This window comes from Gopherus flavomarginatus, chromosome 1 (assembly GCF_025201925.1).
Source record: "Gopherus flavomarginatus isolate rGopFla2 chromosome 1, rGopFla2.mat.asm, whole genome shotgun sequence".
In the NCBI taxonomy this organism is placed as follows: Eukaryota; Metazoa; Chordata; order Testudines; family Testudinidae; genus Gopherus; species Gopherus flavomarginatus.
In genome coordinates this window covers 141,003,251-141,075,339 of record NC_066617.1, presented here as the reverse complement: position 1 = coordinate 141,075,339, position 72,089 = coordinate 141,003,251, and the positions used below count along the sequence as shown (strand labels likewise).

Genomic DNA, 72,089 nt, shown 5'->3' with positions numbered 1-72,089 from the left:
ATTACATTATGGTCATTATTACCAAGTTGTCCAGCTATATTCACCTCTTGGACCAGATCCTGTGCTCCACTTAGGACTAAATCAAGAATTGCCTCTCCTCTAGTGGGTTCCAGGACCAGCTGCTCCAAGAAGCAGTCATTTAAGGTGTCAAGAAACTTTACCTCTTCCTCCTGTCCTGAGGTGACGTGTACCCTGTCAATATGAGGATAATTGAAATCCTCTATTATTATTATAATTATTGAGTTTATTATTAGCCTCTCTAATCTCCCTGAGCATTTCAGTCACTGTCACCATCCTGATCAGGTGGTCAGTAATATATCCATACTGCTATATTCTTCTTATTAGAGCATGGAATTTCTATTCATAGAGATTCTATGGTCCAGTTTGATTCACTTATACTTTTCACTTCATTTGATTCTACATTTTCCTTCACATATAATGCCACTCCCCCACCAGCATGACCTGTTCGGTCCTTCTGATATCTTTTGTACCCTGATATTACTGTATCCCATTTATTATCCTCATTTCACCAAGTTTCTGTGGAACTTTTATATTATATATCCTCATTTATATCAATATCCTCATTTAATATGAGGCACTCTAGTTCACTCATTTTATTATTTAGACTTCTAGCATTGGTATATAAGCACTTTAAAAAACTTGTCTCCTTTTAGCTGTCTGCCACTGCACTATTTTCTCGTGCTAATTTTCCCCTACTGTTACTCATACCATCTTGTCAACTGTTGGAAATGAACACTAAAAAGTTTTTTTTCTCCTGCTGATAATAACCCACCTTAATTAATTAGTCTCATTATAATTGGTATGGCAACACCCATTTTTTCATGTCTTCTGTGTTTATATTTCTTCCTACTGTATTTTCCACTGCATGCATCCAATGAAGTGGGTTTTAGCCCACAAAAGCTTATGCCCAAGTAAATTTATTAGTCTCTAAGGTTGACAAGTACTCCTGGTTCTTTTTGCTGATACAGACTAACACAGCTACCACTCTGAAACCCGTTACACGATGTAATTAAATGGAACTCTTTATTTGACTTTCTGATCAGACTCTGCCTGTATTTTATCATTTTCCATCCTCTTGTCTTCCCTAGGACATAGAGATTCTCTAATAGATCCTCCCATACGGGGTGTCCGAACCATGTGCTCCTCCGCACATGTCGGTTTTCCCCCAGCCGTTAGTTTAAAGACTTCTCTATGACCTTTTTAATGTTAAGTGCCAGCAATCTGGTTCCATTTTGGTTTAGGTGGAGCCCATCCTTCCTGTATAGTCTCCCCTTTCCCAAAAGTTTCCTCAGTTCCTAATAAATCTAAACTCCTCCTCTCTACCCCGTGGTCTCATCCATGCATTGAGATGCTGCAGTTCTGCCTGTCTAACTGGCCCTGTGCTTGGAACTGGGAGCATCTCAGAGAATGTTACCATGGAGATCCTGGACTCCAGGACCTCTCTCGTATCCTTCGCTACATCATTGGCACCTACATGTACCATGATCACTGGCTCCTCCCCAGCACTATACATAAGTCTATCTAGATGTCTCAAGAGATCTGCAACCTTTGCACCAGGCAGGCAAGTCAACATGCGGTTCTCCCAGTCATCACAAACTCAGCTGTCTATGTTTCTAATGATTGAATTGCCCATTACTAATACCTGTCTCTTCCTAATAACTGGAGTTCCCTCCCACGAGGTATTCTCAGTGTGAGAGAATACCACATTGTCATCATCTGGAAGGAGGGTCCTAACAGGGGGATTGTTTCCCTCTGCTCCAGTTAGATGTTCTCCTTCCCTGGGACTTTCATCCTCCTCAACAGCACAGAGGCTGTCAGACCAGGGTGGGACCATTCTACTGTGTCCCGGAAAGTCTCATCTGTGTACTTCTCTGTCTCCCTCAGCTCCTCTAGTTCAGCCACACAGGTCTCCAAAGCCCAAACACAGTCTCTGAGGGCCAGGAGCTCCGTGCACCAAATGCACACATATGCCACATGCCCATAGGGCAGTTAATCATGCATGCTGCATTGGGTGCAATAAACTGGGTAGCCTCCATTCTATTGCTGGACTTCTGCCTGCATTCTCTTTTTACTCCTGCAGCTGGTTCCTTTGTCGTTGTTTTGCTTATACCAAGGGGGTGTTTTTGGCTTTTAAGTTTAAAGAATGTTGAGTTCTAGCCCCTGATCACATTCCCGCTGTCAACTCCCTTGCAAAACTCCCCTGTGCACTCTTCTGGTCACTTAGGAGTGGGCTTTTTAAAGCCCTGGTTGCCCTGAGTAGCCCCACCCCCAGTTAAGGGTTGATGGGTGCTAAAAGGCTTAGGGATCACAGCCTCATTAAGAAGTGCTCAGCTCTCAGACTTGCCTAGCAGCCCACTAGGCTCAGAACCCACATGGTCAGCACACAGTCTCCCAAACAAACAGAGCACAAGGTATATCGCTTCAGACTTTTAAAACTAGAGGATGATGGTACAAACTGAGCCAGATCCTCACTAAATTGACTTTAAATGACTTCAATGAAGCTGAGCTGATTTGCATGAGGTGAAGATTTGGCTTGGTGAGTTTCACCATTTTCAAAGGGGAAAATGCCCTGGATATGGGGCAGATGCATGGTGGATAGTCAGCGTCACTCCATGGAGGCTGCTCTAAGTCAGCTGGAGTAGGTTCTGCAGTTCTTTACATGCATTCCCAGCTCACTGAGGCAATTGCGTAAGGGACAAACAGGAAGACCGGGAAGATGTCTGCAATGGAAGATCTCTTCCCCCCAGCCTCTCCTTCCCTGGGTCACATCTTGCCCCCTGCATATTGCAGCAGTACGTATCCCTACCATATTGCAAAGCACAACTGCATCACTTAATCTCCCAAAGAGACTCTGTAGCCCCAGACTCAGGAAAAGGACTTGCTCCACAGAGAAGAAAGTATACACACAAGTAAGAATTCTCCATTAACCTCCTCTGTACCGTATCCTGCAACAAAGTATTTCAAATAGAGTTTCTTTGACCATCTAAGTCTGTAATCTCCACAAGCACAAATGCTCCACTGTTTTTCTGTCTTAATGGGTGTAGAGGACAACTTGGGGTCAGGGCCGGTGCAAGGATTTTTTGCGCCCTAGGTGAAACTTCCACCTTGCACCCCCTATCCAGCTAACCCCGCCCTACTCCCACGGCAGCTTACTCAGCCCGCACCCTGGGGAGCCCCCCAGCAGCAGATACCCCCCCACCGCGACAGCTAACCCCTCTCCCCCCCTTTCCCCCCATGGCAACTAACACTGCCCAGGAAGACTCCACCTGTCCCCCCACGGCAGTTAACCCCGCCTGGAGAGACTTCTCCCCCCCGCCACGGCAGTTAACCTTGCCTGGGGAGACTCCTCCGCCCCTGCCACTGCAGCTAACCCTGCTTGGGGAGACTTTCCCCCCCCCCCTCGCCATGGCAGCTAACCCTGCTTGGTGAGACTCCCTCGCCCCCGCCACAGCAGCTAACCCTGCCTGGGGAGACTTCCCCGCTCTCTCCCGCCCCACCATGGCAGCTAACCCTGTTCTCCCTCCTACTATTCCTTAGAATCATGAACTCTACTATTTCATGATCACTTTCACCCAGGTTGTCGTCAACTTTCAAATTCTCAAAATCAAATCTAGAACAGCCTCTCCTCTAGTAGCTTTCTGAAATAAAAAAACTGTCTCCAATACATTCAAGAAACTTGTTGGATAATCTGTGCCCTGCTGTGTTATTTTCCCAACAAATGTCTGAGTAGTTGAAGTCCCCCCACCCCCACCAAGTCCTGTGCTTTGAATGATTTTGTTAGTTGTTAAAAAAAAGCCTCATCCATCGCTTCTTCCTGGTTAGATGGTCTATAGTAGACCCTTACCATGATATCACCCTTATTTTTTACCCCTTTTATCCTTACCCAGAGACTTTCAACAAGTTTGTCTCCTATTTCCACCTCAACCTCAGTCCAAGTGTATACATTTTTAATATATAAGACAACACCTCCTCCCTCTTTTCCCTGCCTGTCCTTCCTGAGCAAGTGATACCCTTCTGTACCAAAATTCCAGTCATGCATATTATCCCATCAAGTCTCTGTGATGCCAACTATGTCATAGTTGTGTTTATTTACTAGTATTTTGAGTTCTTCCTGCTTAATCTTCATACTTCTGGCATTAATATACAGACATCTAAGATACTGATTTGATTTCCACCCCTCCCCCCAGTTCTCTCTTATCTCTCCCTTATCCCTGCTATAACAGTCCATGCTCCCCTCAAATTCCAACCCTTCTCCCAGGTCTCCATGTTTTTTACTTACCTGTGGGCTTTGGTCTCCTTTCCCCTTCGAATATAGCTTAAAGCCCTCCTCACTACATTAGCCAGTCTGTATCCAAATATGCTCTTCCCCTTCCTCAATAGGTGGACCCCGTCTCCGCTTAGCAGGCCTTCTTCCTAGAACAGCATCCCATGATCAAGGAAGCCAAAGTCTTCCTGGTGACATCATCCTCGCAGCCAGGCATTCAGCTCCAGGATGCATCTGTCTCTGCCTGAGCCCCTACCCTTGACTGGAAGGATCAAAGAGAACACCACCTGCGCTCCCAACTCCCTCACCCATACTCCCAGAGCCCTGTAGTCAGTTTTGATCTGCTGAGAGTCATACCTTGCAGTATCATTAGTGCCCGCATGGATGAGTAGCATAGGGTACTAGTCAGAGGACTGGATACGGGCCCCTGGCAGACAGCATATCTCCTGGGATGCCATGTCAGGGTGACAGATGGGTGCCTCTGTCCCCCTCAGAAGAGAGTCACCAACCACCACTACCGTACATTTCCTCCTGAGAGTGGAGGCTGTGATCCTCCCAGCCATGACTTCTCCTTCTCCACCTTTGGGGGTGATTTCTCATCGCTTGTTGCCAGGACAGCATAATGGTTTTCCATCACCATGGTGGGTGGTTGGGAGTAGGGGTGGAGCGCTGCCTGATGCCAGAAGTAACCAGCAGCCAGTGTCCTACCTGTAATTGAGCCATATCATCCTCCTCTGGTGGTGTGACAGCAGCCCTTTGTAGCTGGATAGCCTCCTTGGCCTTGGACATCTCCATATGAATACTCTCAAGGATGCTACTCAGCCTAGCCACCTCCTCCTGTAGTTCTCCCACCTGCTTCCTGAGAGATTCCACCAACAGGCACCTTTCACACTGGATGGTCCTTCCAATCTGGCTTTCTGTGAGCAGGAAATGCAGGCCACAGTCTCTGCAAGTCCACCTCAGGATCTGGGTAGGGGCATCCATGGCTAGGTTGTCTGTCTGGATATAGGCATAGTTGGAGGAGACAGGAGCAGCGTTGACACTGGCATTGTGGTCCCCTTCTTAACCATAACGATTATATTATGTGTCCCTCCCACAAACTCCCTCCCTTTAAAACTTTCCTGTTTGCGGTCCCCTATTCGTTAGGAGCTCTGAACACAAGCCTTACATGTCAAGCCTCAGGTACACAAAGGGTATAATCAAGAATTTGCAATTCATATGAAGGACTGAATGCAGAGCATGTAGACAATGGATCTGCCTAACCCCATGAGACAGCAAGAATTTTTCCAGCACCTGGAGGAGAATATAAAATAAGGGACAGTGACATCATCAGGCCACCTCTCCTCCCCCACCTATGCTGAAAGTAACAACATTGTTTGAAAGACAAAAACATTATTGAACTGGGGGGAGTGGTCCTCACTAGAAAAATGTCCAGTTAGCACAGATTGCTACAGGCTTTTGGGTAATATAACCTTACTGCTTGAAATTTGAGTTAACCTGGTAAAGTTTAAGAAACAGCTTGTGTTTTTAATCTTTTATTATTTTTTTTGTAACTAGTTATGCTATTCTATGTCTATATCACTTATAATCTCTTAAAATCTGTCTTTCTGTAGTTAATAAACTTATTTTAATGTTTTAGCTACGCCGGTGTGTTTTTGATTGAAATTTGGGGAATCTACTCAAGTGACAAAGGCTGGTACCTATTCAGACCCTTTGATGGAATGACATATATTCCTTTCCCACCTTGGCGTTTACAGCTGTCATATATATGTAGACTGTTATCAGATCCCTCTTTAGTCATTCCTTAATGAGACTAAATATATCACTCCTGAGGGAATTCTGCACTCCAAAAATATTTAAAATTAGGCACACAGTATTTTAAAATTCTGAAAAATTCTGCTTATTTTATTTGTCAAAATAACACAATATAATCATACACTGCTGGGGCTCCCTCTGTCAGCCCCGCATGGTTGGGGCTCCTGCTGTCATCCCTGCAGCAGAAACCCCAGCCACATGCAGATGACAATCGAAGCCCCAGCTGGAAAGAGGAAGCATTTTGGTGGAAATCACAAATTCTGCATGAAAAACATAAAACATTAATTCTGCACAAATTCTTCATTATGCAGTGGGTGCAGATTCCAGCAGGAGTAATATATGAAATTATTTTAGTCTTTTCTCATAAACCAATTCCCCCCTAAACTTCCTCCAGTTTATCAGTGCCTTTCTGGGTAAACAGGTTTCTAGAACTGAATGCACTGTTCCAGGTTTGGTTGTTCTGGAGCTGTACAATCAAGGACTATTGTGTCCCTGCACCTTGACATGATGCCTCTACATAGACACCACAACACAGTATTAACCCTACTGCTGCTTTATTGTAGTGTAAATCTTCATCTAGTTTGCTCTTCATCATCATCCCTGGGTCTCTTTCAGCACTGATTTCCTGGATTCTATTTCCCATTGAATAGTTGTGTTTCAGATTATTTTCCTGCTGCTGTCTTGAATTTTTCTAAAGTCCATTTCATATGCTAGTTTCTGCCCATATTTCTAATTGCTTTAGGTCTCATTCTCTGCCCTCAATGGTATTTTGACTTTTTCCTATTAGCATCATCTGTGAATTTGTCCTTCTTCCAAATCACTAGTGAAGATGTTACATAAGACCAGACCTAACCTCCAGTCCCTGTGATATCCCACTATATGCTTTCCCCCAGCTCTCCACAATTTTTCAAATGTAATTGTCAGTGGTATAGTAAGTTTGTATATACCCCTCATGCTCTAAGATGGGACTATTATCCACCCCAAGATGCATATCTTACACCTTTAAACCCCTAGTTTGTTGAGGGACCCTGAGCTGACAGCCACAAGCCCAAAAATGTGTGGCACTGGCTGGGGGACTAGAAGTGGTCAAGGTGCATGGGAGAGATATTTATTCATTGCAACTTCTGGGCAGGGAGAAGAATGACCAAGGAATTTAAAGTTGCCCTTCCCTGATGAATCACCTCCACTCAAGAGCAGTTGACCCTGGGAACACAGGAGGATGCAAATTGTAATCTGGCTGACATGGGTGAATCAAGCCTATGAACTATTCAGCATTGTTCAAACTTGGCCCCAAATACAGTGAAAAGTCTTGTTAAAGAGCTTAAATCCTCCTCCCCTAGACCAGACTGCTTGAAAAAGATGCATGGGAAGAGAGAGAATCAAAGGCCACAAAGTATAAAATTCAATTGATGGAGACAATTAAAAGGGACATATTACAATTAACTTTTTCAACCAGACTTCATTAGCTATTGTGTTTTGTTTTATTTATATGCTTGTCCAGCAGTAGTCAGTATAACTGATAATATCGTATTCTACAAATCAGTGGTGGATAGTTGAGTCTGATATGTTGGAGTTGTAATACGTGCTTGGCTGGAATCAAAACACTGCTGGTGAGGAAGAGAGAGGAGATGCCTCTGCTCACAGGTTATTAAGCAGCCAGTCCAGCACTGGCAACCGAACAAAATTTCCCAGGGCCTCGCCCAGTTGTTTTTCTTTCTCATACTTCAGCACGGCCTGTATGACTTCCCCCACGCTGTACCCCTTCTCCACTGCTATTGATGACAGTTGCTGAAGCTGTGAAATAAACAGAAGCAAAACGCAAGTATGATACATCATAAATGGGATATTTTAAAAGGGAGAAATGAAGGGCGAGGATGTTGGAGTACTTCTCCTTCACCTACTTCCATTCTACTCTCTTAGGTGTACAAGCCCAGTAATGGCCAGGTGCTGCGGGATGCTGACCTGTGAGGAATGATTAGAAGAGGCAAGTAGCTAGTCTGGCTAGGTCAGTTGTAAATAGGGACAAAATAATCCTCTACAAAATCCAAAAAGGAGAGACTTACTTAGTGTTAAATACCAAGGCATAATAACTAGAAAAAATGGGTTAAGGCTTACAAAGGGAAAATTTAGGCTGAATATCAGAAAAATCTTCATCAGTGGCTACTTTGTTGCAAACCCCCCACTTTCCTAACTAATTTGAGTAGTCCTATTGTCTTGAATGAGACTAAGTGCCTAAGCTGAGCAAGGTTTGGCCCAAAATACAAATGTGTGGGCTGTAGCGCCAAGTGATAACTTAATAGCATTATGATTCAAGAAAGGCATACAGTGTTTCTTGGCTTCTATCTCTGTAGGAAAAGAATTCGGCACCACTTTGTGTATCTATTATTTATTAAAAAGAAAATCAAGTTGTGTACTGGCAGCCAGGGAGAACAGGCATTGCTGGGCCACAGAAGAAGAAAATGAAATCACTTCTGGCAACGGTTTCTGAGTACCTGGCTGCATTTAAGTCATCCTGGTTCTAATTGGTTTTAGTATTCAGAAAAACAAAGGCAACTGAAAATGTGCCATATATTTTGCTTTGAAAAGTGTCTTGTTTTTAGATGTTTAAGGCTTTTCTTCCATACCATTTAGGATAGTATTGATGCTAAACAACATATCCAAAATACCCTGAAATACCCGGTTTGGTCAGAACCTGCTGTGGACATCGGATAGCTGAACCATTACCATCTGGCATGGAAGCAATTTTTTAAAATTTATAAATGGGTAATTATGCAGCTGACTATAGTTAAATACTTGGAGGCACTTTCAGAGAAAAATGTTTTCTTTTAATCATTTTTAAAATTAAAACATTGAAGGGAGTGGGGAGAAAATCAAATGCCAGAAAGCAAGGTTGATACATAGACAGTTTCTTACTAAAATGAAACATGACTGGAAAATCATAGTCAAGGTGGAAGGCTATTATTCCACCATGCTGAGGTATCAGAGCACATATCGCATTTAAGAACACCCACTGTTTGAACAGCACAAGGCAGAATGGAGCAGAATTTGGGAAGTAAATGTTAGGACTTGTGTATTCATATGCATTCACTCAGAATTTCTTCTATATCTTTAGCCAGTTCATAGTGAGTATGGCTGTGGTTTAGTGTCCACTGATGTCCATGGAAATCCTCTCATTGATCTCAATTGTTTTCAGATCAGGACCTAGGTTTTCAAGACTTGGAAAGATTTAGATCTGCATTTGAGCTTTGTGGCTATGTACTCTCTCTTCTACAAAATAAAAAAATTCAAAAACATTCCAATCCTAGGTTTTTTACTCAGGTTATAGAAATACAAGCTGAAAGACTTAGCACTGTTAACCTCAGTGCCAGCTTGCTCCCAGTAATCAATTATCCAGACTTTCTTCCATCTAGTTTTAAATGTCCCTAGAAATAAATGTCCAACACTTCCGTTGAGAGACTATTCCACAATTTAATTAGACTTGTCTGTCAGCAAATGCTGTATTTTCTTTTTCTTAATTTCTATGTATGTATGTGTATTTACATCCCTTGAAAAAAGGAGTCACTTACCCACAATAACTCCTCTTCTCTTACTGTATGGCCTCCACAGAGCCACAATGCAGGAGTCAAATGCCTAGACATTCAACCATGGAACTATATTTGAGCAGTAGCTGGCAGTTAGGGAGGGTGCACAATTCCCCCACTTCCAACGGTCCACAGAAAAAGGTCATACATATCCCATCCTTTCTAACTATCCTTCAGTTCTTGTCTACATCCAGAAGCCCTATTTGTAGGTGGGTTCTCTAACAAGACCTATTAAGAGTGGGGAAGGGAGGACAGTGTAGCTATATGGAGCCAATACATTCAGAGAACAAAAGTTACTATTGGTAAATAACTGGCTTTCTCCTTCATGACACTGCTTCTACAAATCCCCACTGTAAGAAATTAGGAGACAGTGACCTCCCTGAGGAGATGGACTGTGGAACACTATTAGCTGAACATTAAATGAGCACCAATCTTCCAAAACCAGCATCTGCTCTTGATGTGGCGTTGAGAGAAAAGTGATTCACAACGGTGTGGACCAAACTCCATGTAGCAGTCCTATTAATTTCAGACAAGGGCATATTGTTATACATGCTATTGAAGCCGCTATCCCCTACCTGATAAAACTCTGAGATGTTCCAGCACAGGGATATTAGGTAGTCTATAGCATGACTGGATTCATCTGGAGGCATGATGTCTTAGCAATTTAGCCAACTTTTCAGTCAAGATAGTTTGATCTGTAGAATTTTCTCCAAAGGCTAAATATATGTTCAACATTCTAAATAACTTAGGCCTGCTCATGTCCAGATGACATCACCTAGCAAATATCAGACAAGCCACGGATGGTTTATGTGATCACTTGTGATGATCAACATGTTTGGCTTTTGTGGGGGCTTCTTATATTTGCCAGTTGCAGAGCAGATGAAGAAATTTCATTCTAGTTTAACTGTTCCCAAGGGTTGCTCCCTGTCTCAATAGAGAGAACAAATATCCCCTTTGTTTGTCCACGTACTACATCATAAACAGAATGTATGAGAGAATCTGCACTGGCTGTCCTTTGATCTGTAGGAGACAGGATTTGAGAGCTGTCCTGATGGCTTTGAACTCTAGCAAGTTTATGGGGAGTTTTGCCTCCCAAGCTCTTCAAAACTATGAACAAACATTTTGAATGTGCTCCCAAACCCAGGTTTGAGTCATTTGTGCCTATCATTGTCTTCTGTCAGTCTGCTCCTCAGATATTCTCTGGCAATGTCCACTAAAGTAGAATGTCTTTCACCTGCTAAGTGGGGAAATATTATCATGTTCAATTTGTAAATGCTTGATTTGTTCATCCACAACCCTGCCTAGGAGATGACTAAGGTGCTGGATTCTATCAGGTTTAACACTAAATCTTCTAAACTACATTTGGTTAGACTGACTGCCTGGATGAGCTCTATGAACTGTCCTGGGGATAGGCAAGCTAGAACCTTGGTAGAATCTAGGGTAGCCTCTCTGAAGGCTAGAATTTAAACTAAGACTAATGCAGATTTTTCTTTAGTTACTCTCAGATCAAGATACTTGATACTACATAAACTCAGCCTTGTCCCAAGACCTGCAAGGAGCAAGAACGGCTGAGAATATCTCCCGGGCAGAGGGAAGGAATGTCTGTTTGGATTTTATTTTGGAAATATAACCACAGGGAGGAAAAGTTAGTTCACGCTGAACTTTGCCACAAGATTGTCTGTGGAGAGGTCTTTGCTACCTGAAGAAAGACTGGGAAAAAAAAAAAGCCCAAGGAGGGAGAATGTCGGTTTGTTATAAAAAGAACTCTGGAGATGTGACCTTTTTGTTAATTTGGCCTGCCACTTTCCCCAGCGGGGCTAGAGTGCCTTTTGGCCTCAATACAGTGACTGAGTCAGGGTGGCAGGCTGCCAGCACTGAAGAATTTAAGCAGCCGGTAGAAATTGACATTTCTAGCAACTTTCCTTGGAGTAGATCAAATTGATTAAGCCAAATAAGGGGAATAATTTTAAAATTGTAATTTAAAATCTGAACAGTGGTACATCAGAGATACTATTGGATGTGTTTGAAGTCTTGTGTTTTGGGGACTGTGTGTTTTTAGCCAGAGGGAGACAAAAAAAGGTGAGACTGTCAGGGCAAAACTGAAAGAAATGCTTCTTCTGACAAAGTCAGAATATTTCTTAAAATATATAGAAAATTCAATTAGTCTAGTAAGAATTAGCATGTAAAATTTGGAAACTAAATTCAGTTATGAAAATGTGAAATGGAGGATATTTTTTCTTGCTTTAAATGAAAATATATAAATCTAAATAAAGCGTTAACTAGCTACCAATGCCTCTGTAATACTAACAAATTGGAGAAAATATAAAGGGAAATAACAAATGACTAGGGAAATGGAGAGATTGATTTATGAGGACAGATTGAAAAAAACCTATTTACTTATACCCTGGCTAAGTAACAGTTCTGAGGGGACTTGATTAAAGTCCTCAAATATTTGAAGGGTGCAAATACCAAGGGGCGAGAAGAATTATTTAAGATAATACAAAGAGGTAAAACTTAGTAGAGCTATGACATTAAAGTGTCACTGTCAACTCAAAATTGACCCATAATTTAGATTTTGTAAAGACAGACCTATAAAACCTAAGATCAATATGAATGTTTCCATTTCTTTGTTCTTAAACTTCCTATGTATACAGAGCAAACTGCAGCAACCTGAAAGTGAAATCTACTATAAATAACACTAAAACTGATTTTCATTGTCCAAGGTGAGAGTAGGGTGGCCACTGCCACATCCCCAGAATATCAGACATTCCAGTATTTCTGGGAACAGCGTGGACCTGCCACTGCCAGCATGACCTTGCATACACAGTGTGCACAAGGTCATGCTGCACAAAAGATGCCATTTTTCACAGCCCATCATCCCACCACATGCACATGGTATGTGCAAGGTCATGTCGTTGGGGGCAGGACGACATGCTCTGAAAATTGGCAATCTCTGTGTGTCCACTGACTTCACATGAAAATACCAGACAAAACTGGTCCAGGTCTAAATCACTATCGGATAGGGGACATTACTTTAGGAAACCAAGACTGTAGAGCTGAAAACCAGACTAATGGCCTTTCTAAGTGAAAGAAATACAAAAGGTAAACAAAGCACATAAAGTGAAAAGTAATTTGGATTTTAAACTTTTTCACTATTAATAATCTAAGGTTGGTAATTTAGGGAAAGAAATTTGATTGTCCACAATATGTAACTTTTAAATTGTCAAGTGTCCCTTTATAATAAATAATAATAATTAATTATCTACTCTTATATAGCACTTTTCATCAGTGGATCTCAAGGTGCTTTACAAAGGAGGTTAATTTAATAAAATATATCATAAAATGGAATATCATGAAAAAGTTCTTAATTGTATTAATCTGTGGAACTAAGGGAAGTGGTGGAAGTAAAATCACTTGGGTCATGTAAAACTAGGCTGAAAGTAGTGGAGAGTGCACCATACAGAACAATTCTTCACTGACAGGGGGATGGAGTAGATGGCATAATAGCCTTTTCCACCTCTAATGTTTATGATGGTGTTACTTTATAAAGGCAATAGCACCATCAGTAACACTTTGAGTACTATTTTAGTAAGAGAAAAGGCCAGAAATTCAGTTTTCCTTAGAACAAAAGCTTTATATCACGAGATAGTAAAACACTGAAGAAAGAACTTAAATCCCACCAGGGCCTAAAGTCCCTGCCCATTACCCAATTACGTCATTGCTTACCTTATTCAGAAACTCATCATCCTCATCCAAGAAATACAATACAGGCACATTTGTCTGAGAGGCTGCTACCCACTGGAGGAGTGCTTGGAGCTGTTTGTTATGTAAGCTCTCGGAAGGATTCTGATTCATCACTACCACTTTGCGACCAGATGCACTGTCTTCACCTGATCCAAGCTCAGCCTCAGCAGTTCCTGTGCACTTGGAATCCACAGATCCTGTGCCATCTTCCCTGTCCTCTATCTCTGCTAGAGCAGACTCTGGGTTGCTGTATTTGGCTATCATAAGACACAACTTTGTCACTGTATCCACCAAACTGTCAATAAATTGCCCACTTCCCCCCTCTTTTCCACTTATGTCAAACTGATCAGTAATCATTTTTGTCAGTCCAGATATAGCCTCTTCACAGGACTGTTCAACTTCTGAAAGGGCATGTCCCTCAGAGCTTTTGCCAAGATTCCTATTTGTTTCATCCATCATGGAATTTCCTTGTTGGCCTTCTATTTTGCAACCAGTCTCATTTATTAATTTTCGGATAAGCATTAATATGACACTGGACATGTCATTTTCAGGGTTCTGTTTTTGAAGTTCTGACTTCTGGGAACCTGATTCGTCACTTTGTTTTGATGGATCCTGATCTTTTGCTGAAGATGGCCTGAAACTACTGCAACCACCTTTTTCATGGGATTCATGCGAGAGGAATCCAAATGAAGTGGTACCTGCTTTGTTAGTTTTGCCCCCTTCAGCTGTGCCCTTGCCTGCATTCTCCTGTTGGATTAGATGATACTGTATCAGCAATAGTGCAGTCACAATCAGATCTTTTGCCCATGCATCTCCAGAGATTTTGGTCATGTTCTGAATTTCTGAACTCAAGTGTGGATTTTCTGGAGGTTTAGGTTCAGCTTCCCTTGCTGAAGGCTGAGACTTCGAGCATCTGTTGCATTTTTGTTGGTTTTGATGCCATAGAGTAAGCCCATGCTTAATTATGTGGTTACCTACTGTTTCTGCACAGGTCATTTCTTTTTCTTTCTCTTTGGTAACTGTTTCAGTTTTTGTTGCTGAAAACCTCAAGTTCTGAGCCTTTGCATCTGCTGCTCGTGAGCCCGTCTTCACAGATGCATACGCAAGGCTTTGAGACTGGGACTTATCTCCTGCTGGTTTTTGCACTATTAAGGTAGTATGTAAACGATTCAGCATTGCTTGTACTATTTCTGCAGCCTTATGACTTCCTTGACTGAATAGGCTCCGCTTCACTGCAGAAACAAAATCTGAGTCAGTCATGAGTGTCCCTGTGACATTGTGTAAATTTTTCATACAGGAGTCTATTAAGTCTGAAACTACCTCCTTGGAGTGCTTTAGTATCACCTTTTTCAGCACCACGCAAGCTATGCTTGAGTCATTCACTTCAACTTTCATGGTCTTCATAACTGAGACCATCATATCTGAAACCACGTTATTGGCATAAACCAGAATCCCTTTGCTTAAAGTATTCGTAAATTCATCTGGGCCAAAGCGTTTTTTATGATGGCATGTTCTGTTCTCACTGTGTGCTGACCTTCTTTCTTGACTCTGCTCATTTCTAGTTGAAGATTGTTCGTCTACTTCTTTATAAAAAAATGTTTTCCTCTTGGAAGATGGATTCCCTTCATATTTGGTTTCCTTCATATTAATATGAGTTGTATTCTCTGATGGATTATTTTTTCCTTCATCTGTGCCCACTCCACTAGACTTGTGACCTGGTTCCCCAAGAGAGGCAAAAAGTGATTTGTGTATGCACTTATCGGTGCCATCTGTCTTGTCATTAATCTCTTTACGTGCCATTGCAATGACAAGGTTAGAGAGTCTGTTAACATAAAAAGAGACTTCATCCACACCTTGCTTGGTATCTGCAGAAGTTAGCTGACTCTCTTTGTCTTTTGGTTCCTTTTGACTTGAGGTGGATTTCATCTCCATATGAAAATCGGGAGACCCATTGTTGGATCTAACATCCATGCTAAACTGCTCATCATAGACACTGAAACCACCTGGTGAGGGTGCATTGCGCATTTGGATGCTCTGCCCACCTATTGATGGTTCCCTTGAGTTCTCATAAGTCTTTTGTTTACTAGTAGACTTCAGCACATCCTGGATTCCAAGTGCACACCTTTCGAGATCTTTTCGGAGCCAGGTCAAGACTTTGAGGGGATCAGATGCAGCTTGTTTGAAAAATGTTGCTGAATCAGTCTAAGGATTGAAACAAATCACAAATTTACAACGGTTTATTTCCCCAATATTCATATTCCCTTGGTACAAAGATCTTGCTCAATCCAAGGCAGTCTATAAAAAACTAATGCAACTCTCATCAGCCTTGCCTACGCCAGAAAAATCAATACTTATATTTTAGCAACTGCCAGCAGTGATGCAGCTCAACCTGTGGTAGAACCAACATAAGTGCTAGAGAGCAGACATGCTGACATTTTTACTAGCCTGGCATGAAACCCTGTTCTACACCCGCGGCTTAGCACTAGTGCAGCTGCAACATGGACACTAACTCTTCTTGTGTAGAAGCACCCATTGATGTGAATAGTCAGACTCTCACTGACTTCAGTGAAAGTTGGATCAGGTCCTACACTAGTATGTAGTCTGGCCTCTTTCTTCTGTATGGATTACATAGTAAAGAAAAATGTAAATGACAAGGACTAATGAATGGATGTAAAAACTGGATGTTTTAACAACTGTGGAGAGAGAAGCAAAAGAAAAGATACATCTGAGTTTAATCTCTTGTGAATGAACAAATCAAGGATCCAAATGTCATGTCTGGGGATTTGTCCTGCTTTAAACAGGGGGCTGGCCTAGATGACCTCCTGAGGTCCCTTCCAACCCTGATATTCAGTGATTTTTGGGGGGCAGGGATAGCTCAGTGGTTTAAGCATTGACCTGCTAAACTGAGAATTGTGAGTTCAATCCCTGAGGGGGCCGTTTAGGGATCTGGGGCAAAATCAGTACTTGGTCCTACTATTGAAGGTCGGAGGCTGGACTCAAAATGACATTTTTAGGGTCCCTTCCAGTTCTATGAGATAGGTAATCTCCATATATTATTATTATGTATCAATCACTTGAGTTTTCAAGAAATACATTGTCTTTTAAAGATCAGAGATTGCTCTTTGCTTTACCCTTCCAGCACTGAGGATGAGTTTTCTTGTTGTCTGAGAACAGCAACAAAGGAATGACATTTAGCAAATTTAATCTTATTTCCTCTGTCCCTCTGACATGTACTTGCTTTGTGTGTGTATCTGATGTCATCTTATTTTAGCTCACTCACTCTCATGAAAAGGATCTACTATTGTCAGTTAGAGGCCAGTATTTGTGAAGCTGAAGGGCTAGTGTTCTCATCACTACTCCACCAGCATTGGTGTCATTTATCTAGTAGCTGTTCACAGCACAGAGGCTGTTTAACTACTTTTTCCCTCTTAAACCACTTTGATGGAGAGGAATAGAACAATCACAGCCATAATGAATAGCCAGAGAACTATCCCATTAGACCATCTGGATATCCCCTCAGCTTCAAAGGGAGGAACTTGATGTGGACCTGATAGTTTCCCCCCATCAAGAATGAAAGAAATATATAGCAGCTGTACTCTTGTTGCTGTTCAATTTAAAATAATAATAATAATAATAATAATAATAAATTAATAGTTGATAATTAATAATGTCCAGTAATTTTAACATGCTTAAATCTCTAGCAATTATGACAACAGGATGGAGGAAATGATGGTTTAATTAATGTATCTGCCTCAAGACTGCAGCTGTTCCATTGTGCGTGCATTCTACATTTTTGTCATCACTGATGTGACTCACTATGTCTACGTGTAGTGTACAGAAGCTAGAAGATATATGACAAACTGTCATCTCATCCTTGTATTATAGCAAAAGAACATCTCTTTGGGATGCATAATATATTTTATCTGACTGCATGATTGGGTGGGAGAAGGGATGTAATATTTAGACCCAATAAACCCCTGAAGCCTGGACAACAGCAGACTTCAGCCCCACAATATCGCCTACATAAAAGAACTCCAGAGTGTCAGTCCAGGATACAACCTCAGCTACACCAGGACCAAGAGGCCTACACTCCTATAGAGAGAGACAGAGTGGTGAACAGATAGCAATATCACAAACTGAAACCTACTAAACCTATTGGCATTACAGAGAACTTTACAAACCTTTGCCAGTTTCACACTGCTCTTTACTGCCATCCTTATCTGTGAGTCAGATAAAGCCAAAACTTTCATCAAAACGCAGTGTGCACAACTACATTAATCTGAATTCACAGAAAATTGGTATGAACCCAGGCAAACTAAAATCAACAAGAATCTCACAGCTTCAGTCAGGATTCTTGAGTTCTGTTTCTGAATGTTGCCACTGGCTCTGTGTCAGCCCAATTCTGCCAAACTTACTCAAACTGAAGTATACTTTATTTTGTAAGAGATTCCACACCCAGGAAAGGCAGTTCCTAGGTCATACTGGTGTAAATCCAGAGTAACTGATAAATTCAGTGGATTTAGTCTGGACTCACACAGATATGGTTGAAAGCAGAATCTGGCCCATTGACTCTGGTGGAGTTACTTTGGATGTGTTCCAGTGTAAAAGAGCACAATTTAGCCCTAAATAATATTTATATGTATCTTTCACTTTATACACTGCATCTATCAACAACTCTCTCAGTATCTTTATTTTAAGAACAACTACCATAATCAAATTCACATAATTTGAAGATGGTACATACCTCTTATCTTATCCATAATCTTTACCATACTTTAGCAAGCTAAAACACATTGTTGGTATTTCTAACAACAGGTGCTCGTGATGTCACGACATTCTGGGAACAAAAGCTGGATAAACAAATCACAACTAATAACTTATTTGACAAATGTATTGAACAAATCTATGGTTCTGGTCAGAAATACTGCTTTTGGGGAACTTCTGTATGAACAAACTTTTCTTGCATGAATGTTTGTAAAACGCTAATAAAAAGGGAGGTGAACAAAGTTAAAAATAAATTCTCATTTGATCTCAGCACAACATTTGTGAATAAATTTTTTCACTATTCACCCAGAGCAAGAGAGTGTCGTCGTACCCTCTGTTTTCTTCTAGTATATGATCTATAACCAAATTTATCATCAAGATGATTAATTATGAACATTCAGCAACTGACTTTTCATTGAGATTAAACCAACATCAGCTGTAAAGCCAACACTTAAGGCACAGTGTTGAGAGATGCATAACAGCTCTCTGAATTTGGCCCCTAGCATCAACCTAGATATTCCTGGCTTGTGCCAAAGACTACATTATACAATATTGCTAGATAGAATTGGTTGTGAATTTTTGGATAATTTGGTTTTCACTGGAAAATGCCGATTTGTCAAAACTGAAACTTTTCATAGGAATGTACCAGTTTTGACAAAACTTGCCTTGGGAAAAGTTTTGCAGGTCCAGGGTGGAGTTTCTGGTTGAAACCACAGTAAGATATACAGATATAGAAACATGACAGAGGAGGGATTTTTACCTGTCTCTCCCACATCCCAGATGCATGCCTTAACAACTAGACTACTCTGAGGTCCCACTCTTGTGGTCTGTTTTTTCATGAAAAACTTCAAAAAGTCTCAGGTTTTGTCCCAATGTGGAACAGGAACATTTTCAAAGTCTCAAAATTTTTCACAGGACAGGAAAATCATCCCCACCATTCTCACCTGCTCTGCTAGTGAAACCTTAATTGGCCTAGGAAAAAACATGCAATATTTTACTTTGGAAGATAAGGTAATGTCTATACCAAATGAAAATTTCTAGTTCCCATTTTCTCGAATGGTAACTTTACATTATTTACAATATATGGAGCTGAACACTGATTTCTCTCATTTGGAGAGTAAATCCCATACTGTAAGGGACCAGTAACTACCATATATGGCCTGGTCCACACTACGCTGTTAAATCGATTTTAACAGCGTTAAATCGATTTAACGCTGTACCCATCCACACCACAATGCACTTTAAATCGATTTAAAGGGCTCTTTAAATCAATTTCTGTACTCCTCCCCAATGAGAGGAGTAACGCTAAAATCGATATTAGCATATCGATTTAGGGTTAGTGTGGCTGCAAATCGAAGTTATTGGCCTCCGGGCAGTATCCCACAGTGCACCAGTGGCCGCTCTGGACAGGTAACTGAACTCTAATGCACTGGCCAGGTATACAGGAAAAGCCCTGCGAATTTTTGAATTGCATTTCCTGTTTGGCCAGCATGGAGCTCTCATCAGCACAGGTGACCACGCAGAGCTCATCAGCACAGGTAACAATGCAGTCTCCTGAGAATAGAAAAAGAGCACCAGCATGGACCGCACGAGAGGTACTGGATCTTATTGCTATATGGGGAGAGGATTCAGTGCTAACAGAACTACGTTCCAAAAGATGAAATGAAAAAATATTTGAAAAAATTTCCAATACCATGAGGGAGAGAGGCCACACTAGGGACTCAGTGCAGTGCAGAGTGAAAGTGAAGGAGCTCAGACAAGCCTACCAGAAAACCAAAGCAGCAAACGGAAGATCCGGATCAGGGCCAAAAACATGCCGCTTCTACGCTGAGCTGCATGCAATTTTAGGGGGCTGCGCCACCACTACCCCCACCCCTTGTCCGTGGATTCTGAGGTGGGGGGTTATAATCTCAACCATGGATGAGGATTCAGCAGAGGGGGAAGATGAAGAGGAGGAAGAGCTTGCAGAGAGCACACAGCACTCCATTCTCCCCAACAGCCAGGAGCTTTTTATGACCCAGACGGAATTACCGTCCGAGCCCTCCCAAGCCACTAGCCCAGACAGTGAAGCCATGGAAGCGATCTCTGGTGAGTGTACCTTTGTAAATATAAAACATAGTTTAAAAGCAAGCGTTTTTTAATGATTGATTTGCCATGAGGGCCTGGCATGTATTAGCAGGCATTAAAGTTACTGGAACAGTTTGTTAACATGTCTGGGGATGGAGCGGAAATCCTCCAGGGACATCTCCATGAAGCACTCCTGGAGGTACTCCAAAAGCCTTTGCAGAAGGTTTCTGGGCAAGGCAGCCTTGTTCCGTCCACCATGGAAGGACACTTTACCATGCCATGCATGTAGCAAGTAATCGGGTATCATTGCATGACAAAGCCTAGCTGCGTAAGGTCCCGGTGATTGCAGGCATTCAAGAAACATCCGTTCTTTATCTCGCTCTGTTATCCTCAGCAGAGTGATATCGTTCATGGTAACCTGGTTGAAATTAAGGAATTTTATTAAGGGGACAGAGCTGGCCATTCCTACTGGGCTGCTTGCCTGTTGCTTAAAAGAAATCCTTCCTTGCAGGTAGCCAAGCGGGGGGAGGGGAAGGGGGTTAATGGCGCTGAGCTTTTTAGCAGGAATCTTCTCAGCTACCAGCCACGTGGTGGTGGTGGGAGGTGGGAGGAGAAAGTGGGGGTGATTAGTGGTGATCTTCCATTATACCAGCCATGCGGTGGGGGGAGGGGTAAAGCAATTCCAGGGTTAGGGTTAGGGTTTGGCGTCTGCTGCTCCTTGTTAAAGAAGCAGCACAGGGAGAAGCTATATGCCTCTTTGTATGGCTTACCATGACCGCATGCAAGCTGAATTGTGATGCCCGGACCTGCGTCTGTGTTGTTCTGTTACACCACAGCCGCAGGCACTTAATACTAAAAGAATCCAAATGCGACCTTGTAGTGCTATGTAAGGTGAATAGTGTTGTTCACTGTGAAAGAGTATAACCATTGTTCTGTGAAATGTATCTTTTATAATCCTTCTATCACTATTTTCCCCCACTCAGGCAGCTGCAAATTTTTCAAGCCTCCCTACTCCATCCCGAAGGCTAGCTCAGATAAGGTGGAGGAAGAAGAGGACACGAGATGAAATGTTCAAAGAAATCATGGCAGTAACTTGCAATGAAAGAGCTCATCTGGGGGAGTGGAAGGATGTGGTAGCAAAGTACAGGAAAGATGCCAGTGAATGTGAGGACAGGAGGGACCAACGTGAGAATAGGAGGGACGAACATGAGGATAGGAGAGACACTCGAGATGAGAGGTGGCGGCAGGAAGATCAGAGGTGTAGGCAAGAAGATCAGCGGTGGCGGGATGCAACGCTGGAGCTGCTGCGTGATCAAACTGACATCCTCCGATATCTGGTGAATCTTCAGGAAGAGCAGTGGGGTCACAGAGTGCCACTCCAGCCCATGTTTAACCACCCTCAGTACTCACCATGTTCCATATCTTCCACACCCAGATGTGTAAGAACACATGGGGGAAGGCTTTCTGCACCTGCCCACTCCACCCCCGTGGACAGTCCAACCAAAAGGCTGTCATTACATTGAAATGTCCTTAATGGCCTTTTTCTTCCCTCCTATCCTCCTCCCAAACCACACCCGGGATACCTTGTTAATTCTCTGCCTCTTTTTATAATTACATGCTTTTTAAACGATAGTGACTTTATTTCCATAAGCAAGCTGTAATCGAAGGGGGAGGGTGGGTTGGATACAGGGAATGACTTTTTATAAAGAATACATGCTTTTTAAACGATAGTAACTTTATTTCCAGAAGCAAGCTGTAATCGAAGGGGGAGGGTGGGTTGCTTACAGGAGGAGTTAATAAAGGGGGGGGAGGTTCATGAAGGGGAAACAAACACAGCAGTCACACCGTACCCTGGCCCGTGATGAAACTCGTTTTCAAGGCTTCTCTGATGCGCACCGCTTCCTGGTGAGCTCTTCTAATCGCCCTGGTGTCTGGCTGTGCGTAATCAGTGGCCAGGTGATTTGCCTCAGCCTCCCACCCTGCCATAAAGGTCTCCCCCTTACTTTCACAGAGATTGTGGAGCACACAGCAAGCAGCAATTACAAAGGGGACACTGGTTTGGCTGAGGTCTGAGCGAGTGAGTAACGTTCACCAGCGGGCTTCTAAACGGCCAAATGCACATTCTACCACCATCCTGCACATGCTCAGCCTGTAGTTGAACAGCTCCTGACCACTGTCCAGGCTGCCTGCGTAAGGCTTCATGAGCCATGGCATCAAAAGGTAGGCTGGGTCCCCCAGGATAACAACCAGGCATTTCAACATTCCCAACTGTTATTTTCTGGTCCGGGAAGTAAGTCCCTTGCTGCAGCCATTTAAACAGAGCAGTGCTTCTGAAGACGCGAGCATCATGAACCCTTCCTGGCCATCCCACTTGGATGTTGGTGAAACGTCCCTTGTGATCCACCAGTGCTTGCAGCACCATTGAAAAGTACCCCTTGTGGTTTATGTACTGGGTGCCCTGGTGCTCTGGTGCCAAGATAGGGATATGGATTCCATCTATCACCCCCCCACAGTTAGGGAATCCCATTGCAGCAAAGCCATCCACTATGACTGGCACGTTTCCCAGAGTCACAACCTTTCGTAGCAGCAGCTTAATGATTGCTTTAGCTACTTGCAACACAGCAGCCCCCACAGTAGATTTTCCCACTCCAAATTCATTCCTGACTGACCGGTAGCTGTCTGATGTTGCAAGCTTCCAGAGGGCTATTGCCACTCGCTTCTCCACTGTGAGGGCTGCTCTCATCTTGGTATTATGGCGGTTCAGGGCAGGGGAAAGCAAGTCACAAAGTTCAAAGAAAGTGCTTTTATGCATGCGAAAGTTTCGCAGCCACTGCAAATCGTCCCACACCTGCAAAACTATGCGGTCCCACCAGTCTGTGCTTGTTTCCCGGGCCCAAAATCGGCGTTCAATGGGCAGAACCTCCCCCATTACCAGCAGGAGCTCCAAAGCGCGGGGACCCCCGGTTAGGGAGAAATCAGTGTCCATGTCCTCATCACTCTCGTCGCCGCACTGATGTAGCTGCCGTAGCTGCTGTAGCTGCCTCCTCCTCTCCTGCATTTGCAGTTCATGGTTCACCATAGACAGCACGAGAATGCGTGAGGTGTTTACAACGTCCACGATTGCGCTATTGAGCTGAGCATGGTCCATGCTTGCTGTGCTATGGCGTTTGCTCAGTTCACCCAGTAAAAAAGGCGCGAAATGGCTGTCTGCTGCTTTCAGGAAGGGAGGGGTGAGGCTGTACCCAGAACCACCCGCGACAATGATTTTTGCCCCATCAAGCACTTGAGTATTAACCCAGAATTCCAAGGGTCAGGGAAGACTGCTGGAACTGTGGGATAGCTACAGGATAGCTACCCATAGTGCAACGCTCCGGAAATCGATGGTAGCCTAGGACCATGGACGCACACCGCCGAATTAATGTACCTACTGTGGACGCATAAAATCGACTTTATAATATCTATTTTATAAAACCGGTTTAAGTTAATTCGATATTATGCTGTAGTGTAGACGTACCCTGAGAGAGACAAAGACCTTGCTACTTCCAAGGTATCAAACATATAGAATAAAACCATTCAAATGAATCCAAACTTGTAATATAACAGTGCAAATATCTGGCATTTTTGATGACATGACTGAAAATCTAATTGCAATGTAGAATGCCCTGTTTACTAACAAAGTCATTGGGAAAAACATTTACCTTTCTTTAATATATCCACACAGAGACAAATCACTTTTCATGCTCTGTATGGTATATTTTTGGTTATTTTTGCAGACTGTTCTTTTTATGAAAATAGATTTATAAAATAATTTAAAAAAACCAACACATTTCTTACTGTCCAGTTCTGTTCTTCTCCGCCTCCTGGAGTATAGCGATCCACTTTACAGAGTCCACTCTGGCTCTGTAACCAGTCAATGTTGTCAGTCATCTGTGATGAAGTAGAAAGAAAACCAAAATCAGAGGCACGGATATGAAAGGTGAAGAAATGTGGACAATGCTGGGGATAGTCAATGATGATCTACAGTAGAGATATCCAAAATGCGATCTCTTGATACCACATTATCCTTCACCACTCCAGAGATAATCTCAGACCAGTACCCTACTGCAGAGGTGCTGGAACAATTTGTATAGTGGGGGTGCTGAGAGCAATTGAACCAAACTGTGAACCCTGTATATAATGGAAACCACTTCAAGCTAGAGGGTGCTGCAGCACCCACCGCACCTCTAGTTCCAGCACCTATGCCCTACCATACAGTAGAAGATAATGGTAGCAATAAACTGAAGAAAAAACAAAGACAATTCTTTGCCCACACTAAATTCTTTTAGCTACAGAAACTTTAGGTGTTACTTGACATTTCATAAAATACATTTTCAGATAGAAATCAAAGGCTACGTCTTCAGTACTGGCCGTATCGGTGGGTAGCAATGGATTTCTCGGGGATCAATATATTGCGTCTCATCGATCCCCGAACGAGCTCCTGTTGAATCCTGAACTCCACCAGTGCAAACGGCGGTAGCAGAGTCGACAGGGGGAGCCACAGATGTCGATCCTGTGCCGTGAGGATGGTAGGTAACTCGATCTAAGATACTTCGACTTCAGCTACGCTATTCACGTAGCTGAAGTTGCGTATCTTAGATCGATTTCCCCCCCTCGTGTAAATCAGCCCAAAATGTCAAGATAGCAATGTCCCTATAAGCACAATTTTGCAGAGGGGAATGCAGGTATGGCACAATGGATTTTGACAGGCATTGAGAGTTATATACTATAATTAGGATTTTCAAAGGCAATTCAGTGAGAGTTGGGCACCTAACTCCCTTAGGATTTTTAAAAGCCCCAGTCTGACAAAGGATACAATTGCCAGAAAACAGAACCATGATTGTGTAAGAGAAGACTGCAAAATTTGAAAATCCAGACAATTGAAAATATTACACAAATGCTCACAAAGAGCAGAAAGAACTAATCTAATCCTTGTGTTCAAGACACTTCTCCCAACATTTTCAGAGCTGAGTTTTAATGAAAATAAGGTTCAAACAGAATTAATGAACTCACCGTTTTCTAGGACACGTTCTGAGACCCAAGGAAAGTCTCTGAAAAATTGTGATTTGTCCTCACAATTTCTGAGAATTGCTCCCATAGGCAGCCATATAAAATCAGAACCTATAAAGGGCGAAGAAAAATATCTGATTTTGAGACATCTTTGTAAAGTGGCAGCATCAATTTCCTGTTTTCCATCCAGCCTGCAAAACTCTTTGTGACTAGAAATATCACCATATACTTGAGAACATTAAAAACCACTTATTGCAGTAGTGTCAGCTATTTAAAGGTCATTGGATGCCAGAAATAAAATCTGAGGAGTGGGGGGAATAGAAAGAAAATTAAACATTTCAGGACTAAACTCTTAACCTTTCAAATACTGTTTATGCTGCAGTGAAAAAAACAAAACAAAACAAAATAGCAACAAGTAGCAAGGCTGGAAAAACTGCAGAATAATACAGAAATGGTTCAGATGTAAATAATAATTAATTGGGTATGGTCAAGGTCCCATGTACCCTGTAGCTGTGGACTTGTTGCAGCCTTATGCTCCAGAGTTCTAACCCTTATGCTTGTGAAGACAGCTTTCCGATTTGAACAGCGTGTACAGCGGCACAGTCATGTCCTTCTACAGTGTGAGTCTCCACACATCCTGAAATCACAGCTCTGTTAATCTGGAAATCTAATTATGCAAAGTTGTTCACTATTACATTGCTGATCATTTTCACATCCAACTAATATGCTTATTTCAAACGTTAACTTGCCTCCAACACCTTGTCAGCTGCCTAAAGCTTCAAATGCCTCCTATCCAATTTCCAAAACTTCCCGCTTACCCCTGAACTTTTTTAAGGGCTCGTCCTGATGAACAGTTAGCATGCAGCAAACTAGGGTGTAAATCTACAGTGCTGTGCACTCACTGCCTGTAAGGACCCTGCTGCTGTGCACTAGAAGTGTGATAGGATCTACTCTGCTTTGAAACAGAGGGACATCAACGTGCAAGGGGAAACTTTTAGTATGTGGTAACAGGGTCCACATGGACAGTTAGTGTGTGGTAGGCTTGTGCACTCTAGATTTACACTTCAGCTTGCCATGCAGTATTTGTTTAGACAAGCCCTCTAGTGGTTTCCACTTTCAATACAAAATTCTGCATCACAGTAAAAATTATGAGGAAACAAAATAAATTAAATACCAAATTAACACAAAGGCAGTGTATTGTTAGTTTTATTCATTATGGCTTGGAAGGATTTAGGCTCATAACTCCCTTAGGCCCTTGTCTTGCAAATACTTAAGCATGTGCTTAACTTTACATGCTGGGAGTAGTCCGGCTGACTTCAATGGGTGTACTCACAGTGTGTGAAATTTAGCATGTGTGTAAATCCCCTTGGAACATCCCATTCTACTGAATTTCATTCAATAAACCAAATAGATTTAAGGAATCTGAAGATGCCACAGAATTTCCAGTCTGCTGCATTAGAGTGCTACAGAATTTAGGTCAAGCTTGACACAGAGTATATAGAGATATGGTTATGGGAATGATGACTTGTCAACTTAAAAATTACACTGCTCTCTGAATATGCTGTGTCTAGTACTACTACAAGTACCATTTGAGATTAATATAGTTGAAAGATTAGAGAAAGAAGAAGCTTGATTATTTCCATTTATTTACTTTGTGCATTTGATGGACTTTGTTTATCATCTGTTTCACTATTTCCCCCTTATAGTCAATTTGTTTGGATCATTCATGTGGCAACAGGTGGGAGAAAACATTTAAAAATTTAGTAAAATATGATTACAAAACCACAAAAATTGTCAGGGAGACTCAGGGATAGGTGTAGTAGCTGAAACAACTCATCTAATTTTTTTAGACGACTACATTTCAAAATGACTATGTGCCGTAATGCAGAAAAGAATGGGCTTGATTCACTAACTTGTACTGGAGAAGCATAGGCCACGGGCAGAAAGGCTGCCATGGCTGAGGGAAAAGGAAATAGGCAAATAGCAATGCAAGCTGCCTGCAATCCCCATTCTGCTGGAAAGCCTGGAGTCAGCTGATGCAAGTGGGCAGTTCCAGCTACAGAGTGGGAACAGGGTACCCAAGAGATGCAGCACTCCTATGGGCTCTGACTATGAACTATGGCATAATCCTTAAATACTAATGCCTGGCCTATCCAGAAACTGAATTCTACAACAATTGCAGCAAATTACACCCTTTCATGCCTGTAAGGGACAATCTGCTTGCATTAAGATTCACATAGTATGGATGACAAGAAGAAATGAGTTTTGATAATCATTTATAGCAATGTCTTAATTAGGTGCTGGGAGAGATTTCCTGAGCATGGTGCTGAAAAGTACAAGTTATACATCCTCTTTCCACCAGCCTAGATCCTTGCACCACAGGAAGGGAAGGGAATATTACCGCTCCTACTTTCCTTGAGGTTTCCACTTAAGGGAGACAGCTTTAAAAACTAGTCAGTTCCTGAAGCAGAGGATGTGCTGTTTCATACTTTGTGTGGGGCTCCAACTAGACTCCCGCCACACCAATGGAAAGGAGTCTGGGCTGATCTTTGCCCCCATCCAACCTCCTCCTGTTGGAATTTCTGCCTCAGGCTCCCTGTATTTAGGTGTAACACCAGGTTTCATTACAGTAGATTCTATCATTAGCTTGAAAACAGTTCTCAGTTTAGTATTTGCCCAGCTAAAAGCAGGTCTTTATACTGGTGCTAAAGTAATTTGGTTGGATGGGTCTGACTGTGAGCTGGACACATCTGCTCTTCTCAAAGATTTTTTTTAAGTATATTATGGGACAGAGAATTTTGTGGGGAAAGCTGAGGCAGAATCAAGTGACAATTTACATTACCACTGTGTCAAGAGAAAAATGAAGCAGGAAGAGATTTCTGCTATTAAAGGGACAATTAGGGAAAAGATATTAAAAATTATATAAACAATGGTCAACAGATATAAATAAGTATAAAAACAGGGGAGATTGTAGAGTTGGGATTTCAGTCCATAAAATATGCTACCTAGGGAAAAAACAGTGACTATTAATAAGTAATACCTAGCTCTTCTATAGCACTTTTCATCAGTAGTTCTCAAGAGCATTATAGAAGAGGTTTCATTATTTCATTGATAGATGGTGAAACAGAGACAGAGACGTGAAGTGAATTGCTCAAGATTACCTAATGGGCTAGTACCAGAGCGGGGACTAGAATCCAAGTCTCCTGAGTGGTTATCTAGTACTCTAGCCACTAGACAACACTGCCTCTCCAGCAATAGCTTTAACTAATTTTTACTATCTGTCACCAAGAGCAATCAATCAAACTTCAGGCAAAACACACTGACAAGTAACCACAGAAAAGAGACATTAAATGCCATCCCGATATGCAGTGGTCTCAACAACTGAAAACTATCCCCTTGCACTCTCCAATCTAGTGCCCTGGGCGTTTTTAATCTGACACGAGAAGTTTTTAATTTGGGGAAATAATTTAACCTCTCATGTTAGAGAGGTTAATGGACAGCATTCCAATAACGTTATTCTGGTTGCAGGTGTGTGTGTTACAAGATTGCTTCCTATCCCTGGTACATTATACTCTATCCCAGAGTTCCCCAAACTTTTCCCTGGAGCAGGGCTGCGGCTCTGGGTGGGACGTGGGGGAGGGATGTGAACAGGGGTAAGGGGACTGAGGCTGGGGCACAGCTGGGGCCAGGTCTGGGACGACGCCGGGGCTGAGGCTGAGGGTGGGAGTGGAGCCGCAAGTGGGCTGTGGCAGGGGCTGGCAGCTGGGCCCTGGCCTCAGCCCCCCACCCCCCAGCCAGCGGCCCAGGCTGCGGACGGGTCTGGGAGTGGAGCCGTGCTGAAGCTGGGGCTGGGGCCAGGAGCTAGACACATGGCTGGACTGGAGCAGAGCTGTAAGTGCTCAGCACTGTAGGGGCTGGCTCGGGCCCTGCCACTCTTCCCCCAGATGTTCCTCCATGTCCGCCCCCCAATAAGTGCGCCCCATAGTTTGGGGACCGCTGCTCTATCCTCTTAGCCACTAGCCCAACTTCTCTGAGCTCATTAACACAAAAATGAGCATTCCTGAAGGTAGAGATTATCTGCTCCCCATCCTGCCACACACTCACAGATGTCAAACTAGGAACAAGGAGAGCCTTGGAAAGATGAGGATGGGAGGACTCAGCAAATAGCTTTAGAACCTTTTATTGTTTTTTAAACATTGAGCCATCTGGATCAATTCACAGGGTGATGATATAAAAAAGAAGGAACCTGCAGGGAGTAACTCATGGCCTAATACTTTCCCTCTTGCTCAGACTCAGTAATCTGGATTTACTCCACTCTGACTAGGCCCATAAGAAAGCTCTCTCTAGGTTACTGTTTAATCCTTGCATTTAATAACTTGTGGAATAAAAAACCAGTTGGACTTTCCTACCTCTGCGACATCAAAGTGGAAGGTCCAAAAGGATTTCAAAGGACACTTTTACCAACTAAGCTGCTAGGACGTTCTTGCAAAACAGTAGCTGTGGTCACCCACTTAACCTCCTCCTGTCAGAATGTAGAGTGACATCACAAGGCTTTCTGGAGACATCAGTGTTTCTATAGCAATGGTAACACCACAAGGAGGAGATCTAGACTAGATGGGTAAAAGGAAAATGAGACATACCATTTATATCTGATTCCCACTCTTCTGGCATATTAAGTAATATAGAATTTGCAGCTATACTTTCTCCTCCCTGGGGTACAGTAGGAGATGGGGTAGAAATACATGACAGCTGAAGTGTGCGGTTTTTGACCAGATCTTTAGGTAATCAATAACAGTGAGACTTCTTTTTGATGTTTGGTTTTTATTTTCCTGTTTCAAATACAAGAAGTTCTTTCCCATTCAGCTTTGCTTTCCCAAAACCTTTTAAAATATAAAGGCCCAAATCCTGTTCACCATAAGTCACACAACTAATCTCATTGATTTTCATGGGACTCATTGCACGATCAAGGCAAGAAGGATTTATTTATTATTTTATATCAGAGAGGTAGCCGTGTTAGTCTGAATCTGTAAAAGCAGCAAAGAGTCCTGTGGCACCTTGCAGACTAAGAGACATACTGGAGCATGCATCCGACGAAGTGGGTATTCACCCACGAAAGCTCATGCTCCAATATGTCTGTTAGTCTATGAGGTGCCACAAGACTCTTTGCTTCTTTTATTTTATAGGCTTTTTAATAATATCACTGTAATAACTAAACATCTCTGGCAAACTAACAAATCTACTTTCACACCACTGTGAGACTTGAAAGCATTATTTTATATAAGGAGACTATACGGCACAGATATGGGAAGTGAGTTGCACAAAGTCACAGAGAAAGTCTGTAACAAAGACAGAAATAGAACCCACATTGGCTGACTTTCAATCTTTTGTCTCAGTCACAATCCATCCTTGTTCATTATGGTAACCCCATTATTACTTTCTATATACCACCACACGTGCATGGAATTGTACAACACAAAAAAGATGGAGTCCTTGCAGTACAAAGCTTCCAGTCTACGTTAAGACAAGAATAGGGCAACATGAGGGTTAGGAGTTTGGGAGGAGGAAGGCAAAGATGGGAAGATCCATGCAGCTGCTTGGGAACTGAATGGTTTAATAGACTTAAGAGAATGTGAGCTGTAGGTGCTCAGCACCTCTGAAATTCTCCTTTATTTAGATGCCTAAAGTACACACTCACAAGTTACAGTTCTGAGATTAAAATGAGACTGGTTTCCAACTATGCTTTGTAAGTCTCCATGGTTTCCACCTGAGCACACAGTACCATATATTTATTGATATAGTGCTGGAATCTGAAGTCAGACTCAGACCTTACTTAAGCCAAATTTTCATTGATTGGAAGAAATCCGTGTCTGAGAAAGTGCTGAGAAAATTGAGTAAGACTTTCAAAATCTAGACTGTATTGCCTTTAGTACTAAAATGCTGTACTGGAATAAACAAAGGAACTTGTTCTCTCTCACTATTAAACCAGCACTGAAACTCATTTAATATTATGGCTTTTCAAAAACTCGTAATTTAGGTTTATAAAGTGACCTATTTTCTTGAGAAAGGTCACACATGGCAAACCACAGTCCTCCGTGCAGCCCAGGCCTACGCTGGCTAGGTGTGAGCAGGGCCCGGGATGCTGGATGATCTCGTCGGGTCCATCTTCCAGCCCCCTCTCCCCGGGCTGCTCCCTGCAACAACCCTGCCCTGACCCTGCTGCGTCTCCCCTCCCCTTCTCCCGCCCCGGGCTCCACGCTCCGTCGCTGCTGCCCCTCCCATCGGCGCATGCGCATCTGGGAGGTAACTCCGTTCCTCTCCCCTCCCCAGCCGGTGGCGGAGGGAGGAAGCTTGTCCCCGCGGAGGACCCGTTGGCCGCGGGGGCTTGTGGGAGAGGAAGATGGCGGCGGCTGGCTGCTTTCGGGCTGCCCGTAGTCACCTGCTGCTACCAAGGGCAGGTGAGTGTCACCGCCGCGGCGCCCCTCCCCCCCGAGGCAGCCCGGCCTCGCTCGCCCTCCCTCGGTGCGCGCTGCCCGTTGGGTTCGCCCCTGTGCTCGCGCTGGGGGGCCACGCCCGGAAACGAGCGATGGGCACCGAGCTCCTGCTGCCCCGGCTGCCGCTGAGTGGCCGCGCGACCTCGGGGCGCGTCATGCCCCAGGAGTGGGGCTGGGGCAGCTCCCGGAGACGCTGCTGCTAATCGCTGGCCGCGGAAACCTGCCCGGCTGGGAACAGCGGCTGCGCTGCCTGGGGCACCGGGAGTGGCAGCCGGTGCTGCAGAGACGCAGGGCGGGCCAGGTAATCGCTTCTGTGGGCGGGAGAAGCTTTCGGGCCAGGCAGAGCCCTTTGTCATGGCTGGAAAAGGAGCTCCCGGGATCGCAGCGAAGTGCAAGGAGGGACAGATTGTTTGCCATAGGCAGTTAGAACTGATTGCAAGGAACCATTCAAGGTAGAGTGGCCTGCTGACCCCCCTGTGGTCATAGGACAAAAAGGGTTAGTGGGTTGCAGATTGTTGTAATAAGCCATAAATCCAGTGTGTCTGTTCAGTCCATATGGTGTGAAAGCTTCTCACTGGCAGAAGTTGGTCTAATAAAAGCCATTATCTCACCCACCTCGTCTCTAATATCCTGAAACGGACAAGCCTATAACTACACTGCATAGCTGATGATACAGACACAGAGGTAGTGCTTGCTCATACTAATACACTTCTTGAAAAGTCCACATTAAATAAGATGAATGATGTTTTGGAGATAATACTAAAGAGTTGCTTGGAGCCCCAAGCTGTTGCATAAACTGCTTATGTCTAGCACTACCTCTGCGCTTTCTCCACTCCACCAAGCTCAGCATCCCAGACATCTCTGCATCCCACTTCATAAGAGCGTAATCTGTCCACGGGTCTATCTCACCTCCCGGCATTTGGTCCTCAAAATAATTCTACAGAGCACTCGGAAAAGCACATAGGATTACAGTTTTGAGAACTCTTTAAATTTACAAATCATTACAGTGATTATCATGATTTCAGTGTTTTGCTCCAGCTCCCCAGTTAATAGAGTTCAGTGTAAGATCTGTCTTCATATTAGACGTACTGCATTGGATTGGCCCTAGCTACTTCAGGGTATGTCTAGTGCCATAATTGCTACAGAAGTACAGCTGCAACAGTGTAGATAGACACTTACTACAGTGACAGAAGTGTATTTTTGTTGCTATATTTAATCTACCTCTCGGAGAGGTGATTGCTATGTTAGTGGAAGAATTCTTCCATCAATCTAGTTGCAGCTACAGTGGGGATTAGGTCAATCTAACCACATCGCACAGGGCATGATGTTTTCCAGGGCAGTGTAGCCAGGTAGACCTAAATTTTAGGTATAGAGCAAGTGTGAGACAGTGCTTCTCCTTACCCTAACCTGCACAGAAGCTGTGTTACACTGGACATATGTGCTAGTCTATGCTGCAGTTGCTATATTGGCAAAGCTCCCTAGTAGAGAGAGAACTTATGCTGACAAAAGGAATACCTTTACCAATATAGGCCAGGTCTACACTGCAAACTTACATCAGTATAACTGTCACTCAGTAGTGTGAACCTAACCCCTAGTGTACACAGTGCTATGTCCTGTCAACATAACTACCACCCCTTGCAGAGGTGGATTAACTACACAGATGAGAGAAGCTCTCCCATCGGTGTGGTAGCATCTTCACTAAAGCACTACAATCGTGCCACTGCTATGCTATGCATGTAGACAAGTCCGTAGTTAAGGCATCTCCCCATGGGCAGCCAGTGACCTGGCCTTTTGGGGAGGCTAGCTCGTGGCCCCTCCTCTTGTGCCCAAGGCCCTTCCCCTCCTCTCCTTTTATCCCTTGCCTTGCGAGAGACCAGAGCATCCCCACTGCGGGCCCCAGCACCGGGCGCTGAGGCCCCAGCCCCAGCGTACCAGGCGCCTGCATCCCCAGCCCGGCTGCGCCAGGTGGCACAGCCTCAGCACCAGCTGCCCTGAGTCCCTGCGAGAGGCTGGTCAGCCAGCTTGTGCCAGGCAGGGCAGGATGCTGGGAACCGCAGGAAGGGGCCTGGCTTGGAGGTGAAGCATGAGAGGGGCCATACTTGGCTGTTTGGGGAGGCACAGCCTATCCCTGCCTATCATACCTGCCGCCCATGCATCTCCCTGAACAACAATACTGTATAGTAGCAAAAGTTACTGATATAAACTGTGTCTACATGGGAGGTTTTGTCATGCTTGTCTCTTTCACCAACAGAAGTTGGTCTAATAAGAGATTACCTTGCCAACTTGTTTCTGTAACGTATGTCAGTTAGGGATGGATTTTTTTCACATTCCTAAACTGACATAGAGTTTGCAGTGTAGACCAGGCCTATGAAACTATTAATCATTGGGTAGGAAATGAGGAGAATAGGGGCATGATTGCAGGACTGAATTTACACAGGCACTGGATTAAACTTGGATTTTTTCATGTAAGACGGATTGGCAACCTTTCAGAAGTTGTGTGCCGAGTCTTCATTTATTCATTCTAATTTAAGGTTTCTCGTGCCAGTAATCCATTTTAATGTTTTTATAAGGTCTCTTTTTGTAAGTCTATATTATATAACTAAACTATTGTTGTATGTAAAGTAAACAAGGTTTTTAAAACGTTAAATAAGCTTCATTTAAAATTAAATTAAAATGCAGATCTTATCAGTTTAATGCAGTGGTTCTTAACCTGGGGTGCACGCACCCCTTTGGGGTGTGAGATGCCCTTTCTGGGGGTGCAAGACATGCGAGATATTTTTAGAAGGTAAATCATCGAAAACATAAATTAAGCACAAGCACATAAGTACAACTACTTTGTTTCATCAAGCCTATGTATTTATTAACATACTTTTTTTAACGATTACTGTAATATACAAACAAAGTTTTCAAGTTTTTAAGCTAATTGTAGTGTAATTTTTGGCTGGGAGCAGAGCCCTGGGCTGGCTGCTGGTATCCCAGGCCGGCAGGAGGGGCCTCCGGACCCTGGGTGGCAGGGGGCCGGGCGGCTGGAGCCCCAGACCAGCAGCGAGGTGAAAGGGGCCAGCGGCTGGTATCCCAGGCCCTGCTCAGCCCGCTGCTGGCTGGGGGGTTCCGTTCACTCAGGCCGGGAGCAAGCTGAGCGGGGCCGGCAACTGGGACCCCGCCTGGCAGCAGCGTGCCAGTAAAAATCGGCTCACGTGCCGCAGGTTGCCAACCCCTGCTGTAAGAGATTAAAAACAGATTTTACTGTGTTCAGTACTCATCTCTTTGATATAGCTTTCTTTCAATAAGTTCAGTGTGCACTAATCAAGTTGGTTATTCCACAGGCTGGGAATAGCTTTTCCCTCTTATTTTTTAAATATTTGCGTGGTTGTCATATGCTAAAGTCACATGGAGCATATAAAATGATAAATGGCATGAAAAATTAATGATTAAAATTTAATTCCTTCACCATAAGCAGTGTTCTGGAGGTAGTGTGGTATATAGAGAATGCAACCATGTAATTTAATTAAATGTAGCGTAAAAGCCATTTTGATAAGCTGCAGTAAGGATGGTCAGAGCACAGGCCTGGGAATTAAGGTTCTGGTTCTATTCCTGGCGCTGCCACAGATTTTCTGTGTGATCTTGGCCAAATCCCAAGGAGATAAAGAACTTCAGTTTATTTCAAAGGGATCTGAAAATACTCAGCACCTCAGATAATCTGGACCTATGTGTCTCAAGGTTTGCAACTGAAACCTTTCCTGGGCAACTCTTTTGAGCATTTAACACTTTACATTTTTTAAAAAAAAAAGCCTTTTCTGGAGACAGATGATACTTCCTTGCTTCTTTGGGTGTTGTAAAATTTAGTCAAGCAGGGCTTTTAAAGTCAAATTAGTGACAAATAGGAAACTCCCCAGTCAGTGAAAAGTCCTATGCCATAAAGTTCTACAGTGTGTAAACTTTCTTAAAAGTCTAAAAAATCTCCAAAGGAACTAATTCTACTAGTGACTTAAATTGGAGCAGCAACACTTTTAGGCCATGTTACTCTTAACATTGCAAACATAGCTTTCTAAATGTGACCGAATGTAGAGCTATCTTCCTAACTTTGCAGTTACAATAGCTCTGGCAAGCGGCAGAGTGAAATTAACAAACCCGGTTTCACTGTTGTAATTCGTAACACATTGGGCAGTGATAACATTGTCAAAATCTATGTCGATCTAATGCTGCCTCAGAAAATTACAGGTAGCAGCAAAAACAGGCAATGGAGCTATTTTGAAAGAGAAGGAAGACTTAAAAGGAGACTGGGGAAGGGCAGTGTAACAGAACAACTCCTCCCGAAAGCATCAGAAGGTTTCCGGAGGTGTAACAGAAGGGAGCAAGAATGGAGAGAGACGTGTTTCTTTCCGTCAACCAAAAGAATCAAAGTTTCAAATTGATGAAATAGCAGATCTTTACAGAGAAGATGGAATTCCTGAGCAGGGTCCAGGATCACAGTTCTAGCAGCTGAGAGATCGAGACTCTTACCAGAGTATTGCCTCTGGATCTTTTCTCATCATTTATTTGTATTAGAACTTAGGAACCCTCGTCATTGACCAGGATCCCATTGTGCTAGACCAGGCCTGCACAACATGCGGCCCAGAGGCCGCATGTGTCCCTCGTGGACTCACTGTGCGCCCCGCGGGGGGTGAGTAGGTGGGCTCATTGCGCATCCCGCGGGGGGTGAGTAGGCAAGCGGTGGGTGAGGGAAGGGGGCTGAAGAGGTGGGCGGGCAGTGGTGTGGGCTGAGGAGGCAAGCTGGGGGAAGGGGGCTGAGGAGGCGGGCGGGCAGTGGCGGGAGGTGAGTAGGCGAGCCGGGGGTAGGTGGGGGGGCTGAGGAGGCAAGTGAGGAGTCAGTGGCTGACCTGTTCTACTGATCTGGTCTGGCTCCCCTCCCCTCTCCAAGGGTTGCAGCTATCTGGAGGTGCCTGCCTTCCACACCTTCCTCATTCACACCTCATTCCTTCAACAGGGCAATTGGGGGAAGAGCTTGTTCTATTTCTAGCAAAAAGACATTTTTCTTTTACTTTAATTATACTACCTTAGGGGCCTGCTGTAACATATTATCAAGGTTTCATACTGCTATTTCAGTGGGGCAGTGCTGGGGAAGGAGGGTTTGTTTCTGTGGGGAGGGTGCTGCGGGGGGAGGGGAGTATTTCAGGGGACCTGGGTGGCGGTGGGGGGGGTGTTATGTTTGGGGGGGCTTGGCGGCGCTTGAGGGGGGTGGTTCAGCGGGGCCAGGGAAGTTCGGCCCTTAGCTGTTTTCTTTGGAGTAATATGTCCCTCGCTACTTTACGAGTTGTGCAGGCCTGTGCTAGACAGAACAAAAAGATGCCCCCTACTTCATAGACTTCGCTGTCTGAGAAGACGACGAGAACAGATGGATACAGACATAGATGAGGGAGTACAAGAAAACAACGAGACAATATTGGTCAGCATGATAGGCAGTGGTATCAGTGCAACATCAGCCTAACTTGTCAGATTTTTTTGTAGGTATCATGGAAAATGAGAGTTTTGTAGAGAGATTTGAAGGAAGATAATGAGGTAGCTTTGTGGATGTTTACTGATATATTGTTAGTGAACCTTTTGCCCCATCTTTCGTATTAGCTTCTGGACACTAGATTTAATCATCTGTCCAGCAATGCACATTTTTCTAATTCTATTCATACCTGTCTAAGGTAATGTTGCTTTTGGGAAGATGTGTTGTGACCGAAACTCTCCCGCTGTTGTAATACAACTAGCGGTACTGGTACTGTATGTGTATATTATATATACTGTTTTCACATTAAAACTTGAAACATTTAAGGTTGAAAGAGTATTTTCAGAAGAGTCCAGCTAACTACTCAAAAGCAATTGCTTTCTTTACAAAAATTATTAACCGCTTCAAAATGCCCCAGATGTTGGAATACTTTAAAATGAAGTTAAACTATCCATCCAATTCTCTACCACAACATAATTCTGGATCACACACTATTCACCTAACTTCACTTGTATCACCTAGCCTACTTTAAACGTTGCTCCTTGCTTTGTTCTATAAAGGAAAAAAGATTGTTGGAGGTATACTGTTAAAGTTAAATATTGATAGGAATATAGTCCTAGCCCTTATTAATTTGTGAGTTCTGTACATTCTCATAGAGGAAATGAATTGGTTGAGTAGAATAATATTTTTTTATGAATAAATGTTTAGTGTTACGAAGTATATTATTAATAAGGAGGTGTGTGTAGACTTTGCAAAATTGTCTAACAGCTAATGTTTTCTGTAGTAAGCAATAACATAGAGTGTAATACACTATATAGAAATGAATTCCTTGAGTAGGAAAAGAGATTCTATAATTTCCTAGTAATTCTTTTTTACCTTTGTGTATATTTTTGTAGATTTTAGGGGGCAACTTTAAAGTAGACTCAGAGATGTAGATCAGATGGGATAATAGTGAGTGTTGAAGGATGGTCATGATGAACTGTCAGATTCCTCAAATGTTGATTTTGAGGGATTCTAATGTTTAGGTTTTTAAAAAAATGTTAAATGTTTGTGTTAAAGTGTAATTGATGATGACGTTAACTGAACTCTTTGCAACTGAGCTCTTTAACAAATTCTTTAGTTTGTGAATTTCCCATTTTTTTTAATAAGTCCTAATCGTTTAACTTGCATTGGCATGTAAGGCCCACAAGAGGGTAGTCTTGCACTGTTAGACCTTAAGGTACTGCAGTCTTTAGCAAGTCCACGGGAAGTATGGAAGTTATACTTGCATGAGACAAGGGAAACAAGGAGGATGCTTTCCTATCAGGATCTGGCTAGTTAGGTGTACAATCGTTACTTCAGTACAGTGGAAGGGAAGAGGTTTTTATATCTAGAAAATGATAAGCATTTGAAGTTAAAAGTTTCTGCTTTCCCCTGTCTATATCCATGCCTGCCCATGGTCTACACCACCACCCCTTCAACCCCCTCTGCCCTGTTAGTCTTCTACTCCTGTCTTACTCACACATCTCCCAGATATTCCAGGAGCAGGTAACATAGTTCATTACCACCCAGTCCATTTCCCCTCATGTCTGTTCCCATATGCCTGCGCCAGCACATCTACTCCCACCCCTCATTTCCTAGCATGTATCCCAGTGCCCAGTGGCAAATCAGTTTATATTTATTAATTTTGCTTCTTATACATGTGAAAACAGCTTTGTGCTTTCTCCCATGCTGCCTCTCTTGCTTGGGTGGAACTTCCCATAAATATCTGCAAAGCAACCTCATCATTGTCCTCCAAATCCCTTCTTCAAATTGCCCTTTGCCATGAAGCCTGCAAAAAGCTTGACAACTGTTAGGTTGATGGTGTACTGATATCATTGGCTACCATGATGACCAATGCTGTCTCATTGTTTCCTTGCCCTTCCTTTTCTATATGCCTGTATCCATCTGTTATTTTATGTCTTATACATAGATTGTAATCTCTTAGAGACAGGGACCATCTTATGTTTGTACGGTACCTAACACAATTGAGTTCTTGGCCTTGATTAGGTCTCCTAGATGCTATGGTAATACAAATAAGACATAACAGGCTTTAGCTACAGATAAAGAAAAAGAAGAGAGAGGAAAGAAAATACTGCATCTTGCTACGTTATAGCACGTACAGCTGAACAGAGCACTTCTTCATCCTGTTCCATTGTATAGATGAGAGCAAAAAGACCTTTAATTAAAAGTGTATTATAAACAGTATAGCAAAGTGATTAGTTTCCCCTTGTTGCCTGGATTGAGGAGGAAGAACATTTCCTTTCCTCAGGGTCCCTACCTTGTGTTTGTCGGTATCAGTGCCTTAATGATGTTTTAATTAACCCCTTTCCCTCTCTTATCTTGCTGTAGTGTTTATATTATGCCTTTGTAATCCCCCCACAATCCTCTCTCACTCTGATCCTGTACTCAAACCCACTCCTTTTTTGACTTTTCCAAACTTGTATCTTACCCTAGTATGTAGTATGGGCAATTTCAGGGGGGACTGGGTTTTTTGGAGGAAAATAAAAGGAGGTGGTTATAAAACCAGGGTTTTATTGGAAAGCTAACTTCAACTTTATCTGTGGAGTGAAAATAATAACTCTTGCAGTGACTTCATGTGCTCTCTCCTTTTGACTGTGTATTTCAGGCTCTGGCATTCCTGCCTCAGTGTCTCCTGTACTGCAGCAGCATCGCCATGTACATTATACTGTGATCCCCCATGGAAGAAGTGGGCGTTCCTCCGTTAGCGGCATTGTGGCAACTGTCTTTGGGGCCACAGGATTTCTGGGACGATATGTTGTCAACCGCCTGGGTAATGTTTCCTGAGAATAACATTCAGCAGTTCAGATGCTTGTCTAAACTATCCACATCTTTTTAGTCTACAAAGATGGGCAGAAAATATCCTGAGCACTGGAGGTTAGAAATTGACCCAGTGTGGGATTGTTCTCTATGGTACATTCGTAATGTTTGTCTAATGTTGTAGTCCTAAGAAATGAAAACTGGCCTATTTTCACAAGATTTCTGGTTTTGATCCGGGTTCAGAAGATTCTGAACACATTTTAAAATCATGGGGATAGTGGTTGAAGGGGAGTTACCTTTTGTTTGAACTCATAAAATCCACTTCTAGGTTTAGGTGAAGCTTCTAGTCAGTTCTTATGTTTTCAACATTAATAATATTTCTTAAGAACAAATTCTCTTAAATAAATAGTGATGAGACCTTGTGTTTAGTTGCATAATAAAAACATTTTTGCAGCAGTATTTTTTTATTTAGAATTTTGTTCTGACCCTTTAAAGTTGTCATTTACAATTTGAAATGTCAAATAATATTTGCAATTTTCCCCCAACTTTTAAAAAAATTATATTAATCACAATGCAAATCATAAATCTCCTTAGATGTAATGCACATTTTTTTGCTAGTCAGTCATATCATTGTAATACACACACATGTATGTGGCATATTATTAAACAGAATTATTCTTTTGCGGGCAGTTTACAGAAGTCAACTTATTATAAAGTTATAGGGTTTGATCCATGTGGCATCCATAACTGGTATAAGAATTCTTAAAATAGGCTATTGAGAATTGTAAGTTATTTGTACAATACCTCTAGATCCTCAGATGCGCAAAAGTCATTGTTAGTCTGATCACAAAAGTTATCTGTGGAATCCAGTTATTCGAGCTCATCTATTGAGTTTTTACTTTATGCAGTTAAAAAGAAATTATTGTACTTTAACAGCAGCATTTCCTTTAATATTTATATAATAGTTTGATTTAAATCAAGAAATACTGGTTTGAACATTTTAGGGCGTATTGGATCCCAGATAATCATACCCCATCGCTGCGATCAGTATGAGCTCATGTATCTTCGACCTATGGGTGACCTGGGGCAAATTCTGTTCTTGGTGAGTCTTTTGACTTTGACTTTAGCAATAGTATTGCTTTTGATTTATGCTAGGAAGCCAGTGGTTATCGTTTGTGAAGTAAGCCACAGAGTTCCATCTGTTTAAATTGTATATGGAAGTTATGTGAAAGAACTTCCTTTGATTACACCTGTTTGGACATTATCTCATATCCTTCCTGTTTGGTGTTATGGTTACAGGAATGGGACTCTAGAGACAAAAACTCTACCCGAAGAGCCGTGGAACACAGCAATGTGGTCATTAATCTTGTTGGACAAGAATGGGAAACAAAGTAATTTTCTTGTTTGTCTCTCTGTATGGATAGATTCATAACAGGTATTGGGTATTTTAACAACATAATTAGCACAGAATGTATGGTACATGATCACTTTGGGATTATCTTCCCTATATATAAAGAGACAAGACTGAAATCTTGTGTGTCACAGTTCTTCTGTGTGACCGAAGGGATAACTGGGGTCTTGAGTGTGAGCAGGAGCTAACTTTTATGTTCTTTCCATAGTTAGAGTTTTGCTCATTTGCATGAGATTTGCTCCATTATAAAGAGTTGAATTTACTGCTTTCTCAATCAATCATAATGTATGTTGATTTGCTGAACTAATATTATGCCATTAATGTGTACAAATTTTTGTGGATTTACATTTGTAGTGGAAAAATGTTCATAGAACTTGTAGCAAATGGAGATCCTAGAATTCTGACTAAACACAGCCACTTTGATGCAGGATTGAATTTTGGCCTAATATAAATTCTGGCCAAGCATTTCCTCTTCATGTATAGACCTTAATAAATGAGAATAGCTAGTGGAGAGTTCCCTAAATCTATGAATGAATTTCTCAGTTCTATGGGATTTTGTCATGAACACCTTGGGATTTTGTCATGGACACCTTATTAGCTTCAGAAGCAGTATGCTTCTTTTTATACTGCTAATTTATTAACAGACATGAGATTTAGAATAAATCGTGAAACTCATAAAAAACTAAAGCTTGTTTTAGATTGAAAGAAATACCTGTGATAGTCTCCAATAGTTTTATTTGTAATCATGACTACTTCAAGTTTCTGTAGGCCCTGTTTATACACTGTGACAAAGTTCCTCCTCTACCTTGGTGGGTCCTGCGCTTATTGGCAGATTTGCTCACCTCAGTGATCTTCCCCACAGTCTGGATCAACTCCTCCTGTGTCTGATCAGGAGTTGGGAGGTTTGAGGGGAACCCGAGCCCGCCCTCTACTCTGGGTTCCAGCCCAGGGCCCTGTGGATTGCAGCTGTCTATAGTGCCTCTTCTAACAGCTGCGTGACAGCTGCAACTCCCTGGGCTACTTCCCCATGGCCTCCTCCAAACACCTTCTTTATCCTCACCACAGGAACTTCCTCCTGGTGTCTGATAACACTTGTACTCCTTAGTCCTCCAGCAGCACACCCTCTCACTCTCAGCTCCTAGTGCCTCTTGCTCCCAGCTCCTCACACGCACTTCCTCTCCTCTGGCTCCCCTCTACCCCCCGCCACCTGACTGGAGTGAGCTCCTTTTTAAACCCAGGTACCCTGATTAGCCGGCCTTGATTGACTGCAGGTGATCTAATCAGCCTGTCTGCCTGAATTGGTTCTAGCAGGTTCCTGATTACTCTAGTACAGCCCCTGCTCTGGTCACTCAGGGAACAGAGAACTACTCATCCAGTGACCATTATATTTGCCCTCTACCAGACTCCTGCACCCCACTGGTCTGTGTCTGTCACAACACACAACCCAAACTAGAGCTCAGTTCTTTATCAAGATTAGTTGTAACTTGCATCCATATGTAAAACTTTTTTGTGTATGTCATCAAGGACAAAAAAAAGGGTAGCATAAGTTTTAATTTGTTACAACATGGTTCCCTAATGTAATATAACATGTTTTCTTTGTGTTCACACTGCAAAGAAACAAATGTTACGATATGGACATTCCTAATTGTGGCCAAAAAATATTTGTGAATTAGAGACTAAAGCAGTATGCCTTCATAAGCAAGCATATGCTTCAACTTACACCTGACTATTCAAACAGAACACACAACTTTCAGGAGGGAACCTGCTTGACAGACTCATTTGATGATCACAGTTAGTTTATAGAGGCCCTGCTTTTTTTCTTTTCTGTCTGGTAGATGCCATTTTAATTACTTCTACTCTAGTAGATGCTTTTTTAGCCTTCCATTACATCATTTGAATCTACTGAATGTTCACTGGCTTTAAAAAATGACTTGCTCTGTGTATCAAACAAGGTCCATGTTATTTGATATGCATTTCTAAGACCTTGGTTTGTATATTACTAGTTATATCTAAAACATCAGATTTGTGTTCACTATCTCTAAAGTCTGAATACAGTAGCTTTGAACTCTTTATTGTTGATTTGGGAGACAAAAAATTGATCCTGGAATAAATTTAAATGCGGTGCCTGTCTGTGTGTGTGAGGGGAAGGAGAGGGAAGTGTCTGTAGACTTGCCACTGGGATTACCTATATCCTTCACATTATATTCTCCATATGCTCATTTAAAACACCTTTTTCTGTCCCATATAGAAACCTTGCTTTATCTAGAGGGAAGGTTGTCTGGTTATTGAAGTAACACCTTTCACAGGACTAAACAGTAACAAAAATTCAACTTCTATGCTGTTGCTCAACCAGAAGATAGGCCTTGATGCAGGAACCCACTTGATGAAATTCTATGGACTGTCTTATGCAGGAGGTCATGATCATAGGGATCCCTCCTGGCCCTAAATACTTGTGAACCACATAAGCAGGAAGAAAAACAGTGAGATTCCTTTTATGGCTAACCTCCGTTACTGAGCCTTTCATTAAATACTTGCCTTTCTGCATAGTATTAGTATCCAATCTCATCTGGGATCCCATATTGTTTAGTCACTGTATAATTCTAGAAGATGCTGTTCATTCTTGTTTTGTGTTTCTAGTATATGCATTTTTGCAACCAGAGCAAGAGTAACATTTCCAGGAACTTTCCAGGATCAGAATAACTCTGGAATGCTCAAAAATTAAGACATCAATGAGATCTGTGGAGTTGGGGTGACAGATTACAATAGCAGCTTTGGAATAAAACTTCTACTGTGCAAAGACAGATGTAGATAAGCTGGGGGTCCTTCCAGGGATCATGTATAGGCAAGAGAAGTCAACTCCCTCCTTTTTCAGTTTCTGGCCAGTGGTAGTCTGTTGGGATTTCTACAGGTTATTGTATCTCTGCTGTGCTGTGGGGACCTGTTTTTTTTTGTATAAGACTCAGTCTAGGAGGTGTCTGATAAATTTGAAACTCCTCCCCCAAGTCCTTCTGGGTAATGAATGTGAGAAGGAACATCCTCTGTTCCATCCACCGTATTCAAGCACCTATTCAATTCTCTGAGATGATCACTGCTGCTCTGCCCCTTTCAGTTTTCTGGCTTCCTCAAGAACAGATTCGTTTCAGAGCCTCAGTTCTTACGTTCTGCTTCCCATTGAATAGCTCCAGTTCCTGCTTCTGAAGCTGTTTAGAGTTTTCCCAAGCAAAAACACTATGAAATTTATTTGATTCTTGTCAGTTTCATGCTGCTTGCAAAGTTTTGAATAGATGATGTGAAAACTGGCAAGACGGGTCAGATTTCACAAGGCTGAAACTTGAAAAAACTGAGCAACAGTTAGAAGCACTGAAACTGATAGTTTTCAGGAAGATTACACATTACATTGGTTTACAGTCTTAACATGTGGCTTAAAGGTAACCTGAAAAAAGGGCTACAAGCATACTTTTTATTTCTGAAAAGTTTAGCTTCTGCTGAAATTGATAGCATTTGCCTGGAAAAATTTCCTGCTTGCCAGACAAGCAGATGAGTGAATTTTTCAAGCTGCGCTTTAGTCTAACTAGAGACAAAGTAAAACCACAAAGTAGAGTTGCTTTGGTACAGTATTCTGCCATGTTTGAATTGTTTGTGTCTTTAATATGCAAAGAGTCCCTTCATTTAAGGACATTTTTCTAACAATAGCATCATAATGCGCTTCTGAAATCTGGTCAGGAAACATGTGACAGGAACCAGATAAGAGGCTCTGTTGTTCTTAAGATTCTTAAAGTAACGTTTATTTTCTTATTTTAGAAACTTCAGTTTTGAAGATGAATTTGTAAATATTCCTAGAGAGATTGCCCAGGTAACCAGGGAAGCTGGAGTAGAAAAGCTCATTCACATCTCTCACCTGAATGCTGACATGAAAAGTCCTTCCAAATACCTTAGGAATAAAGTGAGTCTGAGTTCAGTCTGTATTGTATTCAGAAGGCTGAAAAGTTTTGCTAGATCCATTTCAAGAGATTACTCTAGGAACTGTGTCCACTTAGTTATATTTTCCCTGGTTGGGAGCAATTCCTAAAATGTAGTCTCCTTACACCATTAGACACAGCACGCCTGGGCCTGGGCCCAGTGCAGTGTGCCCTTCAGTGTGTATACAGACCCACCTAGCTCTCCATATGCATTTCTAGGGGGAAAAAAAGTAATCTTTGATCTAATCTGGTTTACCCCATGTCCTCAAGCATCCCCTGCATCTAGTACCACTCTCATTAAGAGGAGGGAGCTGTCTTGGTCAGCAAAAATGAGTCAATATTTGGGAATAGGCCTAATGACCGGTGGTGATGTGGCATATGAGTGGGGTAAGTGGGTAGTGGGAATGAAGAAATGGGGGGCAAGAGTATAGAAAGGCTTCAAAATTGCTATCTTTTGTTTTGGGATTACAGCACATAGGCTCTCTTGCACCACAATTATCAATACAGTCAAATCTCGCAGTAACGCGCCCCGCTATAATGCGAAATCTCATATAACGCGATCATAGATTGGCTCCCCTTTAAGGCATAATACAGTACTGTACCAGTGGTCCCCAACACCATGGTAGGGAAGAGAAGCTGCAGCCCTGCACCTGCCAGGCACAGAGAACTCCGAGGATGCGGGCGCTGGTGCTCTCTGTCCCTGGCAGGCGCAGGGCTGCGGATTCTTTCCAGCTTCAAGAGGAGCCGTGACTCCCCGCCTGCCGGGGACAGAGAACTTCGGCGCTGCGGGCGCCGGTGCTCTCTGTCCCCGGCAGGTGCGGGTCCGCAGCTGCTCTTGAAGCTGGAGATAAGCTGTGGCCCCGCACCTGCCGGGGACAGAGAGCACCGGCGCCTGCAGCCCCGGAGTTCTCTGTCCCCGGCAGGCTGGGGACCGCGGCTCCTCTCCCTTGCTGGGCACTAGGTGGCGTACATCAATGCACCACATTGGGGACCACTGACAAACTGACTGGTTTGAAACCCTGCTATACCACTACCCTGCATTTAGCGCAATGGAAGTTTTTGGACCCCAAACATCGCGTTATAGCGGGGTTTCACTGTACTAGTGTTTAATCTCTTTTCCTTAATAGGAAGTACCATTTTTTTTTTCTGCTCTCTTGCTTTTTTCAGATGGCTTCTGCCTCATTTTTGGTTATGTAGGCCTCAGTGAACTCACCAGACTTTCACAGTGTCAAAGCAAAATTTTAAAATGGGGGCCAAATCATATTAGGACAATTTTAAAAAATGAGTTATAGCCCTGGTTTCTAACTAGGCTAGAATATAGTTTGGCCTTGTCAACATAGGCCAGCCAAATGTTAGAAAACATTTCAGCTGCAGCCAAGTTTAAACTGTAGTCAAGCAGAGTTTTTCAACTCATTTGTTTTGATGGCAAAGTAGGGGCCTGTGACTCACCTGATTTATTCTGAACCCTGCATGTGGGGAATGTGAAATGTGTTGAGGCCAAGCTATTTCTTAAACTCCTTTGCTTTATATATTTATCTTGTCACTAAGGAGGCAGTGATGTAGGTAACCTACATCTGAGTCTCATTAAAGAAATGTTGATGGTGCTTTTGTGGGTTGCCCTGAGAACTGCACATTGCTATAACTCTGTGCATATCAAAGACCAAATGGTCTGGATGGAAATAATGTTGAGATGTTATTGCCAGAGTTAGTTCATGGAATATTTTAGTTAGGTATTGTTACATGAATGATGCGATAATACTCTGTATATCAGTGTTTCTCAACAATCACTCTGTGGACACCCGGTGCTGGTCCTGAGAACACAGTTTAGGAAGGCAGCAAGCTGGTCCCTGGTATCAAAAAGGTTGAGAAACACCCAGCCTGTTTAGAGTAGGTCACATTAATGAGAAGTTGTTTGGTTTGTTTGTATTGATTTAATGCAGGCTGTTGGAGAGAGGGTAGTGAGGGAGGAATTTCCAGACGCTATCATTATGAAGCCCGCTGAGATATTTGGAAGAGAGGACCGTTTTTTCAATTATTATGCAAGTATGTATTACATTAAAACAATATGCAATCTATATTACTAACCCTGGAGGCTGTAGAAGTAGGGAATAAATAATTTGCCTTCTCAAGGGGACAAGCACACTTGTTCTGCAGAGCTCCTATACTTTAAGTCATCTATATCATGTAAATAAAACTGAACCTCATGTTTAAGATCATGACCTATGGGGATTAGGAAAGAATATTCAGTGTCTACTCTGAAAAGTGACTTTATAGTGTTGGACTTCATGTTTTTATCTGGAGTGTTTGAGACACTATCTGCTTATTTTATCTAATTGCCAGTGCTGGAGTGCAACAGTTAAGCTGGGTTCTCTTTCTGGCTCATGCATCATCAAGAATAAAGATTCTGCAACTGTCACTTGTTTAGCAATTCTGATGCTGATACATGAGCCAGAATAGAATCCAGGTCCCTCTCCCAAGGTTGTATGGGTTCTGCACTGCTAATTGCAGTAAAAGGTAATAAACATTTTAGACTGTGGTTGAATAAGATTGTTTATGAACTTTTTAAACATAGTACCTTTCCATAGTAGCCCAGCACTGTGTAGTTGCATTTTGGCTCTTCTGCCTTGCTCTGAAACATCATGTGTTGGTTATTGCCCAATGCCCCAAGTTACTGATTACATTCTTAAGTTACTCATTGTCTCCTTTACCAGATATGCGTTCCTTTGGTGGTGTGCCACTTATTGCTCTGGGCAAGAAAACAGAGAAGCAACCTGTATATGTAGGTATTTAAAAAAAAAAAAAAGAAGGGGGCAAAACAAAACTTGTTTTCAAACCACATGTAGAAAATGTATAATTGCTTTTCTAAAGTTATTTTAAAAATATTTTTAAACTAATATAAATATTTCTCTTAGGTTGTTGATGTAGCCAAGGCAATTATTAGTGCAATTAAGGATCCTGATGCTAAAGGAAAAACATATGCCTTGACTGGGTAGGTTACTCATCTGATTCTAATTAACTGTAGTGATTCTGTGTGGTGCTTTTTTTCACATATTATTAAGCCCCTTCATTTTCAGTTTAAACCAATTTTTTCTGAAAAATTATCAGATTTTACAAAAAGCAATATTCACTTTTTTCTGATTTTTCACCCTACTTTTCTATAATTCAGATATATAAAAAATAACTTGTTTTATTAGGAAAATACAATACATTGCATGAAATAGATGTATTATGATAATACATTAGTCTGTGTGTATATGCAAAGCTACCTGTCGAAGTAAGGCTATGTACTAGTCTAGAAGATACACACAATAAACAAACAGGTCCACACACTCTGAAGTGTGCATGCATCTGAACATACTGATGAATCTCACGTACACCTTTCCAGCCGTTAGCAGGTAATGATTTAAAGATTTGACATACTAAAATGGGAAGAAAATGTAAATGTGTATCAGAATACATTTCAGAACACAAGGAACTGTTCGGAATTAAAAAAAAAAAAAAAAAAAAAAAACACACCGCAGGAGAAAGGAATGAAGTTGAGTGTATGCGCTGTAAAGGGTGTGGCCCAGTTATTAAATGTAAATATTTGTAGGCCAATAGTTCTAAGTCTACAACAGTAAACTGTTTATTCAAATAAAAAGTTTTAGTGGGGATTAGAAAGATATTTTCTTAATCTCAGAGGTGGCATTGTGTTTTGAGTTCTGTTTTAGTTCTGCAGCAAGCCACATTGATAAACGGAATTCAAAGCATTAATCTACTGAATATTCCCCCCCCCTTTCCATCCACCAAAATAAACCCCCATATTTATTCAGAAAAACTAATAATAGTTTTTTGCACTGATTTTAACTTGTTTTTGTTGTAATGGTGAACACCGATAAATTCCCAGAAAAAAATAAATAAAAACTAATAATGAAGGGTCCTACATAATATGCAGTAAATTCTGTTTCCCCATTGTGTTATGCATGCTGTTTTAGCTGGAATAAATTCTGTCTCCTTTGTTTGAAAAAATAATAATAAAAAACACAGACTTGAGCCGTGAGTGTTAATATTCTGGTAACCCCAATTAGGGCTCCATTGTATTTATTGTTGTGTACATATTCGGAGAAATAGGCAGTCCTGCTTGTAGAGCTCACAATCTAACTAGACAAGATAGATAAAGCATGTAGGAAAGGGATACAACATACAGGCAGATGGTTAATGTTTAACACATGACATTCTGTTCTGGGTTTTCTTTTTTTGTCTAATATTGTGAACATCAACACAGGGAACAGTTCTTATAAACACTGATTTTTGTTATATAGGATTTAGTAGCATATGTGCTGTCATGATAGTCTATAAAGGAAGTGAGAGAAAAGTAAGCTGAAAGATAAATTTATATGCATTATTTCAGTAGCATGGAGAGAACTGTCAGTCAGTTCCCTGAAGAACATAATTTAACATCTTACTGTAAATTTAGAAATCTGTTTGTCAGTTACACCTCCCTTATTCCACATTAACAAGTGTATCTCTGTTAGTTAAGAGCCCCATTTAGATGTTTTCATGAAGTAGAAACAGCTTACTTAAAATCTTTATTTTTGGTAATTCTGATTTATAATGCCTGGTATTTAAGATAAAGTAGTAATACAAGGTAGAGGCAAAAACTAAAGGAGAAATCCCACTGACTTTGGTGAAAGCCTCTGATGTAGACCCCTAGATTTGGAGAGAATTCTGGAACAGCTCTGTAGGGACACTCAGAACCAAACTGGGTAGCAACTCAGTGGCCTAAGCACAAAAATTCCAGGGTAGAATAGGATATCAGCAAACTCCCAAGAGCCAAATTTTGCTCTGACTTCCACATTTCAGTGATGGTAATATGGGGTCAAAGCAAAATTAGGTCTAGTTAGTATATGAGGCGAGAGAAGCATTTGACTACATCATGGAGAGGAATGGTAGCTAAGTAGTCAAGTTACAAAATGCTTCTAAAAAAAACTCCACACAATTATATATAATATGTTTAGTAGCCTGGGACTTGGGTTGTAAAAACTCTATCTGTGACTTAGTAACTTTTCTGTATTCATTAGTTTATCATATTGTCACTATGGTAGCCCTCCAGTTTCATATGCAGTGGATACTGGTGGTCAGTCTTTCCCTCTTGTGATGTCATTGTCCTCAGCACTGTAACTAAGCTCTCAAACACGGGGCTCCTAGAAGGAGCTGTTGTGGCAGGTGTGCTTCATGCTGTCTGTCCAGAACCAGCGATTACTCACTCTTCCTGAAGAGTACACTATGAAATCTTTCTCAAAAAAATGGCAAAGCAATAGGAAGAAGCAAGTAATTGGCTAAAGGTGCAAATAATGACAATGGGGGGTTTTAAGGAACCTGGAAAAGTCTTACGAGTCTCTGGATGATATGAAGTGTCGTCTTAAAGGACAAGTAGAGACAAATGATGCATAGTAGATCAAAGATAGACATTCTTTGAAAGAATGAGAGAGAAGTATATCACATGGGCAGAACATGAAAGGATCCAGCAAATTTAGAAGAGAATCCAGACAACAAGATCAGAGTGGAGTTAAACCTCTGAATTGTCGTACTTTACAGGTGAGGGCATTCGAGAAGATAGGTCTCTATGCATGCAAAGCATTGATAGCAGATGATTCCTACTAGAACAGAAAAATGCATTCGACTGCAGCGCTTTGGCCTGGTTGAAACAAGTGCTCCAACTTCAGAGGGAAGTGAGGATTAAATAGCAGACCAGCTCTCCAGCCAGATATAAAGATGAATCAGCTAAATTCTGAACATACTTATATTGTTTGAAAGTCTGATTTTTTGAAAGTCCATAGAAAGCCAATAGTTAAGCACCCATGTTTCAGAGGCAGGAATTCAAGCAAGGGATACCATCCTTTCACCCCAAGGAATTTGGAGATTCAAGCATCTAGCCGTGACTAAAAAGACTTTGAATAAGTAATTTTCTAAGCTAAGGTTCAGATCAATTTTGGGAAATCAAGGAAAGGCTGCCTAGTAATCTTTGACTAAAGCTGCACACTGCCTCTTTTAAAAGGTGCTAGCAACTCAAGCTATTAAAATGTTGCAAAATAAAATCGCTTATCTTGTAAAACAAAACATTGTTTTCTAATATTTTGTTAAATTTCTTTGAGAAGTATGCTGAATTGTGACAGGGCAGATGCTGTGGTAATTGCTGCTCTGGAATGCCTAAGAATTTTGTACATTTTATTGCAATCCCGTTTCCCCCTTTTTCCCACGTTGGCTTTGTTTGTCACTTCCACTTGTTATATCTTGTCTTTTAGATTGTAAGCTCTTCATTTACTATATGATTATACCATGCCTAGCACAATAAGGCCCCTGTTATCACCAAGAAACTGCTAGTGGGAAAGCAGAGAACACTAAAGAAAAAATGAGTGCTGAAGTGTGAATATACTTCAACACCCCCTACTATATACGGTATTATACCGATAGATTTTTAGCCAATATAGAAGTTGACTTATGTTTTTAACTAATTAGAGACAAGAGGGTGTTAAGAATACAAGAAACTCAGTACAAACCTTAAGAATGAATTGATTTATTTGTTTTTTGTTTCACATTTGGTAATATTAGATTTCAGGAGAATTTGACATTACTTATTTGTTTTCATTTCACGTTTTATCAAGAGAATAGAATTTAATGTGGCTTTATAAGAATGAGGTATTAAAGGGGCACTGTCAAATTGAAGTCTGTCAATGTTTTCAATTCTGAGTGCCTAAAGTTAGGCTCATAAATACATATTTAGGCACCTAAATATAGGTGGCTTGATTTTTCAAAGGTGCTGAGATCCACAAATCCCATTGTAGTCAATAGAAACTGCTGGTTCTCAGCACCACAGAAAATCAGGCCACCTACATTTAGGTGGCTCCTAACTCTGCATTTAGATATCTGACTCTAGGCACACAAATTAGAAAATATTTGACCTAGTCAGTTTAAAAAAAAAAAAAAAAGTTAAAGGTCTTGCTGTGCTATCCTTGCTCTGGTGCCCCTGAAAACTTTTGTGGTTTTACCATTGTACTTTTCATATTCTTTAAGAAAATGGAATTACACAATTATTAAACTTTGCTCTTCCTTCCCAAGAGCTTGTCAGTTGTGGGCACGAGTTCTGATACATGGAAACACAAAGTTTTCCCATCAGAACCATGGCTTGTCAAACTGAAGTTTGTTCACCTCTCTGAGTCAGTTGTCCCAACCTGCAGTTTCATGGCCATCTGCACAGATGTAATGTGTGTAGTTTAACAAGCTCACCTACTGGTCACCATAATCCTGGCACTGTCTGATCCTTCTGTGTTTACAGCTGGATCTGAAATCCCACTTTCCCCTGGAAACTAAATATGAAAATGCCACTAAGTATTACTTCTGGAATGCCCCGACTGTATAATAGTTACAACAGTCACATCAGGGCTTGTGGGTCATCCTGGCCATTGGTTGCTAGCTGAGAATTCCCAATAAATCCTTCAGAGACCAAAGCCATTGGCATGTTCAATGCTCCTTTGATCATGACCTCCATGACAACATTATGAGGATTCAAACAGACTGTGTGACATATCACATAGCTCAGTAATAAAGGGCTGCCATGGGTAGTTGTGAAGATTTGGCAACAGAGTTCTGACAAGTTCTTATATAGTCCAAGAGAAATTCGCTATTAGGCTTAGCCTTTGTCCTGACAGTTTAGTACTCCTGTTAGGTAAAACTGGCAAAACCAAATCAAGAACCAGGCAGGAGAGTGGGAACTCCAATAATTTGTTTTCTTCTTAATCTGCCACAACTGTGTGTGGAACTAGTGTCCAACCTGATAAGCAGGAAAATGACACTCCAGTGCTAAAGGTATTAGCCCTGGGGTGGATGGATTTTTTTTTCTGGGAGGTTTTCTTTATTTCTACCACTCTGCCTTCTCACTGATAGGCAGAGTCTTCCAGATAATAGGTAAATTCTTGGTCCAGAGGTGTTCTGGTGGCCCCTGATATCTCCCCTGTTAGAGTTGGGTACCATCCCCTTTTCCTTGGCAAAGTCTTCTATTTGGAGTCCTAGTTCAAAACAAGATGTTGGTGAATCTAAATAAGATCCACTAATTCCTAGCCTCCTTCCAGGGCAAGATGGATAGAAGTCTGAGTGTTAGGACACTGCAAGTCCAGTTCAGTCACAACACTGAAAATGTTGTACCCAGGTTTAATAAGGCCATATTTAAATGTGGTAAGCTCATTGAAGGCAATACACTTAGACTTTGGGGATGAATCTGGTTGGTATCACTAAGCTCATAAAACCTCTTGTGTCCTCACGCTCTGTATATGATACTTTGTACGTTTTACTGACCTCATTGCTTGCTGTTTCAAACAACACAGTTTTCTCTTGAGCCATTAAATTTCCCTTAATGCTGCCCTCTGGCAACAAGAGTGGAAAATCATTTAGATTGAAGAAAAGTAGATGTTGCTATGTTTACTTGAATATTTGCAAAAGGAGGCATGAAACAGCATCATTTAACTGGTACCCTTTTTTTGCAGACCTCATCGATACCTTCTTTATGACTTGGTAGACTATCTGTATGCGACTGCCCATAGATACTATCTCCCATACCCACTCCCACGTCCTCTCTACCAGTAAGTAGAATTATTTCTTGGCTTAGAAATTGCCGCCCGTCAAGTGGGTAGAAGCATGAAGAATTTAAAGTAACTGAGTATTTGCATTGGTCTTTAAATTTTACTATAGGATAACTGCAAGGGATGTAATAAGAGGTCAATGTAGACTGAATTTCCTAAAATACTCATCAGTTATTTTAGTTCTCATGCTCAGCCCAAAATCCACCCATTAGGCCGTACTGCAATTAAATGTGCAGTTATTGTAGTCTTAAGGTAACTCTTCGCTGTGCATGCTCACTATGCAATTATTAAATGGTCTCATTTTTGCTAAATCAAAACTAACCAAAGGTGTCCAGATCTGCTGTGTGTTCAGTCATTCAGTGGCAAAATGAATCCACTTACATTAGCACTGCAGAGGCAGCATAGCTATGAGGGAGTGAACTGGATTTTTTTCTAGCCTTGAGTATTGTCAGCAGAACTGTTAAGTAAATCAGCAGCACCAAATTTTGCCCTTTTACTTCTGGAGACCATGGGATCGTATAAGGATAACAGAAGGCAGAAATTGGCTTACAGAATCACGACTATTGGATGATAATGCATGAACCAGAAAAAAACATCTTGGATTTTAGATTCCAGGCTTGGTTTTCAGGGCTAGCAGTTAGAAAACCCACCTGTTCACTTAAACTGATCAAATCTGATGTTGAGGCATTGAGCAAAAATAAACATTGAGTTTCATCACCCTACTGCCATTTTCAATCATTTTTTAAAGACTAAAACTGCACTTTTTATAATATGGAAATTATATATGCAGATAGCTCCAAACTACATCCCCTGGCTTGCACATCCATTAAATTGTTGCTGTCAGCAAGCATGCTTTAGCCTTAGAGGCTTTGAATTGCACCACTTATGAGTGGTGAGATTATTGCCTATGCCTTCCAAAGAGCAAAGCTTGAAAAACAGACATACTAGTCCCTCTAGTTTCAAAAGTGGGGATACAAATGAGCATTTATTAAATGTGGATTTTTATCTCCCTCCCCCATTCCACACACACACACATCATTTCCCTGGGGGTGGGAGATGGAATAATGTCGTAGCGATCATTTTAGTAATCAGAACCATAACTGAGAATTTGCTGAAACCTTAACATTCCTAACTATGCACTAATGGAATTTCCAGCTAGGAAAATGAAATATGGAACAGAAAATGCTAATTCCTTGGGTAGTCTGAATATTCATGCCTGTCTGAATTGCCTTCTGCGTATCTGTATTATGACAATACTCACGTTTGCACCTTTTTTCATGGTTACAGTTTATTTGCAAGATTCTTTGAGAGTAGTCCATTTGAACCATGGACAACGAGAGACAAAGTGGATCGGGTAAGTCTGGGACAGCACAGTTAATCTTTTCAGTGGGGAAGTGTTATGAATGTTTCTTAGCAATCCAAGGAGTAATGAAACATGATGTCCTTGCAGACTGTGTATTGCAGTTTTTCAATCTGTTCCACAAATAGAATTTGGTGTGTTAGAGTCTCATTAACAGAATGTATAAACCCTGCAAACATTCTCAGACTGTTCTTGGAGACAAAAATCTCTTTATGGAGAGGTTAAGATTTCAGAGTTCTCCTTTACTGACTTCAGATATCCTCATGGGATACATAGCATAGTTGCTGCAGCTACTGTACCCCATGAATTCCCACTTACTTTTACCTGTCCAGGCCTGTTGGATGATGTGGGAGTTGACTGCAAAGGGATGCATACCTGAAGCAGCCTGGAGGTTCCTCTGGTTTAGTCTGGCAGCTATTTAATGGAAAATCAAGGCCAGCTGGGTTTGGCACATTTCTCTTAAACATGTAAGGAAGGAGCCAGGCTGACTGACAACTGAATTGTTGACAGTAACCTGGAAAGAGAAACCTTTTTGCTTAAGTATCAGAGGAAGGGGTGGCTGGGAAGAGAGAACTATTGTAAGTAGACATCTGGCATGCAGCTGACTGTTATCTGTTGGAAAGTTTACCTGTTTTTGTGCAGTGAGTGAGGATTTTTTTCCTAGTTTTATATGCACTTTAAATAAATCACAAGCACCTTCCCTTGAAGCACAGTTAAGCATACATAGCTATCTTCTGCAGGATTTTTGTTTTACTAGGGTAGGCAGAAGGGAATTTGGTTTAATATCCTATCCAGATGATGACACCTTTAACAACTCAAGGTGAAATCTCGGCTTTGGGTATGACTGAAGTCCTAATTTAACACTGGAATCCGTGATCTTCTGACCACTAAGCAAAAGTGTTGCCTTTTGACATTTATCCATAACTTTTCATAGTTGCTTTTAATTTGGTTTTAGCTGTGTGGTTCTTGCCAAACCTTGTTTCAGCTAAAAAGAACAGGAGTACTTGTGGCACCTTAGAGACTAACAAATTTATTTTAGCATGAGCTTTCTGTGAAAATATGGGTATTAGCCAATATTAACATATCAGAGCCTTGCTATTCCATGGGTAAGGTTAGCAAAAATGCAGTCATACCTCCTAATGTCAGTACCTGATGTAATTTTTTCCAAAGGTTATTGGTGATATTCCACAAATCTTTGCATAAATGGAGTTATTTAGATAATCTTTCACTAAGGTAGGGCAGCAGTAGTCTGTCTGAACATAATGTGGGCATCACTTTTAATTGGACGCAGCATGGTCTGCAGGACATGGCACTGGACTGAGTCGAGAGACCCAGGTTCTGTCCTCAGATCTGCTCACTGTGTGACCTTGGGCATGTCACTCGTGCTTCAGTTTCCACTTCTGTGAAATAGAAACATCTCATCCCCTTGGTAAAGCACTTTGAGATCCCTTGTGAAAAGTGCTATGTAAGAGCTTCTTATTTATTTGTGAGTTAGTCCAGGGCATATTGCAAATACTTGACCCTCTTTCCTCGCTCTTCCACCCTAGAGAAACTTGCCCTCAATTGGTCTGTTGTGATCATAACAGTGCAGCTCATAGGCACGTTACCTTCAGCTGCTTGCAAGCCTTTGTTGTTGGATCACAGTGGGATACCCACAGTACTAAGGTTCTCAAGGGTTGCAATGTTCTAAACCAAAACTAGCAAAATCCAGCTGTCTTCCTGCTCTAAGGTGAGTGGCTGCCGCAGTCAAGATCAAACAGTTTGATAATGCAGTTGCTGGAGCACACAGCAGAGAAGCAGGGGAAGTGTTTTTAATGGAGGGTTCAAAGCTGTGGTGTAGCAGAAATGAGGATAAAATGCTGCTGATGTGCAGCTAAACAGGGTGAACATAAATAGCATAAACAAAGAGATGTGTTGAGGTTGTGTTGGTGCAAGGACATGGTGCAAATGCTGATCTCAGGAATCCAGAATCAAATTTTAATTACCTCATTTTAAAGAGCTTTCATAGCAAAGGTAGCAAATTTTCTTCATTAAAAACTGCAATTTTTCTAAAGTTATAACAGTTCTTCTGAAATGACAACTTTAGCCATATATATGTGGCTTTGAAGTTCAAGCTCAGTTGTAATGTGTGAAATGGAAGAGGTTATGGAATATGCTCCCAAGGTCCTATCACTTGAGCCATTTTAAAATTGGACTTGAACCAAAACATTGGGGAATATACAGTAAGGAACAATCTTGCACTATCTACCAGAGGCGGAGCTAGATGAGTGAATATATCTTTGTATGATAGAATCTGTACAGGACTGCAAACTGAATAAAGCAGCCCATCACAGTTGTTAATTCAGTGTAAGTTTTTTGACAAACTGCTAGAGAAGTAATTTCAGTCCAGCTATGTGCTTATGAATGCAAGGGCAGCATTAATTCTTTGCAGGTGGTGCACAGTAATCTTCCCATTAATATATGGAAGACAAGGGAGGGAGTAAAGAAATGCAGTGCATTTGCTTGTCTCCTCTGTACCCTAATATAAATCTGCAACTCCTGTTGAAGCTAATTCAGGACACAAATGTACATGACTTCTTTGGATCAGGCCTGCCTGCAGGCTCTCCCCCACCACCAAACACACACATTGTGATCAGAGATCTGGAGGTGGCATGTAGTTACCTGATCCCTAAGCAATAGCTGCACAGTGCCCTGTAATCCACTGTAAGATCCAGCAGTGCCTTGTATTGGAGCGTTATTTCTCCTGGGAAAGATCTTATGCCAGCAGCCTGCACTAATGTAAAGAGAACTTTGCAAATAGTTGAAGTAGACTCTCCCAGGATCTGCAGTGATGCTATGGCATTGCATTTAGACTTACTTACATTGTTTCTATTCCTAGTATTCCATACCGGTTTTTCCAGAGAACAAAAGGCAAACTCAGTGATAAGTACATAGTATTTAGTACATTAAGGATTAGATTTACTGTAATAGCTGAGTAACTGTACATGTGTAGCTGTTCTCTCTGCTATGCTTATTCATACTTTTTTTTTTTTTTTTTTTTTAAGTTTCATACAACAGACATGAAGTTCCCTGATCTTCCTGGGTTGGAGGACCTGGGCATTCAACCAACTCCTGTAGAACTAAAAGCAATTGAAGTTCTGCGCCGTCACCGCAAATATCGCTGGCTGGATGCTGAGCTGGATGACACAAAACCATCAAAGACTATTCCCATCTAACAGTGGCAAAGGTGGCTTCCAGTGCTTTTCAGACTGCCTTTTTGCTGACCTGATTTGTTTGGAGAATTCTGTACATACTGAATAAAATCCTTACGTTGATCATGTAAGCGTTATTTCAGCCGCATCATCATTTCCATTCAAGTTTTTAATCATGGGGGAAAAAAGTCTCGATGTCTGTAATTCTCTTTTTTTAAAGCTCATCTAATTCATACTGCATGATGTTGCTCAGTTTGTAATCATTAAATGTTTTAGTTCATGGGAGCCTAAACAATACAGTTCAGTTCCTTTTTCCTATCTCAAAACCACTGTACAGTGGGCTCCCTACCTTAGCGTAACCTAGCTCAAACAAATTCAGAGCCCTTGTCCTCTCATCTTCAATACTCCATCAGACTTTAGAAGCCATCCCTTATTATAGGTGGAGCTGATAGTGCTGCCTGTTAAGGTTGCCTAATAGTTCTCACTATAAGACCCTGTTTTATTTGCTTATATGTTGCCAGAGTTTAACTGTTTGGGATAAAATTTTCCATACTGGGTGTCTGCCTCAAGCTGACTGTTTTTGGGGGAGGGGAAATTTCAACCCAAAGAAGATCAGCTGTTTTTGAGAACAAGGCTAGGGAAAAAGGTTGTGTTGATCACAATAATTCTGGTGACTTTTTCTTTGAAAAGCTCAAGTGCCACCATGCTTTGGTGCAGGGACTTGAAATTTGGCCAGGGGTCAGCCTTTGTGTCAGGGCTGTGCCTTTTGCTCTTCCTGTAAAAATCTGTCTGAGTTTGGCCAAGTTAAAAGGCTTTGAAAAGGTATAGTTCACATATGCTCAGTAGAAACCTGCTAGAGCTTTGCAGTTCGATTTTTCGCAAAGATTGCATTGGCATGCTGCAGTCTAGGAGTAAGCAGGACTGTTCCTGCAATCACAGTTCCCAGCTGCTCATGCTTGTCTGGGTTCGAGCACCAGAACTGAGAATAGGGGGCCTGCCTGTCCTATGCTCTCAATGCCCCACCCTGCTGGACCCAGGCAGCATGGAAGAGGAAACTGACTGAGTCAAATGCAGAGGGGACAACACGTTGTGGGTGTAGATTGTGACAAAGAACTAGGCGGGGGGAAGACTGAAGTGGGCGGTTGATGGGAGGTGAGAGGAAACTGGGATTGGGAGTTGGGTGGCAAACTGGGTTGGGCAAGGGGACTGAGAGGCAGGGGGCAGGGAGAGTGATATCAGACAAGGATGAGGGGGTGAGATAGGGACTGGGACACTGGGGACAGGGAACGTGTGTCTGGAGGTGACTGGAAGCTGAGATAGGAGAGATCAAATGAAGAACGAGGAAGGGAGGAATTATGACTGTCTAGGCAAGAAGATTGGTCCTGGGGTTGGTGTGAGGAGAGGGGACTGGGATAAGACATCCAGAGGGGGAGATTAGTACTGGCTGGACAAGGAAACTGGCAGAGGGATGAGAGGTCTGAGGAGAGTAGACAGATTGGCTAGGTGAGGAGAATCGATCTGTAACAAAAGAACCAGAGTGGAGCCTGAGTCATAACTTAGACAGGGACAGGTGGGAGGGGACACAATAGAATGTGTCATGGGGGGCGGGGGGCGTGAATGGGCAAAAGTGTCTGTGTCCACCAGAGAACACACCCTTCCAGAGCCTGCAATGGAACCCAAAATTTCTGAGTCTCACTATTCCTCTGCTGCCCATGTGTTTCGCACATATTTGCTGACAGTGCCCCGTCCTTGTCTAGTGCTGATCTACCTAGAGGATGACAACCTACTACTGCTACCTTTTATCCCATTAGGTGAAGTGGCAGAAGTCTGTATCATGGATCTAATGGCTCCAACTGTGCTGATGAACAAAGTGGATGTTAATATGATGCCCAATGATGTGTTTTCATTTTGCTTTTTTAAAAACTAGGAAATTACACACACATAAGAGTTAAAAGAATAGTAAGGTTGCAAAGTCAAGCACTCGGAAGTTAGGAAATGCCAGAATGAAAGTTACCTGTGCAATCTTAATCCATCCCTTGTGATTGAATCAAGATTGCACAGAACTATTATGATGCAACCTTTAATTACATGATCAGTACTGTTTTTTTCAGAGGCCCCCTACTTTATTCAGTGCCCAGGAGGGACCTGCTCGGGGGTTGAATTAGCAGTATGTAGTGAAGAAGATGGTTTCTGTAGGACCTGTTTCATTTTTTGAAGATGTGCAATGAATAAGGCTGAGGATTGCAGGAAGAGAAAGTAAGGGCTCATAGTAAAGGCAGTTGAATGCTGCCCATGAGAATTACATTCTATCGCTGTCTCTGTTAGAGCTCCTGTGTGATGCTGGACAAGTCACTTAAACCATGCTTTTCTCACATGGTCACTTTGTGTTCCTCATTTCCTGGGTGCCTGATTTGAGACCCTGGGTCTGACTTGCAGAAGTGCTAAGCACTCTCACTGCAAATGAAGTCAGTGGGAGTTGTGCTTTGAGCATATGAAGTGATACATAATGAGAGACAGTTGGAAAAATCAGATACAGAATGGTTCAAATCGGGCACTCCAGTAGTAGGTACTTTGGGCCTGAAATATCTATGCCTAAAGCCTGGTCTAAACTGGGTTGGGTGATCGATCTAAGATACACAACTTCAGCTATGAGAATAGCGTAGCTGACTTCAACGTATCTTAGAGCAAATTAAAATTACTTACTTTGCATCCTCACAGTACGCTGTGGCTCTCCCGTCGACTTTGCTTCCACCTCTCGCTGAGCTGGAGTTCAGTAGTCAATGGGAGAGCGATTGGGGATCGATTTATTGCGTCTACACTACACGTGATAAATCAATCCCTGATAGCTCGATTGCTACCTGCCGATCCGGCGAGTAGCGTAGATGTATCCTAAGTTTCCCAGCTGTAAAATGAGGATGATAACCCTTCCCCTCAGAGGAGTATTGTTAACATAGATTAAAGGTTATTAAATGCTCCGATATTATACTGTTGAGTACCATAATAAAACCCAGGAGGAAATGAGTAATTCTGTCTTTAGGGCAGCATTTGACTAGTGTTCAGTGCATAAGGCCTGAGCTACATGTTGAGCAACGAGGATAAAACAAAATATTGAACAGCAGCTCAGTGGCCATTATCTATCCTATGCACTGGATGAAGCATGCCTGTGGAAAACATAGTATGTGATCATGTCAGTAAAAACTGTCGTGCATATGCACAAGGGGGCTGCATTAAGTTTTCATGGGCAACCTTAATTCTGGCACTTCCTGTTTTTTGAGCGCTTCACTTAGCGACCATAATAATGGAGTATTTAACGTAGTTTTTGTTTGTGTAATTGAAATATAGCGAAGTTGCTGGCTCTTCCTTGTCTTTTTGACTGCAGATAGCTGCACAGCCAATAAACCGTGAAGACTTTTTGCAACAAAATCCACAGGGTGACTCTAATCCTGTACTTGGCATCCATGTCACTTTGAATAAAGTTGTTCAGTTTCTCTGAAGTACGTTGATAGTTCTAGAGAAGGCTTTAGGTGCAAATTTTACCTCTAGATTAAACATTTGTTCATATGTCAAAGCCAGAATGGACGATGGTGATCATCTAGTCTGATATCCTGTATAACATCCTTACATTAATACCTGTTTGAATTACAGCAGGTGTTCCTGAACTGTGGCATGTGTATACTAGTGGTACATGAGCTTGTTGGAAGAGGCATGCTACTCTAGGATAGACTTCCATAGGAGGTTATGGAATCCCCATCACTGGAGATTTTTAAGAACAGGTTGGACAAATGGCTGCCAGAGAAGGTCCAGGTTTACTTGGTCATGCCTTAGCTCAAGGGATTGGACTAGATGACTTTTCAAAGTCCCTTCTGGCCCTACATTTCTAGGATTCTGTACTGTAACAGAGTGGTCTGTTCCCTTGAAGGCGTAGTTGGGCTTGGGGTCAGCCAGTCCCTGTTACATTACATGGCCTCTTTAAAGAATCAGATATTCAATGGAGCAGCAAACTAGTGGAGAAAGGTACCTATCTCCTTCACATGATAAAACCCAGCTGACAGGTGACTTCTAGGAAGATTTAAAGGAAGAGGGCAGACAGCCTGGAGAGGAGAACTGCAAAGGAGCATCAAGTCTGGAGTAAAACTCCCTCGTGAGGGTACCAAAAGCAGCAGGAAGACTGGTGGGTTGAGGAAGCCTGCCTCCATCAAACCACAACCGCAAGAAGAAGGCTGGTAGCAGCCTGATGCCCAGGTAAAGCCCCTCACTCCCAGTCAAGACTCCCCACACCTTTATGCCCCTTCTCCCTGAGTCACACACACCAACCACCAGAGTCTTCTCTGCCCCTTCTTTTTCTCTAGACCCCACCCCAAAAAAGCTCCCTTTCTCTCAATCCAGAATCCTGTCTCTCAACCTAACTTCATTAGAGCTGGATGGAAAATTGTTCTCCTGTTTTGTGAAACTTTTGTGATATCAAAAAATTTTCATTCTGCATCAGGATGAAACCGAGAACTTTCAATGCTGTTCATGAAAAATCAGCGAGTGTGCAAGAGAGGAGGAGACCCATCCAACCCAGAGTAGCCTATAGCCTGGTGGCCAGGGCACTCATCTGAATCAGGCAGAGCAGAGCAAATGGTCTCCTGCACTATAGGTGTGTGCTTTGACTACCAGGCTGCTCTGAGGTGGGTTTCTTTCTCTCTCTCTCTGGTCTTGACCATAAATTCTTAGACTTGAGAAATCTTTTGTGATGAAATTTTCATCAAAACAGGTGGGTTCCTGCAAAATTTCAGTGTTGACAAATAGACATTTTCCAGCCATCTCTAAACCTCATGTCCACCAACCCTCCCACCCAGTCTCCCCCAGCCAAACTCTTCATCTGTGATTTCCTCCAGACAGATCTCCACCAACCAAATTCAAAAATTTTTTATTATAAGTTCATAAATACTTAAGCTAAGCCTCTTTTACCTAAACATCCTCTTTTACAAATATTGTATGTGAACCAATAAAATTTGGGATCCACTGAACTACAGTATATCTTTTAGAGAATCATCCAATCTCGAGATGAAAATTTCTTGTGATGGAGAATCCACCAAAAGCCTTGCTAAGTTGTTCCATTGGTTAATTACCTTTACTATCCAAAATATGTGCCTTATTTCTAGTCTGTTTGTCTAGCTTCAGTTTTCAGTTTGCATCTTGTGCCTTTGTTTGCTACACTGAAGAGCCCTCTATTATCAAATTCTGTTCTCTATGTAGGTAGTTACAGACTGTGATCAAACACGCCTTAACATTATTCTTTTCCACTGTTTTGTTGCCATATTCCGTAATTTAAATCTCTTCATTACTGTCTCATTCACCACTTGTACTTCAACTGGTTTAGAGTTTTCTGGTTGCCTCCATCTGTCAGATTTGATGCAACTTTTCTAAGCTAAATACAATACAGAGCCTCTGCAGCATCTGCTAAGATGAGGACGGGATGGCATATAGTTCATCATGCCTTCCCAACTCATTCATGGTAGAACATTTGGTTATTCAAGAGACAGCATGGTCCAGTGGCTAGTGCACTAGACTGGGCATGTGGAGAGCTGTGTTCTGTTCATAACTCTACCCTCTGTTTGCTATGTGATCATGGACAGGTCAGTTAACCTCTCTTGTGCCTCCACCTGTAAAATGGAGATCATGATACTTGTTCTCCTCTGTAATGTCTGAGATCTTGGAAAGAAGAGCTCTATGTAAGTGCTAGGAATTATTATTTGGGGGGAATATTTTTAAACTGGAAAATGAAACATTCAGGAAGCTTTCCAGAATCTGGAAATGTCAAAGAATTTTACTGTAGAAATATCTGGTGCAAAATACAGTTAGAGCCAGACGCTGAGAGATGCTGAGCATCTTCAACTTCCACTGACTTCTGTGCAATTTGCACATGTTCAGCTCCTTTCTGGATTTGTTCCTCTTTGAGGGGATTCTAGATTAATAGAGTTTAAGTCCAGAAAGGCCCTAGTGTGACCTGCACATCACTCCTACCCCATTACTCCTGTTCTGAGCCGAATAACCTGGCTTAGACTAAAGCATTACATTTCTTTTCTAGGAGGGATTGTAGGATAGATATAAAATTAAAGAATTAAAGTTAACTTAAGTTTGGTTATGGAAATATGAGTGTGTTGTAAAAAAAGGCCTTGAGTAGCAAGTAGAGGGAAAGCCTTGAAAGTTATAAGGCCAGAAGGAATGAAGTAGGGAGGATGCCTGGTTCAGAGAATAACTAATGAGATAAGAGGAAGTTTCTAGAAAGAAGGCCTTTGACCAATAGGGATGACTGACTGCAAATGGTTTTAAATCAAACAAAGAGAATCTGTCTTAAAATGAGACAACACAGCCCTTTGCTACCCGTACACCAGTGTTAAAGCTTGTGTGAATCCAGGTGCAATGGGAAAACGGACAGAAAGGAGGAGGGGAGGAAAGGCCTTGGAAAGAAAAGAGGTTGTAAATCTTCTCCTGATTAAGACTGGAGATAAGGGTGAATTGTTTCAAATAAGTTTTAGCTAACATCAATAATTGGCAATGATCACTTGTTGGTTAAAGGATATAAAAAGTAGAGTCTTAAAGAGTTTGTTGATAATACCTGCCTGACCATGCTGGAGCTGACCAATAAACACCCCTTGGCTTAGCCTGTTTGTAAGTATCTTGATTAAATGCTTAAAATGTCTTACTCTTTGGACATAGTAAATTGCTTATCATTTAGGCTTTCTAGGCATGTTTAGAGCAATTATATATGCACCATTTGGCCTCTGGATTTAATAAAGGAATTTATAGTTAAATATTTGGTGGGTTCCCATATTATTATTAATATTTGAAATTATTCCAACAGAGGTGCTCTTTGGTAAAATGACTGGTAGCACAGAATATGGAGTGTGTGGTGCTGATTCAGGTTTTGTTTATCTTTGTCACTGGAGAAGGGTATCGTTTTTGGTCAGGAGAGTGGTGTTGGTTCATGTAAAAATTTCCTACATGCAGGGTTTAAATTTGAGAGGGCTTGGAGGGTGAGGGAGACATCTTGATGTTTGCAAAGTCAGGAAAGGGGAAGAAGAAAGGACCTGTCTTCTCTATTTGTTGTATTTAATTTAATTGTTATAAGAAAACATACAATTGACATTTCCTGATTTTGTAGTGGAAAAAGTATTATTCCAATAGTGAATACTATAGTGGATACTAACTCTCAGCCCACAGTGAATTTGTACAATGAAGCTATACACTTTACTGCAGAAGGCTCTTCAAGTGCAGGCACTTGAAAATGTAGACAATCTTGTTTCCTCTTTGCAGGAAACTGCTCAAAGCAATTTAAAGGTGAAATTAAGGTTTCATATAAAACACAAGGGCTGTTTGCCACATTGACCACAGGAGGGCACTACTACAGCAGAGAGAGATGGCCTTTTTGTAAAGCTGGGTTCATCTAAACTCTGACAGTGATCCCGTCCCCTTTCCGTGCTCTGCCCTCTGACTTTTGCCATCCATGATCTCTGTGCTCTGCCTGCAGTCAGGTAAAGTTAATCAAAGTACTCTCCCAGCTCAATCACCAGGCTGGAAATGTGAATAGACTCAGCTATGTGGGGTCTGGGAACAGTGGGGAACACATGGTTCTTGAGGTTACAGTGCTATTGTGGTTGAGAGAATTAAAAAGGAAGAGAGAAAACTTTACCACCAGGCAACCACCACACACATCTGAGTAATACCATTCAGCAGGGGGACAGGATATTTCAAAGGCATGTTAAACTTCTCGGTGTCATATACCACTTTCAGGCACCGGTGGTGCTCTCACTGATCTGGATGAGGGTTGCATGTGTATGGATCAGGGCAATATGGTATTTTTTCCCACTAGTATTTTCTGAGTGTGGGCTCACATACTAATGGACTTATTGAAAAAGTAAATTAGAAGGGCATTATTGCAGATTTTGCAGGCTTACGTTGGAGATGCTGGCAGCCTTTGTCTTTTAATGCTGACATATCTAGTTGCCAGTGTAATAAATAGGAGGTGGGGAGAAATGTGTCTTTAGGGGCTGCAAATTATTTTAAAGGGTCATTGTATGCTTGTTGAGGTCCCCATATGTAAATCCTATGGAACACCTCTGGAGATGCCTGTATGTAAGGGATTCACCCAAGCTGAACTATCCAGAACGCAAGACCTGGTAGTGATGGGGGACTTTAACAATACAGACATTTGTTGGAAAAGTAATACAGCAAAATGTGAAATTTCCAATAAGTTCTTGGAATGTATTAGGACAACTTTTTGTTTCAGAAGATGGAGGAAGTAACTAGGGAGACAGCCATTTTAGACTTGACTCTAACAGGGAGGAATTGGTTGAGAATCAGAAGGTAGAAGGCAATCTGGGTGAAAGCGATCATGAAACGATGGATTTAATGATTCAAAGGAAAGGAAGGAGAGAGAGCAGTGGAACAAGGGCAATGGAGTTCAAAAAGGCAGATTTTAACAAATTTGGAGAACTGGTAGGAAAGGTACTGTGGGAAGAAAATCTAAGAGATAGAGGAGTTTAGGAGAGCTGGCAGTTTCTCAACTATTCCTGTGTGAAGAAAAATTAGTAAGAATATTAAGAAGCCAATATGGCTCCATGAGGAGCTCATCAATGCCCTGAAAATCAAAAAGGAATCCTACAAAAAGTGGAAACATGGACAAATTGCTAAGCTGGAATACGAAAGAATAGCATAAGTACGGAGGGACAAAATCAGAAATATCAAGCAGGGGACATAAAAGGCAATGAGAAGTGGTTCTTTAAATACATGAAGAGAAGGAAAGATGAAGGAAACTTAGTGAGGAAGGAGAGCTAATAACTCATGACATGAAAAACGCTGAGGTGTTTGCCTATTTTGCATCAGTCTTCACTGAAAAGGTTAATGGTGACCAGATATTCAGTGCACTATTAACAAGAGGGAAAAAATGAAAGCCAAAACAGGGAGAGAGGAGGTTAAAGAATACTTAGATACATTAGATGTATTCAAGTTAGCAGGGCCTGATGAAATTCATCCGTGGCTGCTTAAGGGATTTCCAGAAACAATCTTCAAGAACTTATGGAGGATGGGTGAGATCTCAGACAATTGGAGGACGACAAACAGAGGACCTGAGGAATTATAGACCAGGCAGCCTAACTTCAATACCTGTAAAGATACTGGAACAAATTATTTAACAATCACCTAGATCATTTAATTGTAAGCACCTAGAGTTATAAAGAATGGCCATCATGGATTTGTCAAAAATAAATCATGTACAACTAACCTAATTTCCTTCTTTGATAAGGTTACTGACCTCATGGATGGGGTGGTGAGGGGAAAGAAGGCTTGATATGTCTTGTTTTTAGTAAGGCTTTTGACAGTCCCACGTGACGTTCTCATAAGATAACTAGGGAAATACAGTCTAGGTGAAATTACTATAAGGTGAGTGCACAACTGCTTGAAAGACTGTACTTAAAGTAGTTCTAGTTAAATGACTCATTCATGACTACAAAGGAATTTTGTGATATAGCTGGGACTAGAAAATACAAAATTAGAAGGCAGGATATTAAGCCTCAAGACCATCTCTTCTTGCTTGAGTAAATGAGGCATGTGCCCCCTTTAGGTGGACTAAATTCTGCATGAAGCCTGTTTTTAAAAGTAAAAGCACTAGATCTCTCAACTCTTCCATGAGTCCATCCTTTATTTTTACACTTGTTAGGCTGAATGAATCGAAGCCTTATGCTCAACTCTTGGTAGGATTTTTGATTGCTCTTCAGTTACTGATAACTGTTACAAATTCATATCTGTATTTTTCATATACATTGAAACTTCTGTTGCAACTCACTTTTGTCCCATATCCTGTGAGATGATACCAGGGGTTGGAATAATATTAAATATTTAATTAAATATTCTTCAAAGGCTCCTTCCTTAAAGCTATGGAAAGGCTATTTATGTTTATGCTGTATTTCTGTCAGTAATGCACTAACTTGAAAATTGCAACCAATGAATTCCAAAATTTTAAGAGAATGTTCTGGGCATCAATGGGTAATCTCATATTGATTTTTGGTGAAAGTCAGAAAACTGGAATAGTCTTATTCTAGTGGAAATCAGGCTTTTCCTGCTTTCTGATTTTCATCATAATCAATAGGTTTCTGACCAGCATGGGAGAGGAGCAAAGGGGCCTGGCTGGGTATACAGCTGGCCTACAAAAGCAGTAAAGTGTGAGACTCTCCAGATCACCAGAACCTTAGTAGATTCTTTGTAGAATTTTTAATTTATCTTCAGTCTGCGATAGTCCTTGCAAATTCATCTCTACATTTTCCATATACGTTGAAACTTCTGTTCCAACTCACTTTTGTCCCATACTTCTGTGGGCTGATAGGAGGGGTTGGAATATTGAATTTCTCTTCAAATAACCTCTCTTAAACCCATGGTTAGGCAGAGAGGCTATTTATTTTTATGTTGCTTATGTCCTTTCGGTGCAACAAAAGGAGTTGTGACATACAAGGAACCATCTTACAGCCAAATTTGTGGCCATCAATACTTGTTTATGAAAAGATGATAGATTCCTTTTCTCATGCAACAAGTTTAGTACTGGCCATTTGTTTTTTATGTTCAGCGAGTATTTACATTTCACCTTATTTTCTCCTGTCTGTTTTATTGTTAGCTCTCTCACACAATGCTTTTTACAGATGAAAACTCAATCTCTGTCCCATGACATTAAAATCAAAGGCTCCAAACCAGCTTCTTGGAAAAGTTGGTTGGAACCTTTTTGGTGAAATTATATTTCATAGCAATATGCTATTTTGTCAAAGCTGAAACATTTTGTGGAAAGGTTTTGAGAGAGACTTTACTACACTCTATAGCCTGGTGATGAGGGACCTGGTCTGGGACGTGGGAGACTGAGGTTTACGCCCCTGCTCGGTCTGATTCAGACTGATCTGTTTCATCCTGAGTGTCTTCAATGGAAATGCAAGATGCTGCGTGGCCCTCAGCATCGGGCCGTAAAGACTTTAATGTCAGGAATTAACATACCCATTTCCACCCCCCCCCCAACCCAGTATTTAGCCACATTTTCTTTTCAAATCAGTTCTAGTTATACATACCTATTGTGCCATTTGAAGTATCAGTTTCCCCCCTTGCTGCAGATACCTTTCAAATATTTGCAGATGGCTATCATGCCACATCTTAGTTTTTGACTCATTTAGACAGCTATCCACATTTCTCTGTCTCCATAAATCAATACCTTCTGCCCAATGACCTCTTAACTCCTTCCCTATTGTCTGTGTTTCACCAACAGAAGTTGGCCCACTAAAAGATATTACCTCACCCCCCCCTTGTGTTTCTACATTTTTGTAGTTATAATGTGTCCAGGCCGAGCACAATATTCCAGGCATGGTCTCACCAGCCAGGAACTATTTCGTCCCTGGCCTGTGATGGGATGCCACTGTACTTAAAATCCTGACTCATACTGCCTCTCCCCCTACCCCAGCCTTACCACATTGTATCTAATTCGATCATATTAGATCAGGTTATGCTGACATCTAGACTTCTCCCATTCATTTACTACAGCCCTGTTAGTTTGCATTTTTCCTGGATAATCTAACTTTGTTGCTCTCTGTCCATGTTTCCAATTTTTCTAAATTCCTCTTCATTATTTTCAGACCCACTGGTTTTCCTAACACTTCTCTGATAGTATCATCTGTTTATTTCATTAGCATGCTCTTTATTTACTCTTCAAAACTATTCGTGAAGATACTAAGTTAGTAAAATGGTGGAACAATCAGTGTAAGTAATGAAGACAGGGGATGGATCACTTGATGATTACCTGTTCTGTTCATTCCCTCTGAAGTATCTGGCATTGGCCACTGTCGGAAGACAGGATATTGGGCTATATGGACCATTGGTCTGACCCAGTATGGACATTCTTCTGTTCTTATGTTAGATTTGCCATGCAATGATTGCCAGAGTTGTCATTCTTCCTCTTTTCTTTAAAATATAGGATCTGAGTTTCTAATGTTGCCATAACATTTCTTCCCAGATCTGGACCTTAGCATCCAAAATATGAGTGTTAGCATGAAAACCTCCAAGCTTAGTTACCAGCTTGGACCTGGTAATTGCTGCCAACAGCTAGGAATTATACAGTGCCTATCTCACTGTGGTCTCCCCAAAACCTTCCCTGGGGGACCCCCAGACTCAGATGCCTTGAGTCTTACAACAAAGGGAAATAACCCCCTCCCCTTGTTTCCTTGTTACTTCCTCCCAGGCTCCCCTCCCTGGACAACCCTAGGAGATTCCCTGCTTCCAGTCCTTGAAACACAAGTACCAAGAGATCTAATCTCTCTTCCCCCTCACCCAGAGAGTATGCAAAGTCAGGCTTAGTAACTCTTAATACAAAGATTTTCCCCCTGACTTCTTCCTCCCACCAATTCCCTGGTGAGCTGCAGACTCAGTTCCCTGGAGTCCCCACTAAAGAAACTCTAACAGGTCTTAAAAAGAAAGCTTTATATAAAAAGAAAGAAAAAGGACATTAAAAATAGTCTCTGTATTAAGGGGACAATATACAGGGTCAATTGCTTAAGAAAAAAATGAACAGCCTTATTCCAAAAGAATACAATTTAACACATTCCAGCAACTACACACATGTAAATACAAAAAAAAAACCAAATATAAACCTATTGTCTTACTATCCTTGTACTTACAACTTGGAAACAGAAGATTAGAAAACCTGGAGATAGAAAAATCACTCTCAGAGCCGAGAAGGCACAGACCCAAGACAAAGAACAAAGAACTCACACCCAAAACTTCCCTCCACCCAGATTTGAAAAAGTCTTGTTTCCTGATTGGTCCTCTGATCAGGTGTTTGGTTCCCTGTGTTAACCCTTTACAGGTAAAAGAACATTAACCCTTAGCTATCTGTTTATGACAGGTGTTGTAATTATAATTTAGGATTTAAAAACAAATAATCTTCAGACTGTCTTTATGCATTACAAAGGGGAAAAAAAGTTTAGGTTTAACCCCTAAGATTTGATATGTAAATCATAACCAGAAAGACTATTCACACTTCTGATTTTGTAATCTTTGGGAATTAAGAAAAGGAGAACAAATATTCAATCAATATTGATCAATGTTTCTACAGGGCTTTTTGCAGAAGCAGATTAAGATTTATTGGGGCCCTAGACACACAACATTTCAGCCCCCTACTTTTTAACATGAACATTATAGCCACAGGCAGGTGCAAAGGGGTAGGAGGGTGTTGCCCCCACACTGAAGGCCTTGGGTCAGAGGTGACAGGAGGAGTGGTACCATATGTGGTTGCTGCCTTGAGCACAAAGCCCAGGTGGCAGCGGGGGTAGCCTGTCACCAGGAGCAGGAAGGACCTGTCAGGGGGAAGCAGGTCAGCCTGGCAGCAGCAGGACCCTGTGGGAGGCAGCCAGGCTGGAGCAGGACCTGGTGGAGGCAGACACTGAGTAAGCCTGGGTG

General features: G+C 41.8%; 2 protein-coding genes across 2 annotated transcripts; one reads left to right on the top strand and one right to left on the bottom strand.

Annotated features, from left to right (window-relative positions):
* Positions 1–7,738: 7,738 nt before the first annotated feature.
* On the bottom strand, positions 7,739–24,186 carry AKAP3 (A-kinase anchoring protein 3). Its single transcript, XM_050965542.1, has 3 exons — positions 24,091–24,186; positions 13,408–15,627; positions 7,739–7,894 (listed from the first exon to the last, which is right to left on the bottom strand). Exons 1-3 carry the CDS (start codon positions 24,181–24,183, stop codon positions 7,739–7,741), a joined length of 2,469 nt encoding a protein of 822 aa, XP_050821499.1. The 5' UTR covers positions 24,184–24,186.
* Positions 24,187–31,643: 7,457 nt separating this feature from the next.
* NDUFA9 (NADH:ubiquinone oxidoreductase subunit A9) lies at positions 31,644–58,753 on the top strand. The gene is made up of 11 exons (XM_050966256.1): positions 31,644–31,757; positions 39,935–40,099; positions 41,091–41,188; positions 41,386–41,477; positions 45,299–45,440; positions 47,397–47,499; positions 48,168–48,235; positions 48,369–48,445; positions 53,976–54,071; positions 55,359–55,425; positions 58,476–58,753. Exons 1-11 carry the CDS (start codon positions 31,700–31,702, stop codon positions 58,644–58,646), a joined length of 1,137 nt encoding a protein of 378 aa, XP_050822213.1. The 5' UTR covers positions 31,644–31,699; the 3' UTR covers positions 58,647–58,753.
* The last annotated feature ends 13,336 nt before the right edge of the window (positions 58,754–72,089 follow it).

Bases quoted from the DNA above. Each gene is read 5' to 3' on its own strand.
- AKAP3 (XM_050965542.1), bottom strand. From the start codon at position 24,183: ATGACTGACAACATTGACTGGTTACAGAGCCAGAGTGGACTCTGTAAA. The intron at 15,628-24,090 runs GTAAGAAATGTG...TTCAATCCTTAG, and splicing joins GAGAAGAACAGAACTGGACA to ACTGATTCAGCAACATTTTT. The intron at 7,895-13,407 runs GTAAGCAATGAC...TTTATTTCACAG, and splicing joins ATGATGAGTTTCTGAATAAG to CTTCAGCAACTGTCATCAAT.
- NDUFA9 (XM_050966256.1), top strand. From the start codon at position 31,700: ATGGCGGCGGCTGGCTGCTTTCGGGCTGCCCGTAGTCACCTGCTGCTA. The intron at 45,441-47,396 runs GTGAGTCTGAGT...GATTTAATGCAG, and splicing joins CCAAATACCTTAGGAATAAA to GCTGTTGGAGAGAGGGTAGT. The intron at 48,446-53,975 runs GTAGGTTACTCA...CTTTTTTTGCAG, and splicing joins AAAACATATGCCTTGACTGG to ACCTCATCGATACCTTCTTT.